This window comes from Nicotiana sylvestris, chromosome 1 (assembly GCF_000393655.2).
Source record: "Nicotiana sylvestris chromosome 1, ASM39365v2, whole genome shotgun sequence".
Lineage (NCBI taxonomy): Eukaryota > Viridiplantae > Streptophyta > Magnoliopsida > Solanales > Solanaceae > Nicotiana > Nicotiana sylvestris.
Genome location: NC_091057.1, coordinates 160,215,431 through 160,287,519, shown reverse-complemented (window position 1 = coordinate 160,287,519; position 72,089 = coordinate 160,215,431). Strand labels below are relative to the sequence as shown.

Below are 72,089 nucleotides of genomic sequence, written 5' to 3'. Positions count from 1 at the left end.
ACACTGGCCTTGGCGAAAGCAAATATTGCCCTCTTAACCTCTCATTCAATCCCGCATATCCGGCGACTTCCTCAAGTGTTGGTGAAAGTTCAAAGTCAACAAAACGGAATACATTGCGGGTTGGGTCCCAAAATGGTATTAGAGCTTCAAGAATATCTGTCCTTGGCCTAACGCCCAACAAATTTACAAAACCTCCCAATATTCTTCCTACTACCTCTTTGCTATTGGCTTCCAAATCATTCCACCACATGTGGAGTTGTAGGGGGACCTCGCTGAGGGCCGAGAATGGTTCATTTTGCTCTGTGCTCATCCTGCACATTTATTAAGGTGACCTTTTAGGCGAAAACAGAAACCTTTATTTTGACTCTAAACAAAAATCTTGGAAAACAAAACAAACAGTATATGTATTTATATACATGTGTGTACATATATGCTTTATGGTATATCATTATTGGTAAAATGAAAAGGGGAGTTGGACCCGATGAGGGTTGCCTACGTATCTCACATCCGGTGAGAATCAAACCGGCGTAGTTCGGGTTATAAACTAACTAGCTTATTATTTTATTTTATTTATTTTTTCTTTTTCTCTTTTTTTTAGAAAATAGAGTAAAATAAAATAAAAACTCATTCCTCATTCCTAGCTTGCCATTTGTTTTTCTCTTTTCCTTTTTTCCTTTCTTCTTTTTTTTTCTTTTTTTTTTCATTCTTTTTTTTTCATTCTCTTTTTCGTTTCTTTTTTTTCTCTTTGTTGTGGTCGAATCTTATGGAGATTGCCTACGTATCATGACTCCGCATGAATCAGACCTTGCGTAGTTCGGACCAATAAAAGATAAACAATACTAATCATTTTTTCAATTTATATATTAAAATAAACTGAAAAACAATCAAACAAACCACATATTCTAATTAAAGATTTATAAACTCAAAAACAAAAGGCTAGCTCCCTTTCTCTGTTCGACAAATGCAACCAAATGGTTATTTTTGCAAATGTGGCCCCTTCCAAATTTCACATGAATTTTGAGGCCGGGGAGGATTATTTATGACACTTTACAAACTTGTCCGTTCTCTTACGAAAATAGCCTTTCGACAACTGAAAGATACTCTAAGGCTATTCCGGCAAGAACGGTTTAAGACGCGGCCGAAGCTGGCTCGACTTATTTTATTCTTTCATTTTTTTTTACTAAACATCCAAATGGCATTCACCTGACCGTTTACTCTTTGTTTCTTTTTTCAAATTACGATAAAACCCTTGTGTTGCAAACACGACCTTTCGACGTCTCGGGGACGAAGCTTTTTAAGGCTGTGTGGGTCAACTGGACCAAACTCCTAGACATGACCCAAAAGGTGGCTGTTTACGCAAAGTCAGCCTTCCGGCGTCCCTTTCGGGAACATTCGGCTATTTATGACAAACAACATCTCCTGACTTAGTTATGACTCTTTTATCGTTTTTTTAAAAATAGGAAACTCAATATTGCAAACACGGCCTGTCAACGTCTCGGGGACGAAGATTTTTAAGGCTGTGTGGGTCAACTGGACCAAATCTTAAAATGACCCAAAGGTGGCTGTTTATGCAAAGTCAGCCTTCCGGCGTCCCTTTCGGGAACATTCGGCTATGTCTTGATAAAACAACGTCACCCGACTTCTTTATGACAAAAACTAAAATTTGACATATATATATATATTTTATTATTATTATTTGTTTTTTGGCTTTTTTAGCAAAAGGTGGGGTTGGACCCGATGAGGGTTGCCTACGTATTTCACATCCGGTGAGAATCAAACCCGCGTAGTTCGGTCAAAAGAACTACTTAAAAAGAAGAAATGAAGTATATTTTTTGGATTTTTGATTAATCTTTTTTTTGAAAGAAATACTTCTAAGATATATTTTTGAATTTCATTTGCTTTTTTCTTTTATTCTAAAGAAGAAAAATATATTTTTTGGAATTTTACCTTTAATAAAAGAAACGCTCTAAAATGTTTTTTTTTTGAATTTTGAATTCCCTTTCAATTTTGAAAGAAGAATCAAAATATTCTCGGATTTTTTATTTTATATTTTTTTTATTTTGTTTATTTAGTTTTTTTTTTTTTTTTAAAAAACAATTGAAAAGACTTTCTAAAGAAGTCAATAATGGAAAATATTTTTGGATTATTTGTTTTGAGAATTGGGATTCTAAAAACTTTTGGCAAGACAATTGTTCTTGCAACAGATAAAGATATATATAATTTTTGGAAAATAAGAAAAACCTTTTTTTTTGGATTTTTTATATATATATACTTGCGACAGATAATGAAAGACTCCTTTTATTTTTTTCTTTTATATATTTTTTTTTTGCATTTTCATAAGCAAATAAAAAAACTATTTTTTTATTTTTTTAAAATAAGACTCTTTTTTCATTTTCTTTTTAATGGCAAGACAAACTATATATCTTTTCTCCTTTTTTTTTAAAACAAAACAGAGCGACGACCTTTTTTTTTCCTTTGCTTTTAATAAAGCAAACTAACACATTTTTTTTTATTTTCTCAAAATTTCGGCAGAGTTTCGACACTACTTGGACATTTGTTTTTTTTTCTAACAATAAGTAGTTATATCTCTACACTGTTATTTTCTCCTCTTTTCCACTATTTTCTAATTTGTGGATAATGATGAAAACATACACAATCTTTTTTTTTCGAATTTTCAATGTTTTTTTTATTATATATATACATATATATTTTATTTTTTATATCTATTATATTTTCAAAAATGTGGCATGGGGGACATAGGGAATTTCAAGACTTCTTGGATTCCGCAAATGTTCCCCATGTGCTTTTCCCAAAAATGAAGCGTGGGGGACATAGAGAATTCCAAGACTTCTTGGATTCCACAAATGTTCCCCATGCTTTGATTAAAATAACAACATGCTGGTAATGACCAAATGACCCATTCGCCCTTGACTAAATACAACATGTAGCACATAGGATGCCAAAAGCTGGTCTATTATTTTCAGGTTGCTTGTCCTAGACGGACCCAACCCCTGTGTTGAGTCCCCTAAGTCAAATGCACATGATGCAAATAAACGTTCCTACTAGGGATCCGGCATGTGGCTTTGTTATACTAGGTTCAGAACCTGGGTGTTTGTTCTAGACCTGGCTTACCCGAGCGGACAGCTCGAGCCGAGGGGGGGCAGCGTACCGGGAATACAGAAGCTTCACCGGCTTAGCAACTTATCCGAACCTCGTTCTAAATTGGGATTTGACACTATACAGAAAAGAAGTCATACGAAGTACGCCCTTCTTCATGATTTAGAAGACTCAGAAAGTATAGGGGTTTCGGCACAGTTTATATACAGTTCACGTAATATCAAAGCAGTAAAAGCAGCATTTAGCACATTAGGCTCAAACATGTAAAAATCAGATGATAAATAAAGCCAAATAATAACAATTATTTTAAGCTCGAATTCTTAACCCTGAACCAGTGGTTCTGGTTTTAGCCAATCCCCAGCAGAGTCGCCAGAGCTGTCACACCTCCTTTTTTCGCGCCCAACGGGAGCAGGGGGAGTTTTTCCAATTAAAGGACAATTGAAATGGGATTTGCTTATTTATTTCAGAGTCGCCACTTGGGAGATTTAGGGTGTCCCAAGTCACCAATTTTAATCCCGAATCGAGGAAAAGAATGACTCTATATTACAGTCTGCGTACCAGAAATCCGGATAAGGAATTCTGTTAACCCGGGAGAAGGTGTTAGGCATTCCCGAGTTCCGTGGTTCTAGCACGGTCGCTCAATTGTTATATTCGGCTTGATTATCTGATTTTATACAAGTATGAACTTATGTGCAAATTTTAACTTTTAACCGCTTTATTATTATTGTTTTTACAAGAATGTGAACATCGCTTAAAACACGTCTTTGGACTGCGTCACATGAAATGCACCCACAATCCGGAACGCATTTTATTTGATGTTTTGAGATTTGGATTTGGGTCGCATGAAATGCACACCCGAGTTTAAGAAAGTAAATTATTAAACGCGCGCCTAAAGAGACTATCGCGTTATTATTTTGCGGAGGCCGTGAAATTCGCTAAACGACCCTCCCGAATTCTGAGTAATTTTAAACAAGTATTTACTGAGGGCCCCGCAATTTGTGTTTTTTTATTCGGCGAGGCTCATCTCATTCTTATTTTTTAAAAGGAATTTGCAACGTCATGGAAATGCATCTCATACCACGTCACAGTCAATGTACCCGTGATTAAAGACACATTTCGATTTCGTTGAGATTTGGATTTGGGTCACATAAATGTGCACCCGAGTTTAGGGAGTTAACATTATTAAAGGCGCGCCTAAAGCAACTAGCGCATTATTATTTTTTGGTAGGGCCGCGAAATTTGCTAAACGGCCCGTCCCAGAATCTAAGTATTTAATACACATATTTTGTGAAGGCTTCGCAAGGTGTACATTTTTATTTGGCGAAGCTAGTCTCGTTTTTATTTATTTATTTATTTATTATTATTTTTTATTTATTTTTTATTTTTTAAAAGGATGCCATTTTTACGCCTTTAACAATACTAAACCTTACGGCTTCTTTACAACTAAAATCTCATAACTTGTCAAAAAATTAATAAACTGAGTTTAGCGAATGAGTGCTTCGGGAGTAGTAACAACAAGTACTAATGTTAATTTTGTCCGAACGAACTAAGCAAAGGACCACGAACAAATTAACGTCAAACTCGTATCATAGAACAACTAGCCTAACTTAACTAAATGACATCAAATAAACAAGAATAACATAACATGAAAATGAACCAAAGTGCAGACAATGAAACATAGGCAGAAAATTTCCATACCAATTTTTATATTGCATCTCAAACATTCCACGTAAAGTTTATTTATCTAATACATCGAGGTTTACTGACCTTTGCACCTCGACAAACTCAGAACGACAAACACGATTCCGACGGAACTCAAGCCGGACCTCACTCGACGAGGAATAATGATGAAACCTCGGACAAACACTTCGACGAACCAAAGACGACCTCGACGGAGAGCTTGGACCCCACAACTATCGACGAGCAGGTGGGTTGGTTAAAGGTTTTGGACGTGAGGGGCCGGCGTTAATGGAGGTGGGCGTTTGCTGGTTGTTTGGTCGTCGGACAGTGGTCGACGGAGGGGAATGCGACGAAGCTGGTGGGTTGTTTGGGCTTAGGGAGTAGAAGCGGCATCAGTGGAGGAGTGGTCGTGGTCGACGGAACTGGGCAGCAAGTTATGGAGGTCGACGGACTGGAGGAGTGGTCGTTTGGATGGTGGTTATGGCGTTGTGGGTGGTGGTTTTTGGGCGACGGGGGTGTGGTGGCGCGACTGGTTCGGACGTGAGGAAAGCTGGGGGAAGGTGACGGGGGAAGTCGGGAATGGAGGGTTTTTACAGTATCGTTTGGGTGTGTTCGTTGGTGGTGTCGGACGGTGGTGATGGGGGAGTTGGTCGGGATGGAGTGGTCGTTTGGTGGTGGTGCTTGGTCGACGGAGGGAGCTCGCAACGGCAACAATGACGGATTCAAGGAGGAGAAAGGCGATGGTCGTCACTGTTGCGACTGGTTTTAGTTACGACGGGGTGAGGGCCGCTGACGGGTTGACGACGATGGTTATGGACTGGTTTGGGTAACCATGGTGGTTTGTCGACGGTGGGGGGTGCCGGTGTCGTTGGGTTTTTCTCTTTTTTCAGTAGGTTTCTTTCTTTCTTCTTCTGAAGAAGAAAGAGGAACAGTAGTTTTTCTTTTCAATTTTTTAAAAGTCCCCTCATGCTTTTGCCTTTGTCCGTGTTTTGTAGTGTTTTGCCCAGAAAAATGAGCCCCACACGTGGTGGGGTTCAAGGCATATGTCCCCCACGCGTGGTGGGGTTCCCCACGTGTCCTAGACACGGTTTATTATGGGCTAGGTCTGAAAATTAGGCCTAAAACCGGGTAGTTTGAACCCGAATATTATTCTTTTGCCCAGACCCGAGAAATAGGAAAACGTTGCTTAACTAGTCCTATGTAAGCAAAATAACTACTAAAAATAAGACTAGTATTCAAACAAAACTATATATTTTTTAAATATTTTTCAAGATTTAAAATAGCTACAAAATATTAATAAAACTTTTTTTGTAATTTTTGTTTTTTTTAAATATTAAGATAAAATATGAAGTAGTGTTTTTTTGTATTTTTCAAAGTTAAAATGACTATAGAATATTAATAAAACTATTTTTTTTGTGATTTTCGCTCTTTAATAAAGACAAAAATATGAAGTAATATTTTTGTATTTTTCAAAATTATAATGACTGCAAACATTAATAGAACTATATATTTTTTTTTGTAATTTTCGAATTTATATAAAGTACCAAAATAAAGTACCATTTTTGTATTTTTCAAAATTATAATGACTGCAAACATTAATAGAACTATATATTTTTTGTAATTTTCGAACTTATATAAAGTACCAAAATAAAGTACAATTTTTGTATTTTTTCAAAATTATAATGACTGCAAACATTAATAGAACTATATATTTTAGTAATTTTTGAATTTATATAAAGTACCAAAATAAAGTACAAAATTTTTTTTTGTATTTTTTCCACGTTTATGAGAAATGCATAAACTAAAATTTATATATGTATTTTTTGTGATTTTTTCTTTTTGCAACGAAATAAAGTAAAAATAGTTAAAATGGCTATATTAGACCCAATTTCACATATTCACGCTAAAAAATGTGAAAAATCTCAGGGATGGTCAAAAATCACGTGCTTACAAACACATCTTAACAAGTTGAGGTCCGGGGTTCTTTTATACAATACCTCGCCGCTCAAAAAGAAACCACCCGCATGCCACATAATAGTCCTCTTTTGATCTCCAGTAGCATGTTCGGGGTATTCTTGTGTCTTCAAGAACCTCTTGATATCATGGTACCACGGCTGGGTACATGATCCTGCCTCGATTACATTACAGTAACCGTGTCTTTCCCTGATTTGGATTTCCAAGGGATCGATGTGGGCGTTACTTGGGTAAGGTAACATTGAAGCTAAGGTGGCAAGTGCATACGCTAGTTCATTGTGACACCGCGGGATATACCTGAACTCTATCGATTTGAATCTCTTGCCGAGATACTCCACGTGCTGTCGGTAAGGAATAAGCTTGACATCCCGAGTTTCCCATTCACCTTGGGCTTGCCGGATAATCAGGTCAGAGTCCCCCATAATCAATAAATCTTCAACATCCTGATCGATCGCCATATGCATGCCCATGATGCAGGCTTCATATTCAGCTGTATTGTTCGTGCAAAAGAAGCGAAGCCTAGCTGTAGCAGGATAGTGCTGACCAGTGGGTGAGATCAAGATTGCCCCAATTCCTACACCTTTGGCATTTACGGCCCCGTCAAAGAACATCTTCCAAACATGAGCGTTTTCCGAGACTACTTCTATGGTGTTTATTTCTTCATCTGGAAAATAAGTACTCAATGGTTGGTATTCCTCATCAATCGGGTTCTCAGCCAAATGATCTGCTAACACCTGGGCTTTCATCGCCGTGTGAGTGACATAGATTATGTCAAATTCAGTAAGCAAGATTTGCCACTTGGCCAGTCTTCCAGTAGGCATCGGTTTCTGAAATATGTACTTCAAAGGATCCAGCCTGCTTATGAGGTAAGTAGTGTGAGCTTGGAGATAATGTCTCAATTTTTGAGCGACCCACGTCAAAGCACAACACGTTCTTTCCAACAAAGTGTACTTGGCCTCATAGCTGGTGAATTTCTTGCTCAAGTAATAGATCGCCTGCTCTTTCTTTCCGGTTATGTCGTGTTGCCCGAGGACACACCCGAAGGAATTTTCCAATACTATCAGATACAAGAACATGGGTCTCTCTGGATCTGGCGGGACCAAGACTGGAGGATTTGAAAGATATTCTTTGATCTTGTCAAAAGCTTCTTGACACTCAGCCGTCCATTTGATTGCTGCATCCTTCCTCAATAGCTTGAATATGGGCTCACACGTGCTAGTTAACTGGGCAATGAATCGACTGATATAGTTTAACCTGCCCAAAAGACTCATCACGTCTTTCTTCATTCTTGGAGGAGGTAGATCTCGGATAGATTTATCTTTGTTGGATCTAACTCGATACCTCTCCTGCTTACTATGAAACCCAAAAGCTTGCCCGATGGGACTTCGAAGGCGCATTTAGCCGAATTTAGCTTCAAGTCGTACTTTCTTAGTCTCTCGAAGAATTTCCTCAAGTGTTGGACATGATTGTCCTGAGTCCTGGACTTGATTATCACGTCGTCCACATACACCTCTATCTCTTGATGCATCATGTCATGAAAAATGACAGTCATGGCTCTCATGTAAGTTGCCCCAGCATTCTTCAGACCGAATGGCATAACCTGATAACAGTAAGTACCCCAAGGTGTAGTGAAGGCAGTTTTCTCGGCGTCTTCTTCATCCATCAACACCTGATGATATCCAGCGTAACAATCTACGAAGGACTGTATCTCATGTTTGGCATAATTATCAACAAGGATGTGGATGTTGGGCAATGGAAAATTGTCTTTGGGACTCGCCCTGTTCTAATCTTGATAATCCACACATACCCGAGTCTTCCCATCTTTTTTCGGCACTGGAACTACATTCGCTAACCATGTGGTGTACTGGACTACCCGAATTACTCCTGCTTTCAACTACTTGGTGATTTCTTCTTTAATCTTATCACTGACATCAGTTTTGAACTTTCTTTGCTTTTGTTGAACTGGAGGACAATCAGGGTGAATTGGCAATTTATGCACCACTAGATTAACACCTAATCTTGGCATGTCATCGTATGACCAAGAAAACACATCTTTAAATTCAAAAAGGAGTTGAATTATCGCGTCTCGCGTTTTCTCGTCCGTGTGAATGCTTATTTTGGTCTCTCGGATTTCTTCAGGAGTTTCCAAATTAACCGGTTCAGTGTCATTCAGATGCAGCTTAGGTTTATTCTCAAAGTGTTCCAATTCTCGATTTATTTCCCTAAAATCCTCTTCTTCGTCATATTCCGGTTCTTGGTTCATTATTTCGCAATTAAAGAGCTCGTTGGGATCTGGGCGCGAAGTCTGCAAGCATGTCATATTATTTAAAGTCGCATTATTATAACTGAAAAGATAAAGGAAAAATAGCAAAAATCAGAATAAAGGAAAAAATGAGGAAATACTGATTTTTATTCCTTGGAATTTGGAAGATAACAAGGTTTATAATTCAAGAATTTTAAAACAAGAAACTAAAGAAAAACATCCGAGTTACATCCTGGGGATAACTCGTGATGCAGGAAAGGTGGCAAGACAGGTCTACCCGGACTCCTTCCTAGCTGGGAACGGCGTGGCCTCCCAATTCTGAAGCTTGGCATTTGGCCCCACATATAGCATTTCAGCGGTGCTTGTGCCTTCTCCCGGTTGAACCATGTGAGTTTCATAGAGCATTCCTCTCATTACCCACATATCTCTTCGATCTCTTCGGCCGTAAAAGCCTCATCGTCTTCTTCTTCGATGTATTTCGGTCCGACGAAAGTCTCGTATAAATTTGGCAATGGTCGAGGCAGCTTCCAACCCTCATTTTTCCTCATCTTTGCCCACTCTTCATCTTTTGGAGTGGGTTGAAAACCTATCCCAAAAAGTTTCTTAGTGGAAGGCAAGGTGATGGGTTCCGTTATTCCTTGTAGCGTTCGTCCAAGCCCTTTCCCTGGTCTGAATCCATGTCGGATCATTTCTTTAGCCACCATGATTGAGGCGTTGGACAGGAAAGGTTGGGGGCAAGGTCTTCCTTCTTCATACTGCTCCGCTAGCACAACTTCGAAAGCCTGATAAACCGTGTGCTCACTCCCTTCCCCTGCTTCAAGATATGGGATGGATGTGTCCCGATAAATAGACTGTTCGTCTTCTCCGTGGACCACAATTTCCCGATCTTCATATTCAAACTTCACAATTTGGTGAAGAGTGGAAGGTACAACCCCTGCCGCATGAATCCAAGGTCTTCCGAGGAGAAAATTGTAAGACGTATCCATATCAAGCACCTGGAAAGTTATTTCGAACTCCACCGGTCCTATAGTCAATACCAAGTCTATTTCCCCGAGGGTGTCCCTCTTGACGCCATCAAAAGCCCTTACGCAGACATTATTGGGGCGGATTCTTCTGGTCCCAATTTCCATTCTCTGCAGCGTGGAGAGCGGACAAATGTCAACACCTGAACCTCCATCCAACATTACCCGCTTGACGTAGTAGTCTTCGCACTTAACTGTCAGATGTAAAGCTTTGTTGTGAGCCGCTCCCTCTGGAGGTAAGTCGTTCTTGCTGAAAGAAACCTGATTAACTGCGAAAAACCTTTCTGTCATTCGTTCCAGTTGTTCAACTGAAGTCTCAGCCGGTATGTATGCTTCGTTCAGGGTTTTGAGCAAGATCTTTTTGTGTTCGGCCGACCTCATCAGTAGAGATAGCATAGACACTTGCTCAGGGAACTTGCGTAACTGATCCACCACTTCGTAGTCGGGCATTTTCATCTTTTGGAAGAAAACTTCCGCTTCTTCAACGCTTACAGGCTTCTTGGGTGGGAAGCGTTTCCGTGTGACATTGTTTAACTCTTGAGTGTTTGAATATCTTCCAATGAAAGTATTCTCCGGAAGTTCCCCCGTGACTTCTCTGCCTTTGTACGTAACCAATGTTCTTTGATAGTTCCACGGTACTGTGGACGGGTCTGTCATTGGCTTCTGTGGTACGCGTCCGATAACCACTGGCTCATTCAACCGAGGTGGTTGAATCGTCCCCGGACCACATAGGACCCTTTCGGTACGTACATTGGTTTTGCTCTTTTGACTTCGAATCTCGGCGGCTTCTCTGTTCGACCTCGTGGAATGTAAAGAACTTCATTCCTCGCAGGCACCATCGTCACTGTCTTTGTCTCGACCTTCTCTTCGAGCTCAACCTTGACAGTACTAGTCTTCTTTTCCCCTTTCTCTAGCTTCGGGGAGGCTTTAGGATTTTTCCCTGCATCGACGATGGCGATTATAGCTTTTAGGGCAGGATCAAACTCTTTGTCCTCACAAATCATCCCAATCAACGGCCCGTTATTGTGAGCAGGCAACGGATTGTTGGTCACATTTGGGACCTCCTCGTCCCTCAGTACTATCTTTCCCTGCTCTATTAAGTTCTGAACCACCCTTTTCAAAGTCCAACAATCATTTGTGTCGTGACCTTCTGCTCCCGAATGATAAGCACACCTAACACCGGCTTTGTAAGTAGGTGATGCCGGATTGTGCCTTGTCTGAGGGACTGGTTGCAGGAAACCCATCTGGACTAGATTTGGGAACAAGGTAGAATATGGTTCACCAATGGGTGTGAAAGTCCGTCTTCTGGGTGGTTCTTGAGGGCGGAAGTTATTTTGAGGTGGTTGCGGATTATAGTGGTTTCGGTAGGGAAGCTGATTTTTGGGAGGTGGAGCTTGGCCTCGATTGGCTTGTTGCGGTGGCTGGACATAAGGCTGGGTATTCATGAACATGTAGGGTTGAGGAGCATATGTCACATTTTGGTGGGGGTAGTAATGTTGTGGGGTTCTTTCTGGAAAACGGGGCCTGGGATTACGATATTCCCTTGCTTCTGATGCTGCCATGGACGTTTCTTCCTTTTTATTCCCTCTTGCCATTCCTCCGGACCCGCTTTGGACGGCTTGGGAGGTTGCCCTTATGGCTGCCTGACTCAAAATTCTACCCGTTTTCAAACCATTCTCCACCATCTCCCCGATCTTGATCACTTCCGCGAAAGGCTTTCCCATGGCTGACATCATATTCTGGAAGTAGTCTAATTCTTGAGCCTGGAGGAAAGTAGTGACCATTTCTATCTCATCCATGTGAGGTTTTACCCTTGATGCTTGCTCGCGCCATTTAATAGCATATTCTCTGAAGCTTTCCGAGGGTTTCTTTTTCAAATTTGACAAAGAATTCCTGTCCGGTGCGATGTCAATATTATACTGAAATTGTCTTACAAAATCTCTGGCGAGATCATCCCATATATGCCATCGAGATATGTCTTGGTCCATATACCATTCCGAGGCTATTCCTACCAAGCTTTCTCCGAAGTATGCCATCAACAACTCTTCTTTGCCGCCGGCTCCACGTAATTGGTTGCAATACTTCTTGAGATGAGCGATGGGGTCGCCGTGCCCATCATACTTTTCAAACTTTGGTGTTTTGAACCCTAACGGCAAATGTACATGTGGAAACATACACAGATCAGTATAGGAAACACTCTTCTGCCCGCTTAAACCTTGCATGTTTTTCAAACTCTGCTTGAGGCTCCTCATTCTTTTTGCCATCTCATCTTGTTCAGAAGCTTTGGGGTTTTGATCTTGCCCAGGTGCAAACTCGTATTGAGGTTGTTGAGGATGAGTGCTGGTGGTGAACCGAGTTGGTTCCAGTGAGAAGGATGGTGCTTGAAATGTGAATGAGGATGAGTCAAAATTCGGCCTGTGTGTAACGGGTTGTTCCACGATTGGACAAGGCGGTGCAGTGAATATGTTCGTAGCTACATCTGTTGTTGACATCCGGGGATAAGAATCAGAGGGAGATCCAGCAGAGTGGGCTGAAATGGCCGGGTACCCGAATGGGGTAGTTGGATAGCTTATGGGGACGTTGGAAGTCCCACTTGTCCTGGAGAACAACTCGGGGAACCCAGGGATTACACTCGGTGGCTCTTTTCCGTTATTCCAGTCATCCAACATTTCCAACATGCGGAGCCGCAGGATTCTGTTTTCCTCAGCAGTTGCTGACTCGGGAGTTGGTACAACCAAGATTGAACTCTCCTCGGAGACAGGAATTGTCGGCAAAGGAATTTCTGAAGACATCTCTATACTTCCCTTTGATCTCGTGAAGTAAGTGTGAATACTCCCTCTCGACTTAGCGACGGGCAACTGAACACTTCCTTTCGACCTCGTGAAGTATGAATGTGAGGCCAGACCTCCACCAAACCAAACCACCTTTTCTAAAAACCTGGAACTTAGCAGCAAGCAAACGGTTAGTTTGAAACAAATAACAGATAGGTAATTTCACGTTGGGGCATGATGCACCTATACAGTTAAGTGAATTTCTACATGTTTGCAACGAAGACATGCGTCATTCCGGCTTCTCTTTAGGCTTCCCTTTATTTATCATATATTATTTTTTTATTTTTTTTATTTTTTGATTATTATTTTCATTATTTACAATTAAAATGTGACCAGATCCGATGAGGATTGCCTACGTATCACGATGTCGCGTGAATCAGATCATTACGTAGTTCAAAACAAACGAGTGTAAAAGAAGCACATATTTTTTATTACTGAAACAATCTATTACAAACTAACATTTTTTGAAAAGGGGAAAATAACAAAACTTGAAATAAGTACAGACTCAACAACTACTGATACATCCTGATGCGAAAAGACGGACAGAAGATGCTAAGATATAGACTCGACCTATAAATACATTAAGGTTTCAAGAATTGACGCTCGCGGGGCATCGTTCGGCCTCGCCGCGGTCTTAGGTGTGAGGTCCCTTTCAAATTGTTCTAGCTCATGCATGGTCTGCTTGACATAAATCATCACTGCCAAGAGAACGGTAATACTGGTCATGTTTTCACATCGTAGACACCTTCTGATGATGGCATGGGGAATGGTCTTAATCTTATCCCTGGTTTGCCTCTTTTCTTTGAGTAGGTGCTTTATTTGATCATTACAGGCTGTCATAATCCGAGAATCCTGGAGATATTGATTTCGCCACTGCTGAATTTCTACTTCCATTTGGGCTAGGAGCTTGTGGAAATGTGTATTTTCAGCTTCAAGGGTTCGGGTTTGCTCAACCGCTCTGTCCTCGAGAGTGACCACCTTTTCCTTCAGATTGGCAATGGTTTGCTCGTGATCCCTTTTCAACTGCTGCAGGTACCGGTTATGCTTTTCTGTCCTTCTTGCCCAGTGTGCTTCGAGTCCTGCTATGGTATTTTCAAGATTTTCTGACTCACTCCGGCACGCCCCAATTTCCATTCTTAGACCTTTTATCAATCGTTCATCCGACCGGCTCCTTTATTGGTTATCAGCGTCTATCCTCATTTGTTCGATCTGGGCCCTGAGCATCTTGTTTTCCTGGGTCAACCTGTTCTTTTCTCCCAGATCAGTAGCAACTTGCACGTTGTGCTCATATTTTAGACCTTTAACTTGTCGCTTCAATTTGCTAATTTTGGCACGATAGCCTATTTCTTTTGCTAACCAATCCAACTACTTTTGTGACGACTCAGTAAAATTCAGGATGTGGGGTCTATTAGCCGGCCTTTCGTGTTCGAGTTCTCTTCTATACCACGCAAGGTAACCTGGCGCCTTTGGCCCGATCCTGCACACAAGTATCCGCTTTCAAATATTGACATTCATTCCAGATCTGGCGGACTTTTGCTTCAGGAAATTGTCCGTTAGGGCTAATCTCAATTGTTTGAGCACTAAGATCTTCCTCGTGTGGCACTATCTGGAATCTCCCGAGTTGTCTCAAGACTCGGCAGGGCGCGTAAGGTTGAATGCTCTTAAGTCCCATCAGTAGAAAGTGAGTTCTAGCTGATGGCATATACATAACTTCATCAACAGGCAACTATCCCAGTGTCCACTGTATTTGGTTGGCAGTGAGAGTCTGAAAGAATGAAGTACATGCCATAACTCCTTTGGGCAGACTGACCTCTTTGGTTCTCGTGTAAAACTCTTCTATGCAAGTTTTCTTCGAGGAACCATGGCTCAAAAGCTCGGAACGATGGCAGAGATGTTCAGTCATCCATATTTGTAGCAGCAAGTTACACCCTTCGAAGAAATTCCCCTGGCTTTGCAGGCTGTGAGAGCTCGAAAGATATCAGATACCACCATAGGCGCGAGAGTACTTTCATTCTGAGTGAGCAAAGTACTGACGACCCCGGATATTTTCAGATCAATATTTCCGTCTTTCCTCGGAAATACCAGAAGGCCCAAAAATGTTATCATGAAAGCCACCCGTCTGTGCTCATCCCACTTTTGACGACTACCTTTGCTGCATAACTTGTTAACCGGATTATCGAATCCTCCAACATGACCATACATGTCGTATATGAAGCATGGATTACAAAAACCGGCGGCCAAATCTGGGTTATGGACCATCCTGGGTATCTTTAGTGAGTCTAGAAATCGATGCACCGTGACAGCTCTTGGGGCAATCAGGTATTTTTGCCTTAATGGAAGTTCAGCATTTCCGATGTACCCAGCTATTTCCTCCAGAGTCGGGGTGAGTTCAAAATCGGAGAAGTGGAAAACATTGTGCGCTGGGTCCTAGTAGGTGACCAAAGCTCTTATGATATCTCCCCGAGGCTGGATTTCCAATAAACCCGTGAGACCTTTCAAATATTTCTTGACCTCATCTTGCCCTTCAACACCTAGATCATTCCACCATAGCCGTAACTTGACAGGGATTTTAGTCATTATCGAAAAGCGTTCATTTTGCATTGTGCTCATCCTGCACATTTATTAAGGTGACTTAAGCAAAAACTGATTTGACTCAAAAATGTTTTGACTATATTTTAGAGAAAAAAAACCGATTTTCGACCACGGCCTTTCAGCACTTCGGGAATGAAGATTTTAAGGCTGTGAGGGTCAACCGATTAAAAACTCTAAAAGATGACCGAAAGTGGCCGTTTATGCAAAATCAGCTTTCCGCCGTCCCTTTCGGGAACATTTGGCTATTTTTGACAAAAACAATCACTTGATTTATTTATGACTCTTTTTTAGTAATGACCCGACATGGGGAACACGGCCTCACAGAGCCTCGGGGACGAGGATCCTAAGGTCGTTGGGCAATTTGACCAGAAAAAATAAAAAATGACCAACAATGGCCGTTTGTGCAAAGTCAGCCTTCCGGCGTCCCTTTCGGGAACATTCGGCTATCCTTGACAAAACGACATCACCTGACTCATTTATGACGAAATTAAAATTCTAACATTTTGGCTATTTTTGAAAAAGGGGCGGTTGGACCCCATGAGGGTTGCCTACGTATCTCGCACCATGTGAGAATCAAACCGGCGTAGTTCGGGCCGATAGGGAAATAAACTAAACCCATTCTGAATACAATCTTTTAAAGAAAAGGAGAAAATATTTTTTCTGGATTTTTATATTTCGTTTTGTTTTTTTTGAAAAGAGATGAAGACTAAAGAAATATATATATTTTTTTTACCTTTTTTTTAAATTTCGAAAAATCTTTTAAGGAAGTATTTGGACTATTAGTCTGAATTTATAAAAGAGATACTACAAAAGAAACAATATTTTTTTGAATTTTGAATTTTCCCTTTTTTTTACTTTTAAATAAATACTTTTTTTTTTGGATTTTGAAAGTGATTAAAAGAATTTTTTTTTAATAAATCAAACTAAAAGGCAAATTTGTTTTCATTTTTTTTAAGAAAATTCCGGCGAGGTTTTGACACTACTTGGACATTGGTTTTATTTTTCCAAAAATAAGTAATTATCTCCCTACGCTGCTATTTTTTTTTTAAAGTTTTTTTTAGAAACCAGTCAGCATGCAGAACTGAAGCAAATAAATGCGCAAAACAAACTGGATGCAGCAGGATGGTCTTGTCATTTCAGGTTGCCTGTCCTAGACGGAACCAACCCCTGTGTTGAGTCCCCTATGTCAAATGCAACATGATGCAAATAAGAGTTCCTACTAGGGATCCGGCATGAGGTTTTGTTATACTAGGTTTATAACCTGGGTATATGTTCTAGACTGTGTACCCGAGCGGACAACTCGAGTCGAGGAGGGGGCTACGTACCGGGGACCCGCGAGATCGTCCGGCTTTGTAACTTGTCCGGCCTCTTTCTTATTTCAGGTATTGACACTAACAGAATAGGGAGTCTCGACCAGCGAGCTTCTCCCCGGAGGTAAGAAGAGAAGGGTTTCGGCACAGTTTATATACAGTTCAGATAATATCAAAGCGGTAAAAGACAACATTTAGCACGTTATGCCAAAACATGTAATAAAGATCAGATAATAAAGCCAAATATAACAATTATTCTAAGCTCGAATTCTTGAACCCTGAACCAGAGGTTCTGGGTTGAGTTCCCCAGCAGAGTCGCCAGAGCTGTCACACCTCCTTTTTGCGCGCCTGCCCCGAAGGGTGAATGCGCGAGGGAGTTTTTCCATTTTAAGTGACAATATTCAAAATGGGATTATTTATTTAATTCAGAGTCGCCACTTGGGAAAGGTTTGGCTTTTGGTGTCCCAAGTCACCGGTTTATCTTGAATCCCAATTCGAGGAAAATATTCGACTTTCCAAATGAAGTCTGCGAACCAGAAATTCTAAGTAAGGAATTCTGTTGACCCGAGGGAAGGTGTTAGGCACCCCCGAATCCCGTGGTTCTAGCACGGTCGCTTAAATTGTTATAATGGCTAAATATCTGATTTTAATACATGTTATAACCCGTGCTTTTATCAACTTTAAACCACTTTTATTATTATTATTTTTAATAGAATTGCAACGTCGTGAAAATGCATCTCGAACCACGCCGCAATCAATGCACCCGTGGTTGTTAATACATTCCGACTTCATTGAGATTCGGATTTGGGTCACATAGATGCGCACCCGAATTTAAGAATGTAAATTAATTAAAATCGCGCCTAAGAGTCTAACGCGTTGTTATCCTCGAGGAAGGCAGTGAAATTCACTAAACGGCCCATCCCAAATTCTAAGTATTTATTATGACCAATTATTGAGGGCCCCGCAATTTGCATTTTTTATTTGGCGAGACTCGTCTCATTATCAAAAAGGATGACCTATAGTGGCTATGTTTTTCTATTTTTTTTCGTTCGTCTCTATAATGAAAGAAAAAGAGTTCTAACTTATTTACATGCTCACGAGTTATTATAGTTGAGTTTCGAAAGTGAGTCATTAAATCTGAAAACGATACAATAAGAGCAATTGGTTAACAATTATGGGCCCAAGTCCGATGTATAAGGGGTAAAACAGGACCTGTGCCATCCTCATTTAGATGTTGGGCTTAGCTAAATGACTCTACACATGTTCGAACTTTAATAATCCGAAACGAAAGTGATGCCTAATGAAACCCATTTTTACAAATTCAGATGAACAAGTTGTTAACATGAAATAGTTTGAACTATTGAGTAATCTCCTAAGGCCTGATACGTATTTGGAACATGTTGTTTAATTGACCAAATTGAACTAGCAGAATGTTACAACTACACTGTCAGTCCATTTAAACAAAAAGCCTACGGGGAAGTAGTTTACGTCTTAAACTGCTATAGGATAAAGCCCATGTTATACATAAACAACAACCAACTGATTCTAGTTCATGCAACTAGCTAACATATATACAAATGAGATTCAATATGTAAACAGAGTTTACATAGGCAATGCATAGAATGTTTTAAATACAGACAATAAAAAAGAAAGAAAAGACTACATTAAACTATAGCTTCAAATCTTTCCCATTTCTCGCATTTATGCTTCGAATAGCTTACAAGATGTACCAGTGTATTCAGTTTGTGTACCTGGTATTTGGAAGAGCAAAGAAAGGAGATGAAGATCAGTGGAAGCAGCAATAGATGTTCAGCAAATAACAATAGCCAACAACAGCAGTAACAACAAGGTAGAATAAACCCCAGTGAACAAACCAGATATAACTCATTGAAACAGTACCCAATATCCAAACAACAGACTCAGGAGGCTCAGTTGAGACCCGGAAATACCAATGTTAATCACAGGCAGAAATAGGTGAATCCGAAACAACAATGGAACAACAGTTTCTGATTTTCGGACACTCAAAGAAAGAAACCTAAGTTTCAATAGAACAATAGCAGGTTAATGCTGATTTCAAACAGTAAAAGTGAAGAAAAGCAGAATTTTCAGCTTCAATAGAGCAACAGAGATTTTCTTTTGTTTATTGTCTACCCAGGATTGAAGTCCAGAAATGAGCTCTCTTTTCTAGTTCCAAAAAAAATCCTCCTTTTGGTTCTAACTCCTTTTTGGTTCTCCCCTCTTGATCCCCAGGTCTGCCCCTTTTTCTATAGAAGGGAAGAAAATTGCCCTTAAAGACAGGTTGCCCAGGGCTTAAAATAAGCCTTAAAGGCTGTCATCTCCACTTTGGATTGTCTAGGCATGGGGTTTTCTTCTACTTTAAACTGCTGAAATTCAGAAAGGTAGTGGATACCCTGCTGTACAGCAGGTTCCACTACCATTCTCATGTGCATCTTCAGCCTTTTATTATTAAACTCAGTTTACACTTGACTTCTCATCTGTAAAGATGTCATCCAAGGTGTATTTGCACTATAGATTATTCTAATGGTTCAACCATACTCAAACGGGCAGTCCACTTAACTTAAGCTCTGAAATTTCCATTAAGATTGCAGCTATAACCAATCCTTAAGTGGTTTCTGACTTAACTTGACATACTATAAACAGCTATACTCAATTCGTAGTTGGATTCAAACAATGCCTTAGTGAGAACTAAATAACACGAGTCAAATTATTACCATTCAAAGCTGAAACTAATTGACGACATATATCGAATCGACTACGCGAATTACAACACATTCAATCAATACCCAATGAATCAGAATCGAACAGTATTAAACAAGGGGTTCAAATTGCACTGCCCAAAACAAGGGTTGCCTTGGAAACTAATTGATCGACCAAATTCATTTCAATCGGTTATGTAGTTTAATACACATACACTCAATCAGTGGAGAAAAACTTGACCAAATAAAAGGTCCGGGCAAGATGGTCAGAATAGTCGACACAAAAATAAAAACAAATCAACTAAATATTTGAACACATGAACAAACATTTAATCATAACAAGCAACATGAACTGGCCAGGAAAAGAAAAAGAAAATACCTTAAAGAAATGAAAATCAGACGACCATGTCTCGGATTTTGAATCGAACCTCTTTTGGGGTTGAACGGACTTTAATCGAAGTGTTCTCAACTGAGAACACTTCGATTAAGGTCTATTAGACCCCAACCTTCTCGTTTAATTAGACAAAACCTCAGATTCTGGATTTCTAGGGTTCTTAGGGCGGATTTGGGACTCGGGGTTTTCTGGTTAGATTTGGACCAAGCCAAGCTTGGTTTGGTCACGAGGGAGGTCAGGGGGGTACTGGTATGTATTTGGGGGGGTTTGGCATAGGTTGGGGTTTGGCTCGAATCTTCAAATGAAGATTCGAGACGATGGGGGAAGGTTCGAGACCAACGGTTTGTAGATCCGTGTCCAGGGGGTCAAGGTGTACAAGGGGTGTTAGTCTGGTGGTCACCGGCATCGTTGTCGCCGGGCTTATGGTGAGGGAAAGGAGGGGCGGTGCTAGGGTTCTAAGGGTGTTTGGGTTCAGTCTCTAAAAGAGACGAAGATGGGGGAGGGGGGTCTGGCTCGGGGGTGCGGGGTGAGAGATGAGGAATTATATACGGGGTGAGTTGTTTGATCCTGGCCGTTGGATCAAGTGAGATAAATGGCCAGGATCCTTTCGTCAATGGAAACGACGTCGTGTGGTTTAAATGTGAGACTGGGTCGGTCTCAAACGAGAATGGGTCGGGCTATGAGGCGTGTTTAAGACCGTGGGATCAAGGGAGATGAACGGCTCAGATCAAAGCTCCCGAAACGACGTCGTTTCTTTCGTCTGAGAGGCTGGGCCAAGGACTGGGTCAATGTATAGCTTTGGGCCTAATTTTCTTTGGTTTGACATGAGCCCAAATCCAGGTTTTCTTCAATTTAAACTCCTTTCTTTTCCTTCTTTTAATTTCTAATTTAAATAAAATTCCTAACTAAATTGTAAAATCAAAATAAAACTATATAAATATTAATTAATACTTAAACAACAATTATCACACACATTAAACATTTAATTAAAATAAAATCACTCAATGACAACAAATAGAATAAAAGATGCATATTTTTGTGATTTTTCCTTTTAAAAAACCAAATTATGGTTTGATTAATTCCTAATAGTAGAACGATATCTTAAACTCACACGCGACATATATTTTTTTATATTTTTATTTGACAAAACTAAACAATCACAGACAAAACTACAAATAACTGCCAAAAATGCCACGTAAACTCCAAAAAATTGTACAACAAAACCATTTGTTTTATTTTTCGATTTCTTTTGGAGTAATTGTCGTGTAAACAAAAATCACGTGCTCACACCTGCTTCCCCTTAGATAGAGAAAACAAATAATAAAAAACTTTAAAAATGAAGAAAAGAAAAATCAAACAAAAAAAAATGCAGAACAAATACCATGATCAACACCATCAGTAACTCCCTCGTCAGCTAGCACGTTATCTTTATTCACTTGATTGACAAAGTCAGGAACAACATCATATTGATAGCCATCAAATTCGCCGAGACCAGATGTATTGTCATCAGACACGCGCTGAGGAATCTAATAAAAAATAATAAAAAGAGAAGGCATGTTGAGTGATGATTCAGAGAAGGCATAACTGTTGAGTGATTTGGTTTTATCAGTAAACAATTACCTTAGAATCAGTAACATCCTCTATCGTTTCCTTGGTTTCCTTCATATTCAGAAAACTGAACACTTTTTCAAAGGAAGAAACTACATAATTGTTGAGTGTCGTCACTGTATCAGTCAACTACAACAAAAAAAACAACAAAAGCAAATCAACAACTATGTTTATAACCAAAAAAACATGTATATACAAAAAGTACTGATAAACTACAGAAAAGCTAAAGATCCAGTATCTTTCCAACAACACTCCTCAACTTCTCAACTTCAGCATTCAATAGATCAATGCACACCAAAGGATCATAACTCAGGTTAGGCTGTCGATCCATATTCTAAGGAAAAGGTCGTTTAGACTGTTGCTCCGTATTCTGAGGATAAGGTCGTTTAGACTGTTGCTCCATATTCTGAGGACAAGGTGGAGATGCAGCGACAAAATCATCAGTGTGAAAGGCAGGCACCACAGGCACCTCCCCTAATGCAACATCATCGGCATTAACTTCAAAAAGCGTGTCGATGTTCAGAGTTGACATCTCTTCACGAGTAGGGGAAATGTTCCTATAGTTCAACTACAAGAAGAAAAACTGGATTACAATAGTAGAAAAAGGAAATTGTGACATATTCATAAATATACATACAGAAAAACTGAAATCATATATGAAGAAGTATTATGGTACAAAATGTTTACCTTGTCGATACTACACATGATCACCCCGCCAGTCAAATCCGCATATGTTGGAGTTTTAGTCACTTTCCAATTAAGAATGCGTGGCACATTTGTGACAACGCGAACAGCTAGATGCTTGTCAGCCATAGAGCAACACTCAAAAAACCATATTTGTAATGCAAGTGGCAAACCTCCAAGCCTATACATTGTCAAATAGTCACACTGTCTGTCCCTCATTTCTTTAAAATATCTTCAAATGACTTTTTTCCCCAAGCATACGTCTGATATTGACCAGTTTTAATGATATCAAAATCATCTTTGTTGATACCATGATTATTGGCATCTGAGAATATGAAATGATGGACAAACACCATCAAGGCCATCTTGAACGCATCTTCGTCCGACTTCCAGTCCTTTTTCTTGAAGCGATCAAGAAGCTGCCCCCTCGTTATAGCTTTTTTTCCATCTCCTGGAAAGTACTCTTTTAGCAACCTATTAACATTTGGTTTGTCATAGAAAGTGGTGTCGTCTTCTACACACTTCAAACCAGTGATAACAACAAACTCTCCAATGCCAAAACGCAGCAAACAACCATTTATTTTCACCCACAACTCCCTTTCCCGTCCTGGGACGACTTCCCTCAATAATATACAACGAATAAGTTGATTTGAATTTTAAATTGAGGGATGTCCAAGAAGTACCCAAAACAACTAGCACGGAAAATTTGAAGCTGCGTGTTAGTCAAACATTGCTTCAAAATGCTCACAATATCAATTTCAGTATGGGAACTAATCCTGTTGTGGAAATGGTCAACTAGTTGTATATAGAAGTCCCCAACCTTGCATATGAAAAATAACAAGAAATAGATCAGGAACAAAAACTATACTAAAACATTTCATAAAAATGTATAAATCAGTGTAGCAGTACTTGTATAAAGATGTATAAACAGCTGTATAACTTTGTATAAAATTGTATAAGCATGTATAAATTAATAGCAACACAGGAAATACCTTCAACTTAGCTTTTCTCTCATTCAATTTGCAGCGAATAGAAAACCTTTGTTCTTTCGATATGCAATCAAGACCACTCTCACCATTGTCCTTGATCTTTCTCCTTTTCGGTTTAACATTGGGACCTACATCATCTTCATTAACCAAATTAACTTTCAGCTTTTCTTTTGATTTTTCAGGTCTCCCACATTTCTTACTCCTTATTCTAACGATGTTAACCAGAGTAGGAGTATTACTTATTTGCGAATGAGTCATTCGACTGCTCTCTTGTTGCAACTTTTTGGTAGGAGCAAGAGACTCAAAATCATCATCATCGGGAGCCTGGACATGCGTATTCGCTTCAGAAGCAGGGGTGAGGGCAAGTCCCTCGATGATTTAACTGGAGTGGTAGAATTCCTCGTTTGTGAACGAGTCATTCGACTGCTCTCTTGTTGCGAGTTATTAGGAGGAGCAGGAAACTCAAAATCATCATCATCTGGCGCCTAGACATTTATATTAGCTTCAGAATCAGGGCTTGAGGGCAAGTCCCTCAATCTTTTCGCCCAATCAAACTTAACGCCTTTTCCAGCAACCTTCATTTTGCTTTTAGAAGCAGGTATTTTTTTAACGCATTTTCTACAATAAACCAAACAAACAAAGCTTTAACAAAAGTGAAGACAACTGAAGGAAAACAAAAAAAATCAAACTGTAACAAAACTCAAAAGTGAACCAAAAATAATGGCCATGAACACAAAGCAGAGGCCAATTTTTTCAAATTGTAACAAAACTCAAGAAATAAAAAATTCTACCCTAAAAGTCGAAAGAGCAAAGCATGCAAACTGAAACATCAAGTTTAAGCCTAGAACGAAGATAGAAGGAACACAAAATCAAACAAAAAACACAACAACATTATAAGAAAATAGGCATAATCAGAAAAGCAAAAAAAAATAAAAACAAAAACAAAATTCAAAACAAAAATTGTGGTAAAAGCATAAAATGAAACGAAAATTACCTGAAAATAAGATTGAAAGCTCGAAAAAGTACTTGAACCCAACAATGGAGGGCGGTTATCGTCGTCTTTGAGAAAAGCGCGAGGAAGAGAGAGAAAGAGAAACAAAGAAATTGAAATTTAAAATATTAAAACCATTGTTTTAAGTGGTGGGCTACCGGGTGAAAAGTAAATTTCATAACATATACAACATGGGCTAAGCCAGGTAAAGACTTCAAATATGGCTATTTTTGAATGGGCTGTATGGCCCAAGTGATATATGATGTAATTTTGTCTTTCTAATATTTAGGAATTTGAAATTAGCTAAATTTTGGGTATTTATAAATTTTTCCTTATTTAAAAAAGTAACTAAGACTAAAAATGGAAAAACCAAAGTTGGAATATGCGCCTGCAGTTCTTTTAGGTTTAGAAATCTTTATTCTTTGACATAAAATTATATAATATTCAAAGAGTGACACAACAATTGGAAATCAAAATTTCATACAACAACAACATACATAGTAAAATCTCATTAGTGGGGTCTGGGGAGAGTAGAATGTACGCAGACTTTACCCCTACCCCAAAAATAGTAGAGAGGCTGTTTCCTAGAGATTCTCGGCTCAACAAGAGAGACAATAATATCAGAAAAGAAACAAAATAAAATGTATGCAACAACAAAAGATGCCAGAAAGAAAATAACAAAAACGAATAAGTGAAAGGACAATAACACAAAACTATGCAAAACAACAATGTGAACACAACATAGACCACTAACAAACCTAAACAAAACTCTATCAGACTACCTGTTACAAAGAGGGAGGATCTCTCGACTACCCCTAGCCTACCACCCTAATGCTCGACCTCCACATGTTCCTATCAAGAGCCATGTCCTCGAAAATCTGAAGCCGCGCCATGTCCTGCCTGATCACCTCGCCCCAATACTTCTTAGGCCGCCCTCTACCTCTTCTCATACCTACCAAAGTCAATCGCTCATACCTCCTAACCGGTGCATCTAGGCTTCTCCTCCGCACGTGTCCGAACCATCTAAGTTGCGCTTCCCGCATCTTGTCGTCTGCGGGAGCCACGCCCACCCTCTCTCGAATATCTTCATTCCTAATCTTATTCAGCCTTGTATGCCCACACATCCATCTCAACATCCTCATTTCTGCTACTTTTATCTTCTGGATATGTGAATTCTTGACTGGCCAACACTCGGCTCCATATAACATGGCCGGTCTAACCACCGCTCAATAGAATATACCTTTGAGTTTCGGTGGCACATTCTTGTCACACAGGACTCCAGACGCTAATCTCCATTTCATCCATCTCACCCCAATACGGTGCGTAACATCCCCGTCGATCTCCCAATCCCCCCCTGAATAATTGACCCTAAGTACTTAAAACTTTCTCTCTTGAGGATGACCTGTGAGTCAAGCCTGACTTCCACATCCGCTTCCCCCATCATGTCACTGAACTTACATTCCACATATTCCGTCTTAGTCCTACTCAACTCGAAACCTTTAGACTCCAAGGCCTACCTCCATACCTCCAGTACCATTCACGCCACCTCGCGTCTCATCACTCCGAACTATATCATCAGCGAACAACATATACCATGGAACCTCTCCTTGGATATGGTGTGTCAGTGCATCCATCATTAGACCAAATAAGAATGGGCTGAGCGCAGATCCTTGGTGTAACCCCATAACAACCGAAAAAGACTCTGAGTCACCTACCATAGTCCTAACCTGGGTCATAGCTCTATCATACATATTCTTTATCGCCCTAATGTAAGATACCGACACACCTTTCACCTCCAGAAACCTCCAAAGGACGTCCCTAGGAACCTTGTCATACGCCTTCTTTAGGTCAATAAATACCATATGCAAATCCCGCTTCCTATCCCTATATAGTTCCACCAACCTCCTGATAAGGTGGATAGCTTCCATAGTAGAACGACCCAGCATGAACCCGAACTGGTTTTCCGATATAGACACCGCCTTCCTTATCCTCCCTTGCACCACCTTCTCCCACAATTTCATGGTATGATTTACTAACTTGAAACCCCTATAGTTGTTACAATTCTGGATATCCCCTATGTTCTTGTACACTAGAACCATTGTACTCCACTGCCATTCATCAGGCATCCTCTTTGTCCTGAAGATAACATTAAACAACTCAGACAACTACTCCAAGCCCGCTCTACCTGCTTATCTCCAAAACTCTACCGGAATCTCGTCTGGCCCGGTCGCTTTGCCCCGACTCATCTTACCCATCGCACCCACGACCTTGTCAACCTTAATGCGCCTACAATACCTAAAGTCTCGGTGACTCTCGGAGTGCCCCAATTTCCCTAACATGATGTTTCCATCCCCCTCTTCATTTAGAAGTTTATGAAAGTACGATTGCCATCTTTGCCTAATCTGGGACTCTTCTATCAATACTCGACCGTCCTCATCTTTGATGCACCTCACTTGATCCAGGCCGCGAGCCTTTTTTTCTCTCGCTTTGGCCAACCGAAATAACTTATTGTCCCCACCTTTTCCCCCAAGTTCCTCATAAAGCCGACAAAAAGCAACAGTCTTAGCCTCTGTTACCGCTAATTTCGCCTCCTTCCTAGCCTCCTTATATCTGTTCGCTCTCCTGTGATCCTCGTTGGTGCTCTCTACTAACTTAATGTAAGCCGCTTTCTTGGCTTTCACTTTATCTTGGACCACTTCATTCCACCACCAATCGCTTAGATGCTTGCCAGAGTAACCTTTAAAAACTTCCAACACCTCTCTTGCTGCCTCCCTTATACAGTTCGCCGTCGACCTCCACATAGTGCTAGCGTCCCCACCACTCTTCCAAGCACCCATATTCGTCAGTCGCCCCTCCAACTCCTGTGCATTATCCTTAGACAAAGCTCCCCACCTAATCCTCGACTGACCCCGTACAAACCTCTTCTTCCTCTTCATCAAGATACCGACGTCCATCACTAGAAGCCTATATTGAGTTGCGAGGTTCTCACTCGGGATCACCTTGCAATCCTCGCACAACCCCCTATCATACATCCTGAGGAGGAGATAGTCAATTTGAGTCCTAGCCACCATACTCCGTAAAGTAACCAAATGTTCCTCCCTCTTCGGAAACATAGAGTTCACCATCACCAACTCAAAAGCTCTAGCGAAATTCAACAGTGAGGTACCACCCTCGTTCCTATCACCAAAGCCGAAGCCACCATATTCAAAAATTAGAACTCCGTGACGTTTAGAAGTTTTTGTCCAAATACAACCATTAATTTGTTATGTAAAAGAATTAATTGAAAGAGAATGAATACATAGAAAACTATAGAAATAAAGTCAGTAGTCTTTTTCTTTTTTATTTGAGCTATTCACATTTTCAGGAAAATAGCCTAAATTACAATTTTGTCAATGTGAAATTTATTTTTAAAGGGTATAAAAAACGAATACATTTCGCTAAGAGTTTTCGTACTTTTAATATATTCTATAACTCTATAGATTATATGTACATTGTTTGCAAATATGACTGTTACCATTGTCAATAGAACATCGAAGCCGATTAACTATTTTCTAGAGGTAATTCTTCTTTAATCTTTGAGTAATAATCAAGTAGATTGGAGCTTTGTATAGTCAATGAACATAATATTTCTAAATTATATTCAATTGAAAAAAAAGCTACTTTATAATTTATCGTGCCTTTCCATGCTATGATTTAATCCATATTAATTCTGATACAAAGGACAAATAACTATTTGTCGCATGAATAAGCCAATAGTATGCTATGTTCAGTTTCCCTTAAGGAATAATTATTTTTCTCTAAGTCTTTTTGTAGATTCAAGTGTGAGAATTTTTATAATTATCAATGCTTCAACTAATACTGTATCTTCAATATCTATTTACTCCTTCAACATATAATCTAAGTTTCTTCTTCTTTTCTGTAATGAACTTTTATCTAAATGAACAATATTAATGATATATTTTAGACACTATATTGTATTGGTAATATTTCCATTTATGGGGATTTTTTTGCTATATTTTCAAGTTAAATACCAATTTTTTATTGTTCCGTTTTTTTTATGTTAGAGGTTAAATAAAAAGATGAGTTCGAGTCGCTCTAATATAGTAATTATGATAATATTCTTGTTGTTCACTTTTATATTTAAGAAAGAATTCAGATTAATTTTAAATTTATGGTATCTAATCTTATTTTACTTTTATTAATTTTAAATATAAATTTTACGATAATCGCTAGGCCAACACATGCGAGGCCTATTGAAATTTCCTTTACTCGAGCCACAACTGATTTACAAATACGCTTCAAACTGGAACCATTAGAGCACATAACCGTGCAATCAACTATTCAATAGCGGACTCCCTCACTTGGCTCGAAGCCATAGATCAACACACGCTCAATAACTCATAACGATTATACTCTATTGATGCCATGATACCATAATGAGATTAAACTCAAATCATTTATAAGCTTGTGAAAACACAGATCATCTAGAATTTTAACTCTTCTACAAATCTCATAGTACTAACATACTCATCACATAGTTATCCAGGCATCACTCCCACTAATAGGGACACTACCGAACATATAAGTTCAAATATACTTGCTCACATAATCAGCACCTCGGTGCTCAAGCTATAGGCAAAAATCCGGCCTTAAGTCCTCCAGATTGGCCCAACATCAACACACAGAGATCGTATCTCGCCCCTCGATCAGGGAATCACAAGCCATCAAGGCATATCTGATACAGAGCGCTCATGCGCGCATACGAACGTGTGGAAGGAATTCAAAGAGTTACATTTCAAGCTAAATCAAAGGACGCACGATAATAATTCAAGAATGTGAAGTTTTCCTAAAGGTTCTGCAGCCTCTCGAGGATAAATACAGACATCTCTATACCGATCCGCGAGACTCTACTAAACCTGCTCATGACTCGTAAGACCTATGTAACCTAGGCTCTGATACTGTACACGGATACTGTTTATGTTACTGTACACGAATACTGTTCATGCAGGTGCGGTAACTGTTCACACGTGCGAAAAATGCAGACACTGCCCAGAAAATTGTAGCAGCTTTTTTTCCACTAAAAAGGCTCTAACTCCATCATACAAAGTCAGAATTCGATGATTCTTTTTCCTATGAGTCACAAATAATAATACAAACATAGCCCTTCAGTGGAAACTCAATTCAGAGCTCATTTGCTTAGTTCAATACCCATTTCGCTCATTAAACAATTAACTCATGTTTCATGTCAAAACCTCAATCGCGACTTGATGAAATTAGACCAAACTTTCCAAATCAGTCCTATAATTCATTATCAAAATTCCGGAAGTCTCAAAATCAAATTTCAATCTCTAGAACTAAAAATGGACCTTTGGATCATTACATGCTTATGCTCAAAATGGCAAAATCTTCCAAAAACTCTTCCAAAACATATCCGAGCCTCATGGGACCCCGATCAAACATGCCAACACACCCCATAACATAATTCACACTTGTTCCAACCTTCAGAATGCTCAAAACAACATGAAAACATCAAATCACAATCGGATTCAAGCCTAAGAATTCCAAAACTTCCGAAATCCGAATTCGATCAAAAAGTCGACCAAACGACGTCTAAATGACCTGGAATTTTGCACACACATCACAAATGACATAACGAATCTACATCAACTCTCGGAATTCCATTACGACGCTTGGATCAAAATCTCACCTATCAACCGGAATTCGCCAAAATATAAACTTTGCCAATCAAGCCAAATCTTTCTACGGACTTCCAAAATGCATTTCGATCGCGCTCCTAAGTCATAAATCACCCAACGAAGCTATCCAAATTATAAAATTTCTGATCCAGCTCATATACAAATAAGTCAACTCTTAGTCAAACCTTTCAAATTCAAAGCTTTCAACTGAGACTGTTCCTTCAAATTCATTCTGATTTTTCCTGAAAACTAAAACCAATGATCTACATCAGTCATAATACGTTACATGAGACAAGTTATGCCCGGGAACTGGCGATCAAAGTGTAAAAGTTCAAAATGACCAGTCGGGTCGTTACAAGTCTGTAGTTGGATATTGTGACTCAGATTTTGCGGGTGACCTGTGCAAACGATGATCGACTACTGGTTATGTGTTTACTTTTGCAAAGACACCAATTAGTTGGAAGTCAACTTTACAGTCAACAGTTGCTTTGTCTACAACATAGGCAGAGTACATGGCTATTACAGAGGCTGTGAAGGAGGCAATTTGGCTTTAGGGGTTGCTAAAGGAGCTTGGTATTGGACAAAAAAGTATCACAATTTTTTGTGATAGTCAAAGTGCTATTAAATTAGCAAAGAACCAAGTTTATCATGCAAGGACGAAGCACATTGATGTTCGGTATTATTTCGTATGAGAAACCATAGAAGAAGGTGGAGTCAAAGTGAAGAAAATTCATAATACGGAGAATCCTGCTGATATGCTGACAAAAGTGGTGACTGCAGTCAAGTTTCAACATTGTTAGAATTTGATCAACATTGTTGAACACAAAGATTGAGGATGAAGACACAATCAAAATTTATTATTGACAGAAAATTGAAGATGTGGAATTTTGCCAAGCTGGAGATTTGTTGAAATTGTCAAAAGTCCTACGTCGGTGGGTGACAATTTTGGATGAGAATTTTTCCCTATAAAAGGAGGCCTAATGTTTAGGATTAAGACACACCTCTAATTTGGTTTCTTATCTTATTAAGGCATTTGTATCTTCTCTCTTTAGTATTATTTCACTTGTATTTTTTGAGTGGAATAAAATATTGCTTGTGTCCGAGGAAGTAGGTAAAATTGGCCGAACCTCGTAAATTTTGGTGTTCCTTTTATTGTTGCTTTGTTGTCTTATTTATTATTTAGTGGCTGCCATAATTTTTGGTATAGTAGTTCTGACTCATTCACACTATATATATTTGACTTCCGCATATACATGTCTAAGCTCCACGCGATCCAGTTCCAGCATGAGTGACCTGTGAATCAGTTTCTATTTGAAACGGCCAGAGGCTAAAGTCTTTAGCTAACTGTAGGCCTAGCCGAAATGCTATTAATTCAGCTTCAATAGCAAAGAAACAAGTTAAATTGGTTGTGAATCCCCGGATCCATTGATTGGTCGAGTTACGACTGCAGCTTCCGCTCTGTCAGTTGCTTGATTGAAGGGGCCGTCAATGTTAAGCTTGACAAAGTTATTAGGCGGTGGATATCATTTAATGTAAAGAGTGCACGTATTGGCTTTAGGAGAACGATCCAGTGAAAGAAAGAAAAATTCTATAAGATGATACATGATATCAATTACAGACAACTCATTGTGGGGATAATGAAAAAGATTATGATTCCGTATAATCCAAATATGCCAAAGGATGAAAGGAACCATTAACATAGCAGGGACCTCAATTCCTTGGTAGAAAAAGGGCCCTTGATTACGCAGACAGTGCAAGCGAAGCCATTCATTAAAGTTAGGAACAATAGTGTTTATATGGAAGAAAGTTCATATTGGTCGGACAATATAACAGTCTAAAAATAAGTGGGTTATGGTTTCAGGGGTATGAGCACACGATTTGCAATTAGGATCATGGGGAACATAGCAAATTGTGAAGGTAGGCTGCTGTAGGAAGGCTTTGTGAATACCTTGTAACAACATTGCAGAAAATATTTTTATATTAACAAAAAGAATATTAAATCCAAACAATAAAATAAAATTACATATGAGGGTTGCCTTGGATATGTATAAACAAATGGAAAAACGTTTTTTAGGAGATGTTAGACTCGACGAAGTACTTTCTGGGAGTGTGATATAGTCAAAAGCTTTTTTTATATAAATTACAAGATTAGAGAGCTTCAGTCATCATAGATATAGCACAAAGAGAGGAAGGTGATCACCTTCCGAAGGTGAAAGCCGAAGAGAATTAGCATAGCCGAAAAATAGACAACGAAGAAAGAGTCAAATGTCAATGAGAAGGAAGAGGATGCAAAAAAATAGACATAAAGTTATAGTTATTATATTAAAATATTTTTAATTATTAAAATCAGAAATATTACCAATGGTGCGACTGACTAATCCAAATAACATATTAGAATTGTGCCAAAAAATTATATTTGAATGCTATATTAAATCTGTAATGGAAAAATAGCAATTTTCAAATGCAAATTCATTCCAAACAGATGCTGAACTTTTAAAGTTTGTTCCAAACAAACACCAATCTTACAAATAATGGTAAATATTTCACGTTTGACGGCATTCATATTTTTTTCCGTTTCAATATAAGTTTATAGAAACTTTGCAATAACAACAATAACAATTTTACCGGTGGGGTCGGGAAGGGTAATGTGTACACAGACCTTATCCCTACTTGGAGAGGTAAAAATGTTGTTTATGATAAACCCTCGGTTCAAGAAAAAATGGAAAGGAAGAAAAGGGTTATAGAAACGTTGCAATGATCGTTGAAAAACTGAAAACTTTGCAATGATCAAAGTAGACCAGCCTTTATACTTTGAGATAGAAAGTCATCTAAGCACGCAAATTGGTGAAGCCTTTTGGGTCAAATCTTATTGGTAGATGAAGGAAATCATTATTTTCCTATTGTAACTGATGCAGCAGCACAATTTGTTTACTTATACAGTTAAGTTCACCCGTAAATTCACTTATGAATTTTGATCACGTCTTGAAAATGCAATGTAGATCTAAACAAATGGGGTCCATATTATACTGATGCCTAGTTAAATGGCTAAATGTAACTAATATTAACCAAGAAACAAGATACCAGAAGTAATCGCCAATTAAAATTTGATTTTACCATTCGGTTAATTATGGTTGCACGATAGAAGATATACTGACAATCAAATATTACATTCAAATTAAATACCCAGTGAAGATTAATTTCTCATAAAAGTATATCAACCATCATATCTTTATTCGATGTATCTGCAGATTTAGCAACTAACAACTTTAAAGATCTTGTCTTTTTAAAATAACCATACAATTGAAGATCAAAGGAAAAACACATGACATGTCTTGGTTCTCATATACACACAAAAAAAAAAAAAAAGAATTTCACCAACAATGATACGTGATTTTCAAACTTGGGTTGTCACTATCATGGAACAGAATAGAGAATTGACTTAAACTTACTTCGGAACCAGGAGGCGAAAAAAAGCAAACAATAGAGCAAAAAAGATGAAGAATTTACTTGTTTTAAATGCCATAGAAACAACGATGTTGAGGCTGACCTTCACAAAGCAAGGCTTGTGTTATATGAAGAAAAAAAAAAGCGCAAAAGCAGGTCGCTTTAGAAGGAGCGACCTATGTGGAAATACTTTGCAAAACGTGAGGGGAGATTTGTGAAATTATCCCAAACTATTGAAAGGAAAAAGTTGAGTAATTTCTACTTCAAATTAATGCATTAAATGAAGCGGTAATAATAAGGTAAAATTTAAAGTAACGTTCTTCATTTGCATAGTTGGAAATTAGAGCTAATACATTAACAAAACCGAAATATATTGAAACCCAAGCAATTATACATTTAAAAGGTCTAAATCAAATTAGAAAACAGTAATGGAAGAATGCAAATGATAAGTGTGTTCAATTTCTAAGATTCTCAGCATTGAATTTATTATACTGTTGAAATTATGAGTTCAAATTTAATATTTATTAAGATTTAATAGATTTATATATATAAATTATATTTATGTATTCAGTTGAACCCGTAGTTTAAAGGCTATAACCGCCCAGATTGTGACACAACTTTTAACCACTAAACTGCTTCATGCTTATAAAAAAAAGTGAAAAAATAATAATAATTGCATATTTGTACTATATATATATATATATATATATATATATATATATATATATATATATATATATCCTTTGTTGGTTAACAAAATAATTCTAAGAAATTTTATGATCCAAGATTATAGGGTGAATGACGAACGAGATATATAACAAGCAACAAACACTTGTGTTTTTGTCCAAAAACAGCGCTACAAGAGCTCTCAGCCCTTTGAATATTTCTACAACAATACACACTTTTGCCCTCTTTTCTTCTCTTGCTTTTTCTAAGTTTGCTTCCTTTTCATTGTTTGCAGAAGCTAATTCCATTGTTCGCCACTTATCCAAATGGTATGTTGCATGCATTTAATTATTTCTTTATTGGCCTTTAGTCAAGAGTCTCGTTTTGAATGATATGAACTTATGCCTTCTAGCATTTTTTCGCACACCTGTTGGGGGAGTGTTATCGGATTTCATTCCCTGGCTGATTTCTAGCTAGTTTTCTTTTATTGCTTTGTTTCCCTTTTGATATAAACAAAAATTACTTCTCTATTATAAAGATATATCTTGTTTTTTCCCCCCAGTTACGTTATCTGTATTTTCTCGTCATGCACGGACATTTTGAACATACAAATAAAAGGCAAATGTCTTTGAAAACAAACATGAAAACAAAATATTCTCATTTTGATTTAGGGAGAAATCTATTCCTACGATCAAATATTGAAATTAAATGCGTGGTAATTTGCACTGTATCATGTTCCCAATATTAATATTCATCCGCTGAGACGAGACGTGAATCTTTCACCCAAAAACATAAAAATAAGAATAAAATAAAAGACGGATAAGACTGATTAGCATTAAAATTTCTTGAAAGGAGAATAGAAATTATTTGTTCATATTCCTCTTAATATAATTAAAGCTCATTCCCTCACATAATCACATTATTATCTATAAGGTACATATGGGTAACTATTTACCTGAAAATAGGTGGATAATCAGAAAAGTAGAGGAGGTTAGCTGTCCAGGTCCTGTTACATTTAGCGTGTAAAAATTCTTTGGAAGATATAACTAAAATCATTAAGAAAAAAGGTTATGCCTTGTATTTGTCTTAAAATTACGGGTTTTCTTATTTTTTTTTTTTTTTTTTTTGGATTTCCCACCGAATTTCCTGTAACGATTTAGGGCTTGACTAATTTTAATTTGGGTTTGTGCTGGGAAGTCCCAAACGCTAATGTGACTTCTATTCCAGACTCGAACTCGATACCTCTGGTTAAAGATAAAACAGTACTTACCAACTCGCAATGTAACTGTATGATCTATTTTTTTATTTGAAAATAGGCGAATTCGGCATCAGGGATAGCAGTGAGTGATGAGTGCAAGCTGAAATTCATGGAGTTGAAAGCAAAAAGGAACTACAGATACATAGTGTTCAAGATTGAGGGCCAGCAAGTTGTTGTTGAGAAGGTTGGGGAACAAGGAGAGACTCATGAAGATTTTGCCAACAGCTTGCCTTCCAATGAATGCCGCTATGCTGTTTTTGACTATGATTTCACTACTGATGAAAATGTCCAGAAAAGCAAGATCTTCTTTGTTGCTTGGTACGTACACTCGCAATATAAAGAATTTTTACACTATCAATGCGACTCAACATGTTATAGTAGGTTATATGAATATCTAGTTACTTGTTGTTGTAGGACAACTTAACCTGATAATGTAAAAATCCTTAATTTTCCTCGTTTTGTATGGAGAGTTCCTTGTTTTCCGGTCTTAGTAAGTTACAAATTGAGAAGTTCTTTCGTGGGATGATAACAAAATGGGCCTCAAGTTGGCCATCCTATATATCATGGAGATTTGCACAATTCGATTTCTAACAGCAGTTTTTTGAAGCTAAGTAGATGTGAACTATACCACTTTAGGCTTTAATGTTGTTTTAAGTTTGAATTTTTTAATCTTTCTTTCTTTTTCCGTATGATTTGCAAATTCGCTAACCAAATTTAAGTTTATGTTGAACTCTAATAACATTCACCAGCCAAAAAAGTAATACTTTGGACATTAATTGATGGCCTATTTTCAAGTTTGTGTGTATCATCCTTCAATGAATCTCTGATTTTCAATTTATCTTAGGAACAGTGTTCAACGCATGCATGTAATTTCACAAAGAGCGTTGCGTTATATGAATCTAACTTCTTCATGAGTATGCATACTACCAAGGAATGTTGCACTTCACGAATCTTTCTGCTGGCTGTGGTTTATGATTATGTTGCTCGGATCCTCCAAAAATTAGCCGCACCGGTGTCGGATTCTCTGATAATGGATAACTTTTGGAGGATCCGTCACACACCTGACGACATTTTTGGAGGAATCTGAGCAACATAGGTTAATGGTCATTGGCTACATTTTAGATGGGAGCATTGGAGCGATGGTAAAGTTGGTCTTCGTGTGACCTATAGGTCACGGGTTCGAGCCGTGAAAGCAGCCACTAATGCTTGCATTAGGGTAGATAGTCTGCTGTGGTCCTTTCCCAAATCCTATGTGAACGCAGGATGCCTTGTGCACGGGTCTGCCTTTTTGGTTACATTTTAGATGGGTCTAAAACCTTCTGTGATAAGAAGTTTATTTAATATTGAAAGATATACTTGAGCCATTATTCATGTGACTTGATAAACTGATGTGGGATGTAGGTCACCAGAAACAGCAAGAGTAAGAAGTAAGATGCTGTATGCAAGTTCCAAAGATAGATTCAGGAGAGAATTTGATGGTGTCCAGGTTGAGTTGCAAGCTACTGATCCAAGTGAAATGAGCTTGGATACCTTCATTGGCAGAGCTCGTTGATCGAAATGTATCTTTAATTTCCCCTCTACATATATTATCAGGCCTTTTTATTCAGTCACTAGTAAAGGCATATGTTATAGGCCTTTCCTAATGGAGTTTTGTGTTCATTTATACTTTCTTGTCTAAGACGTTCAGTATATTTTTCTTTGTGATTTTTGTCTGTAATATACTATAAACACGATCATGTGTGGCAATGTCATGGAATCTTAATTTCTAATTATTTCAGTTCAATCATTGTTCCTGTTGTTATTTTCGCTGTTACTGTCAAATACTATTTAAGTCTTGAAAATGAATCCAGAACAGGATTTTCCATTAGATTACTAAAGCTAATGACCCCCTTTTTCCACATTGATCCTGTTTTGGAAGGTAGCAGTATCCACGATTAGAAGATCAAAAGTCCTTTTATATTTTCAAGAAAATAGTGTCAAAATCCAGGATTTCACTTATCTAGATTCTTCTCACTAAACTATGTTCAGGTTATGTAGGTTTAGTCCTAATCATAAGAGGTTTCTTCTTTGATTATGTAAAGAATGTGATTAGTTTCTTCCATTTTGAAAATTCCACTCTGATACATTTTATCTGTTCTGTATTGCACAAGGAGATAGAGCATTTATAGACATATCGAGAAGCAAATCGATAATTGTTATATAGAAATGAAAGCTAGCTTGTTAGTTTAAGGAGATAACCAAAGGAATCTTGATTATTGAGTTCACTCGAACTTTTCTTCGCTCCACTTAATCTTTAAATCTCGAATTAGGAGGGCAAAATTCAGAAATTTATCAAGTGCACTAAGGGATGTTTTATTTCGAATGCTAGCATATCTGTTTCTTCAGAGTTTGCACTTTCCTATCGAACTAGGGGATACTTCATGTATAGTTTAAGAGATACTTCGTTATGGAAATGTAATCCAATTTTAAGCTTAATCCTTCGAGTCAATGAAAGTTGATTTCACAATATACATGGAGCAAATGAGCATTTTTCTACATAGATTGACATAATAAAGAACAATAATTTTCTGCCATATATATCTTGAGGAAAACTGATATACAGTGCTTCAAAAGTGACTTCTTTTCTTACTTCTGAATTTAGGCGAAATTGAAAGAATGATAGCTTAAGAAAATACAATATCCTTGATGTGGAAAGTTTCAAACACTTTGAGTTTCTTCCCACTGTTCAACTTGCTTTGTTAGATTCTCTTTTCTCTCGAGAAAATCTTGGAGATCTGCAGGGCTCCAGGGAGGGGGCATGGTACATGGTTTTGAAGATGAAGCATTATTAACCCTCGAATGTACCCTAAACTTCTTTCTTATTCCTTTCGTCGAGCAAATCAATGTATCAGAACATACTTCAACTGCTTCTCTAGGCACAGTGGGTCGATACTTCAAAAGCTTGGCATATTCGGACAAGAGATGAAACATGTAGTCGTAAATGTACTTCATTTGTAGCTCCTCATGTACAAATTTGCTCCCTGATTTTCCAATTTCTTGAGCCTGGTGAAAGTCATTGTGCTCGAACATTAAATTTATAAAACGATTAATGTGACAGAAGATTAATTAGCACTGTCATATACATAGAATGTGACCTTTTCTGCATTTTTATTGCCCCAGTCTACTGCAAACTTGATGGATTTGCATTTGTCATTCTCATTTATTGGCCAGTAATGGATTGTTGGCAGCAAACTCCTTGTGAAGAAATCATAGTAGTGGGGATTTATGAGAAGAGCCACAGAATCACAGGCTAGAATGTACTTTTGACTCACTGACCATGCAAGCCCTTCAACATAAATCTTGTATCTTTTCATGCCAATTCCAAGAAAAAATATGTTCAACATAAATGAGTTAGAACAATAAAGAGGCTAAGAAGATATGAAAGATTCAGAGAAAAAGGTCTAGTTTGAAGGTACTGCATTGATTGCTTACCTATGAGTGCACTGTGTAGCTAAATTTGAAGTTTTATAGCCTTGTCTTCGTTCACGAGCCCATTGCTGAAAAGGGCTAGTAACAGCATATCAAAAATTGCAAATTATGAAATGATGTTTAAAATTTTCAGCATTGTGAACCTAAAGTTTGCGAGGTAAGACTTGTCTCCATAGAAACAACTTCTTGCTGAAATGTAGGGTAAGACTGTGTACAGTAGACGCAATATAGTCTGGCCTTTCCCTGGACCCTGCACTTAGCGACAACTTTGTGCACGGGGAAACCCTTTTATTGTGAACCTAGTGCTTGCATCTATTAAGGGATTCCACAGCACCTAAGTGTGAAGAAACTGAAGGTTGAGACTTACCATGTCATAAATTCGCGCGTTCCAGTCCTGATTCATAGAGACATTGCACTTCAAAAGGTCGCGTCTTGATTGGCTTAATAATGCATTCCCTTTCCAATAAGCATAAGGCTCCCTTTCTGTCCACTTAATCATCTCATTGCTTTGCTGCAAATCTTTTTTCAAGATATCCCATGGCTTTATGTTTAGTTCTGGCCTGCAGTAATACCACAATAAACCATTTCTAACACAACCACATAAAAATGTTAAGTAGTACTTGTGATTCAGATCAACAGATATTAATTCAACTTAACATTGGCTTTGAACTTGAAAAGATAAGAATGTTTACCAACCCCAAAAGGACCAATCAGGAAAAACAATGTCAAAAGTCGAGTCATTTCCACAGTAATGAAACAGTGGTGGTGGAATTGAATCCTTTGATTTTCCATAATCACTTTTCTGTGTTACTGGTTGATCACCACACTCGAAAACAAAATCTAAATCCGGTAACATGCCAGGGTAAAAACTAAGAAGTTGCAATATCCCCCACAATGTGACCATGTCCCTTTTTTGGAAAGTTGGTTTATACTTCTCAAAATACACTCTTCCATTTACTATAACTATTCTAAAATGGGCTTCTTCTCGCGCTCTTTCTACCATTTTTCGCGTTATCCCTGTGTCCTTCCATGGCCTTAAATCTTCATGAATCCATCCAAAGTACTCGGGGCAGGACTCGAATTGTGAACTGAATATAGGCTTGTTTGGTGAAGTTCGCGGACACTTTATTGAGCAAGAAACTTCAGGGAAAAGATCAACTTTATTCTTCTGCAAAGAATCTGTATGGACAGACTAAAAAAAGAAAAATGTCGCTATACATGAGAAAAAGATTAATTTCGCATATCATCACTAAATTTTATCAACTACAACACTAAAGTCTAAAAACTATTTTTTGTCACGTTAAAGTAACTGAATCATGTGTAAATTGTTCAGAAAGTACAAATGACTGGGATGTCAAATTCCAACATCAGATTATGATAACAACAACAACTATTACTATTACGCCTTAGTTTCAAACAAAGTTGGGGTCGGTTTGTTAGAGTGACAGAGCAAGCAGTTACTTACAATATCGTTCCATTCAATTGTTAGTGCTACAATAGTAATAGATATAAGAATAAGGAAGAATCCAATAGTGCTTTTAATCCAAGAAGTCCTGCGCTGCCTTTCAATCATTCCCAAAGCTGAAATCCGCATGGAAATTTACAGCACTTAAGCTATGTTTCTTCAATTCCTTGCTAGAATACCAAACTATATTCAAGCCTTAATCTCATCTTTAATTATTAAAGAAAATAACAACTAAGTAGTGTTTTTCAGTAGTGAAAGAGATTGAAAGCTGAGATTTGTTGCTTTGGCTGATAAAATTGGATCAAGAAGAAACTAATGGTTGGTTGAAATTTGTTAAACTTGTAACCTCTAGCGTGCAAAACTTCATATATGGTTGCGAAGTTTTGGCATTTGAAGCCATGTGCTGAATCTTGATTTCTTTAAATTTGAGTGTATTGTTTGCTCCATAAGAAGAGCAACATTTGGTGGAAAATAAGTGGCTCCAGACGATTTATGATTAGGAAAAAGTAAGGATTCACTTAATTGTGGATGTTTCGAAATTCATAGAAATAGGGAATTTCTTTTGTAATGTCTTCTTTACCCCTTGATGTACTTGTTTTTTTTCCCTTCTGATATAAATGTCGTATTCCATAACTTTAGACCTATTTAATTATATTTGAAATAATATAATTAAGTACTCATTCACCCTTAACCAGAGACTCCGGGTTCGAGCCTTGGCTATGGAGTAGCCTTTGCTAGGAAACACTTAGTCAGACCCCAATACGGATACCGAATACTGAATGGGAAACCAAAAGAAATTATAGTATCTGAAATATATTTCCAAAAGTCTCCAATGAGTCTGTCGTAATATTCTGTAAACTTTGTATAAAATGTATTTTCAGCATTGTAAGATGATATCATGAGTTAAAGAAGCTGTGATGATAACAAGAATGGTATAATTATATGAATTAAAATCTAAATCGAATGACTATTTTTGAGTAGCCAAACTCTTTGGTAACTTTTTCAACACCTCCTAAAATTGAAAATAATAAGAAATCTCTTTGGTATCTCAATAATATTTGTTCTTAAATTAGTTCAGTAGTTTCCCATATTTCAAGATCCACGTTTTAACCAATAAAATGAAAAAGTTAGTAATAGCAAAAGATAATAAGAAAGAAAAGAGAGAATAATGTAAAGGCAGCCAAAGTAAACATCCTCATATAGAGCTTGTGTTTGAGTTTGTCTCAAAAGCTACTAACCTCTACTATAAAGTTCATATTGTATTATGATGGGAGGTTAAAGAAGGTCTACATAACAGTACATTGAGGTAATTTCTAATACAATTGCAATCAATATACATTAGAAAAAGGCAAGAAATTAAGTTACAAAAATTAAAAGGGTCCTATTGCTTCTTTTTTTTTTTTTCTTTTAAATTTTGTTTATTACACTAGGAGAGGTGCGAGGGCAAGGAGAAGGGGATGCTACGCCAATAACGGGATCTGAACCCTCTACCTCAACTGTGGGAGGCACGGAGTTCACCAAGTGAGCTAGCTCTCAACCCCGCGCTATTGCTTCTTGTTCCAGTATTCATCCTCCCAAGCCTCCACTTGTTGTGTGGCTTTTATCTTTTGTTCAATAAAAGAATTAATTTCTTGAGGTTCATAAGGTGGAGGAAGGGTGCATGGATCTGTATAACTAGGAGATTTCTCTAAGCCTTCTTCCATGAACTTTTTCCAAATACCTTCTGAAGTGCATGCCAATGATTCTGAACATATTTCAACTGCTTCTGCTGGAATTTCTGGTTCAAATTTGAGCAGCTTTGCATATTCATTCAGTAAATGGAACATGTAATCAAACACATATTCCATCTTCATATCTTCGTGAATAAAATTACTTCCTGCCTTCCCTATTGCCTCTGCCTGTCAAGATATTCAAAACAAAAAATTGTCGAAAGAATGAGTCATTAGTAAATGAGTTTAAGTTTTATCGATTGACAGTGTAAAAATAATACATACAAAAGTGACATTAAATTTTTCGCAGATTAAATCATATTTGTCAATGTATAGAAGTTAAATAAGCAAGTAATTGTACCTTGTCAGTGTTATTGTTACCCCATTGAACAGCAAACTTGAGGGACCTACATTTATCATTATCTCTAATAGGCCAATAATGTAGCTGAGGAATCATCCCTCTCATGAAAAAATCATGGTAACGAGGTTTTATGTACAATGTTGGAGAATCGCAAGCCAAAATGTATTTTTCACTCACTGACCATGCCCATCCTTCTACATATATTTTATATCTGCAGTCAACCCAAAAAAATTTCAACTTCCAATCTACACCAAAAGAAGAAAAATAAATAAACAAAGTTACTTTTTTTTGTTTTTTTTGGTGTGTGTGTGGGGGGGGAGGGGGGAGGGGGAGGAGCCTTTGGCTATACCTATGGGTGCACTGATTTCCAAGATTTGATTCCTTGAACCCCTTTTTGGATTGATCATTCCAGTCCTGAAGATTTGTAATTAAACAATAAAGTATGTTACTATGGTCTAGGTATCAGTATCCAACTAATGAAAATATAGTTTCTTGGGGGAAAAAAAGGAAAACAATGTTATAGATGGTAATCAATTGTAATTAAACTGATTTTAGATAATACCTTTTAATTTTCATTTAAAAACAAAAAGAAAGAGGGATAATAAAAGGTTATCATAATTTAAATATGAAGAAAATAATGGTAGTACAAACCTGAACGTACAAGAGAGTATTAAAATTCTGTTTGTCAGTAACATTACACTTCATTAGATCTTTTCTGATGGGAGAAACATGGGGATTTCCCTTCCAATAAGCAAAGGGTACTCTATCCTTCCATTTGGTTATTTCGTTACCTTGTTTTATGTCATTAATCACACTTCTCCATGGCTTTATATTTGTCTCCGCCCTACAAAATTTGCAAAAATAAAATAATCATGTTCAAAGTTTTGGTGTCCAATTTTCAGTTAGTAGCCTCAAAAGTGAATTTTCCTTGACAGGAATATACGCAACACATAAAAGTCAACATTTTCTTGTATGACTTTTTTACTCAAAATATCTTTGTGCAAACAATTAGGTAGCATTGCCTAGGTTAGACCAAAAAAGAAATATTAATGTCACATGCATGATTAAAGTCATATAAATAATTGGAAGAGTTCAACCAATAATTCAATCTTTACGTCAATGATGATACTATAATGTCTTGTTAATTTCTCTAATAAGAACATAATGATTTTATGAAATCGGGGTATTGAGTTATGTAGAATTGGCCTTCCCATAAGGTTCTGTATAATTGAGTTTCTTAAAAGAAGAAAGGAGGAATTCTGCGGCTATTTAACAAAAGGAAAAACATAATCATTTCCACAAAAACAAAATGACATTTTATACAATTTCAAGAGGTTACTGTGTAAAATCTTGAACAGCACATCCCATTCGAATATAAAAGAAAATTGAAGATCAAATCTTTAAGATGTGAAAATTATCATTTCGCAAAGGTTTATGAAATAATTGTATGTTGGTAACTAAAGTAGTTCTGAAAAAAAAAGTAGCGCAAAATACAAAATTAACAAGTAGGCCGAAACTAATTGTATTCGCTAGCCAAAAAGTATATAAAATATATATATTTTTGTATTATAAACACATATACAAAAAATATAACTATTATTTTTGGGAGCAACTAAAAGTATACGTTTTTTCATAAAAGTACTCTGTCACTTTAGCCAAAAAGAAAATTGTTATTTTAGAAAACAAAAAAAATGCATTAGTTGTTTTTCTATTTCCACCCTTACTACTCCAAGAAGGCAGTCAAGGCACCATATTCAGTAGTTACTCATTTAAGTAAGATGTAATGGTAATTTAGCCAAATAAAGCTTACAATTAGTGAGATATTAACTAATTCGCTTAATGAGTGTGTCAAAACTTTAAAGGACAGAAAATAAAAAGGATAAGTCGCAAGGTAATTACCAGCCCCAAAATGACCAATCTGGGAAGACAATATCCAAACTATGCCAATCTGAACAGTAGCGGAACAACGGCGGTGGACCGGAGTTAGGTTGCCGGTAGTCCTTTGATCGGATAACCGGCCGGTCATCGGTGTCAAACATGATCTCCAAATTAGGCAATTTTCCAGGATACCACCTAAGGAGTTGTATAATTCCATACATAGTGTACAAATGTCTAGTTTGAATAAATCTCTTTGTATTGTATTTCTCAACATAAATTTTGCCATCCAATATGATCAATCTGAAATGTGCATGCCTTTTGGCTTTCTCCACCATTTCTCTAGTGATTCCTGTCTCCTTCCATGGCTTTAAATCTTCATAAATCCATCTAAAATACTCAGGACATGTTGAATTATTAGGGTTTAAGGGTTTATAGAATTTAGGATAGTTTCTTGGACATGTATTGGACTGATTCCATGCACCACAATCCAAAGGAAATTCAAGAATTTGGGGCTCAATTGTTGGGCCTTCTACTCTTTGATAGGAATGACCAGTATATTTTGCCTGTATAAATTTAAAGAAATTATAATTAACCAAACTCAATGGAAATTTTTAATCAGTAGTAGTTGATTAAGAAGCATCAAAAGACAGAATTAAAAAGAACTGCCATGCATTTATTTCCATAAACAAATATCATATATGGATATAGCTTCAATATGTATAGAGTGGAAATCAAACAAAATAAAATATTGTTAGTGGTGGAATAAATTGAGCATGCATGAATGCAAAACAGATGTGGATGAAGTGGTCATAGATTTTTATAAATTCCTTCAGAAACACAAGGGAATAATTAAAAGGAACTAATATTTGATTTTTACTTTCTCTATAAATATTTGGTGCAAATAGATTTTACCAGTAATTACATTGGATTGAGCTGGAATGAGTTGGGAATAATAGGGAGGAATTTTCTTTTTAGAAAAGGATAATTATGGGGAGGACAGAAATGAAGAATAGTCTTTGTACATTTGAACCTATACAGAGTGGCAACCAGTTCTCTCTGATAAAGCTTAATTTAAAACTTCAAACGAGAAGGGAAAAAAAAGGTACTTATGACATTAATGAAATCATGGTTCATTCCTACAAAAGATAATGCACCTTATATCTACTTTTATATTTTCTAACTACGTATGAAATTCAACTTTTTTCTTTGATGGTAATTTTCTCAAATATATATTTTTCAAATATTGCATTACTAATTTCTAGATCCGATGATTTTATTTTTAACCATCATTTAAAAGAAATAAAATAAAGAAATATGAGTTGAGTGATAGTTCCTCTACATTTACGGGATAGGGGTAAGGTTTGCATACATAGTATCTTTCCCAGACCTCACTTGTGAAATTATACCAAATATGTTATTGTTGTTGTTGAGCTAAGTGATAGTTCACCGGATAGAATAATAAGGATGGACAAACCTAGCATATCTAACTTTAGTAGTATTTGATTTATTTGCAAGGATATTCCTTGCATATATATCACATCGACCAACTCAAGTAAAATTAACTTGTATAAATATGATCATACTTTGGATCAATAATAAACCAAATCTTTCAATATCAAATTCATCTACTATACAGAACTTTTTATTAAAAAAAATACTAGCATAGTTGACGGAGCTATTTGATTACATGTCTTTTAATGCCATTTACATATATGCATTAAAATCACATTAATAAGAGGTAAAGATACAAAGAAGAGTATATACACAGTGAAATAGTGGAGGTAAATATATATAAAGGAGAGTGGGCAATGTCATATGACTTACAAGATCAAACCATCCAGCCAAGGACGAGATAGAAACTGCAAGTAGAAAGAAGAAAAGCAGCAACGATGTCGTTAAGGTTGCTGTAGCTTTCTTTTTCAGATATTTCCATTTTGCTCCCAACACTGAATTCTTTTGGAAAGCTGGCCTTAGCCAGAAATCATTCATCAATTTCTCATTCCTCTCTTTCATGGTTTCGACTATATATATTGCTATAAACACCTACCTATAACTTATCAGAATAGACTTTAATTAAGAGACCTGAAGATTTTCTTCTGCTTCTTTTCCTCCAACAAGATTCAAGAAAACAACAATTTTCACAAACCATAGAAATTAGTTCTCTTTTTTATGTTTTTGGGTTAAGGATGGTGTTGTGGTTAGAGGGAAAGAGCTATTTTTGTCACAAGAACCAACTCTGTATTAATACAAGTAACTTACCAAATTGATGGCTTTAAGGAGGAAGTTGTGGAATCAAGAGAAATAATTAATTAATGAAAATAAAGTACTAAGTAATAGTCTTGGTTGTCACATGTGTTATGAGGTTTCTGAGTTGAAACTGATCATGGAGAAGTCTGGAACTAACTTCTTAATCAAGTGTTGAACAATACACTAAATAACACACATTTAATTAAGACCCGGAATTTTCTGATTTCTTTGGCCGTTTAATGTAAGTTAGTCTTCAATTTAAAAAGAAAATTCCCCGCCAAACTTGAGAGAAAATAAGTGTTAGCTAGCTAGAGGTGCTAATACGACAAATTTTGATTGAGAAGTATATGTCCAAGTCTGACTCAGTCCAAGTCTTGGCTATGCACCTTATTCTCAACGAAAAGTATGTAACTCTTGTGCAAATTTAATTTATAACAATGGTGCCAGATCCAGTTCGGGTGTACATTTAAATTATTTCTTCCAAATCCTTATTACCATTCAATACAAGTAGTGACGAAGTAGCCCATCGAGACTTAGGCAGATAAAAAAATATAATTAATCTACACTATTTTTTGTCGCGAACACTAACATCCCATAGTTTTTACCCGCTTCTCGTACTTATTAGGCCTTATCTTCCCTGATTATGGGCCTAAAGGACCGATAACAACAGCAATACTAATTAATGTTGACAAATTTGGATGTTCTAGTTCTCATATTAGAACCATTCATTTAGAAGTCCGAGAACCGTCAAACACGCACGTACGATAAGGTTATTAATTAAACAAGGTCCACCATACTGATTTTTTTTTTTTTTTTTTGGAAACTTACACAAATGTACCAAATAAGTCTTAACTTACCAACCTCTAGTCATTAGTCATAGACTTACCAAAACTAACTAAGTACATATAAAAATTGAAAAACCACATAAATAAGGTTCTTTCTCTCAAGAATCACATGCAAAAATCACATTTCATATTTTTAAGCGTGATTAACAATATTAGATGCAAAATGAAAAGAAAATTTCATGGATGAGGTAGCAAATAAGTTGATGAAATACAAAAAAATATACAATATTTCAAAAATCTAAGCAAAAAAGGAACTTTTTCAATGGGTATAGTAAAATTCATTGAAAACATATAGATAAGTCAATATACAAAATCTGAGGAAGATTGGAGGTGATTTGGATTGGTTTTGCATCAAAATTCTTAATTAAATTGAGTTCAAAATTTTTTCTGTGACACATGTATCACGCATGTATCTCATACACAAGTATACATGGATATTCATATGATACACAATTGATACATATGTGGTACACAAATGACACACAGTGTGATACACATCTTTTTTTTCATGTTCAGTTTTTACTTCGAATTTTAATTCAAACCACCTCAAAACTTCACCAAATATCCCAAAAACTGAGATTCAAGGTCCTTAAGATGTACCCAATCTATTCTAATAATATCCATTCAAAAGAAAACAAAATTTTGACATTTTTTCTACAAATAGCTAATTGGTTAATATTAGTAATATTTAGCTAATATTAGTAATATTTTAAGAATTGACCAATTTTTATAATAAACTACTTATAAATGGACACAGATGGTAGTTCCCCTTTTTTTTCCTTTTGTGGGATGGGATGGGGTCTGTACTCGGGGATCAATTTTCTAGCATTTTGTTAGAAAAACGGACCTTATTCTACTTACCTAGAAACAACATCTAACTAAGACAGAGTGATCAAAATTAGGTTGCAGCTTAGCCATGGCATTTATAAACAAGCTGCCACAAATAATTACTCATAGTAACAAATCTCAAGAACAGAGGCGGAGCTTGGATTTAAAATTTGTGGATTCAGAATTCTATTAATTTAATGATTTGTATATATTCAATAAAGGTCATTAAGACCAATACAAATTTTTGACTAATATTACTAGATTCGGCCGAACCCGTTAAATTAGCTCTAGCTAGGCACTTTGAAAAGTTCTGTAATTATTTGATGACCATGAATATCTTGTGGTATTAACTTTATGTATAACTCATGTTTGTAGTGAAGGTGAGTATAACATGACTTCGAACTATATATTTCTTTAAAATGCAGAATATACCCCCCCCCCCCAAAACCCCCCACCCCACCCTCTCCCTTTTTAGAACAAGTGAAATAATTGTGAACCAAAGGTAAGTTTCATGCGCAGTAGAATGTTGTGAACGCTATGTGGTAGTATCTTTTATTTTGCATATAGAGGAGGACTGTCAATGTACTGAGAAGTTTAGATTTAGGAGGATCTATCTGAATTAAGTATTTTGAAAGTAAGCTTGAGTAACTTTTAGTGAGAACTAAGTAATTCAATTAGCGTGGAACTGAACTATAAACATGTGATTGATTAAGCACCGAATTGAGATAAAGAATCTAAGTTTGACAAAGCACTGTGCAAAGTTTTAGTCATTAAGCAACATCACAAATCACAATAATGACATCCTTTCACATGTATAATTAATGCATTATGTATAAATTTTCATTGTCTGATTAGTCTTTCATAACAAAGCAAAAACATTGACAATAGAACCAAAAAGGTTATCCGATGATAACAAACCATACGATTTTAAACTACTTGGCTACTGTTTTAAGCTACATAAACAAACGCACATTACTTCGCTGCTTTTCCTGTCAACATAAATTGCTCTACTCCAAATTCGCCCCATTTCCGCACTTTAAAATTGCAAAAGTATTCATAGATCAACTTTTGTCCCAACAAGCCCAATGTGTTTTTGGAGAATTAATCCAAATAGTAGCCCACTTAATTTCTTAAACTAAAAAGGAAATTTTATCTCCTATAGCAAAGTTTTTGTAACGACCCGACTGGTCGTTATGAACATTTGCACTTCGCTCACTTGTTTGAGGGCATGAGTAGCTCCGTATGATGTATTATGACTTATGTGAATCGTCGGTTTTGATTTTTAGGTTATTTAGAATTGATTTGGAAGAGTGATTCTCAGCTACAAGCTTTAAATTTGAAAGGTTTGACCAACTTTTGACTTTTTAGTATTTGACCTCGGATTGGATTTCTGATGGTTCCGTTAGCTCTATTGGGTGATTTTGGACTTAGGAGCGCGTCCGGATGGTGATTTGAAGGTCTGTAGTAGAATTTGGCTTGAAATGGCGAAAGTTGGATCTTTGAAAAGTTTGACCGGGAGTGGACTTTTTGATATCAGGATCGGATTCCTATTCCGGAGGTTGGAAAAGGTCTGAAATGTCAAATATGACTTGTGTGCAAAATTTGAGGTCAATCAGACGAGATTTGATAGGTTTCAACATCGGTTGTGGAAGTTGAAGTTTCAAAATTCAATGAGTTTGAATTGAGGTGTGATTCGTCGTTTCGATGTGGTTATGTGTGTTTTGAGGCATCGAGTAGTGTCATGACCCTAACCGGACCTGTTCATGATGGCGCTTATCGTGAAACAAGGCCAGCCGACACAAACGCCCAAACCAACTAAACAGTTATAATAATTCATTTTAAGTCATTAATAAGCTATAAATCCCAAAATATAGAGTAGAATAAAACAATGCGAAAACAAACACAGCCCGACATCGGGGTGCCACCAATCATGGCCATCTAAAATTCGTCTAAAAGTATGAAAAGACAACATAGTCTAATACAAGGCTAGTACAAAGTGAAATAAAGATAGGAAAGAGAAGCACTGGGCTGCGAACGCCGAGCAGCTACCTAGTCAACTCCGAACAAGCCTGCTGGAAAGCAAAACAACACTCGCTAGTGTGACCCGAGACTCCTGGATCTACACATAGGGTATGCAGGGAGTAATGTGAGTACGCCACCTCAGTATGTAATAAAAGTAATGGTAGCTGAGCAATAAGAAAACACGTAAAATACAGCATAATGCTACAACAAAAATAGTAAAATATCCAAAACAATGCAGTAGTACAGTAAAAGCTCGTAAAAACACCTTAGTTCAGTAAAAACCTCTTTAAAACATCTTTTAGTAGTTCAAACGAGTGATGAAAACAGTGAGAAAAGGGATAGAAACTTCAATCAACCCCTCGGGCAAAATACCAAGAACCAGCTCCTCGGGCTACCTCACTATCACTTGTATCAACCCCTCGGGCAATAACATGAAACAACAACAGCCCTCGGGCAAAATCAAATGAAACAACAACAACCCCTCGGGCAAAATCACATCTCATACTGGGTATCCGCGCTCACTGGGGATGTGCAGACTCCGGAGGGGCTCCTACATTCCAAGCGCTATATCAAGCCATCTCGTGGCATAATCAAACTGGCCTTCGGCCTCATAACAAGCTACCTCGTGGCGTAATAAAACAGGCCATCGGCCTCATAATCATGAATCAGTACAATACCGCTGCGGCGCGCAACCCGATCCCATAATATCCTCACAACATAGGCTCTCGGCCTTACTCAGTCATAAACATCTCAAGCAACTCGGGCAACAGTAAAACATGATGTTCAGCCCAAAATATTATTTAAAATGTCAAAGCAGAGTAAATACGACCGAATTATGAAAACAGTAAAATACAGCATGACTGAGCACAAATATGAAGTCAAAACAGTGAATAATAGTAGTAAAAATTCCCTTAAGGGTCTAAAACAGTTGGCACGAGGCCCAAACATGGCATTCAACCCAAAACATGATAATACTTTCCTAATCACAATGATAGCAAACAATTTTCAATCAAATACGCGGTTTAACAGTCATACGGGATGGACTAATTCACAATCTCCAATGGTGCATGACCCCACGCTCGTCATCTAGCATGTGCGTCACCTCAATGTAGCATAACGATGTGAAATCCGGGGTTTCATACCCTCAGGACAGCATTTACAATCATTACTTACCTCTAACGGGTCCAAACTCTAGCCCGCGATGACTTTGCCCCTGAAATTGGCCTCCGGATTCTCCAAATATATCCAAAAACAGATTTATACCATCAAAATATGCTAAGGGAACAAAGCCCACTTAAAAATAATCAATTTACATCAAAAATCCCGAAATTGGTCAAACCCAACCCCTGGGCCCACATCTCGGATTCCGAAAAAATTACAAAACTAGAATTCTTACACTCTTACGAGTTCATACATGCCAAGAATACTAAAATCCGACCACAAATGACCCCTCAAATCCCTAGATTTAGGTCTCCAATTTTTAAGCCCTAACTTCCAATTCTAGACTTTAGATTCCACAAATTTCATGTTTAATTAGGTAGAAATCACAATAGGATCGAATATTAAGTCCATAAATCTTACCTCCTAGTGTTTTCCTTTGATTCCCTCTTCAATCTCCCTCAAAAAGCTCCAAAATCGCTCAACAACGGTGAAATTTAGACCCAAAATCGCGGAAGTGGTCTTTTAAACATTCTGCCCAACACTTAAAATCTCTTCTTCGCGAACGGGTCAATGCCTCGTGTTCGTGAAGCACAAACTTCCGTTGACCACTTATTTCTTCATCGTGCACGCGATACCTTGTATGCGAACGCGAAGCCTTAGCTCTTTAATGCATCGCGAACGCGACGACCCACTCGCGAATGCGAAGCACAATTCTCCAGGATCTCAGCTGCTCACCTTTACTCTACGCGAACGTGGCATAACCATCGCGAACGCGATGAATACTGGACCCAACTCTTCGCGAACGCGGGACATCCATCGTGAACCTGAATGCCAAACCTCCTGACTCACACCCTAACCCTTCGCGAACACGAGAGCCCACTCGCGAATGCAAAGGCCAAATGCCTGCAACACCAACAACAAATTTTTTCTACAACTTTTTCCAACATGAAATGATCCGTTCAACCACTCAAAACTCACCCGAGTCCCTCGAGATATAAAACAAACATGCCAACATATCCCACAACCTCATCCAAACTTGTTCCAACCCTCGGAACGCTCAAAACAACATCAAAACAACAAATCTGCATCAGATTCAAGCCTAAGAATTCCAAAAACTTTCAAATTCCGCTTTCGATCAAAAAGCCTATCAAATCTCGTCTAAATGACCTGAAATTTTGCACACACGTCACAAATGACACAACGGACCTACTCCAACTTCTAAAATTCCATTTTGACCCCTATATGAAAATCTCACCTATCAACCGGAAAACGCCAAAATTCCAATTTCGCCAATTCAAGCCTAAATCTACTCCGAACCTCCAAAACAAATTCCGATCACGCTCCTAAGTCCCAAATCACCTCCCGAAGCTATACGAACCATAAAAATTCACATCCAAACCCTTTTTCATATAAGTCAACATTCGGTTGACTTTTCCAACTTAAGCTTACTCAAAGAGACTAAGTGTCTCAAATCTTACCAAAATCTCTCCGAACCCGAACCAACCTACCCGATAACACATAATACATCTGATCAAGACAATAAGAAGCAAAAACAGGGGAAACAGAGTGGTAACTCATGAAACGACCGGCCAGGTCGTTACAAGTAGGTCCGTGTTATATTATGGGACTTGTTGGTATGTTTGGATGTGGTCCCGAAGGGCTTGGGACGTGTTTCGGATTGATTTCGGGCTATTTTTCCTTCATTTTGCATTGTTGTATTCTGATGGTATCTGGTGTCTCAATTCTTCATCGCGTTCATGAGGCAAGTGTCGCGAACGCGTAGTATATTTTGATAGCAGTGGCATTTCTTCATCGCATTCGCGAATATTGGTCCGTGCTCGCGAAGAGTTGGGACTAGTCCTCTTCGCATTTGTGTATGAAAGATCACGTTCACGTAGAGTGAGTTGGGGGATTGGAGCTGGAGAAGCTTTCTTCTTCGCGTTCGCGAGGCTCGTGCTGCGTTCGCATAGTTCTACCTCTAGTGTGTATTGCATACGCGAGGCTTGTGCCACTAACACATAGAGCATTTTGGTGGGTGATGTTTTTTTTTTCACCACGAACGCGATGGGTATCCTGCGTTCGTGAAAGAGGATGTCTGTACAGAAGTATAAAGTACTCTATTTCGAGGGTTTCAGCTATTTTTGCATTTTGGGAGCTATGGAGCTCGGATTGAGGCGATTCTTGAAGCAATTTTTACCATATGAATTGGGGTTAGTGTCTATACTCAGTTTCGATTATATTCCATGAATTTATCTTCATTTTTAGCAATTGGTTAATTAATTGGAAGAGAAAATTGGGGGTTTTGGCCTAAAGTTTCATTATATGAATTTTTGAGCTTTGAACATCTAATTGGAGTCGGAATTGAGTGAAACTAGTACGGTTGGACTCGTAATTGAATGGGTTGTCGGATTTTGTGAATTTTGTCGAGTTTTGAGGCATGGCCCCAGGTGTGATTTTTGGCCAGATTTGGGATTTGATGTAGAATTCGATCTTTATCATTTGTAATTGCTTCCTTAGGCTTTATCTAATGTATTTGAGTTGCTTTTGGCTAGTTTCGAGTCTTACGGAGGTTGCAATGCGTGTGATGACATTCTTGGAGTATCGCTTGGCTTGCTCGGTGTCGGAATTAGCTTGTTTAAGATAAGTAACTATTCTAAACTTAGTGCTGAGGTATAAAATCCCAGATTACGTGATGTATGACTGGTGTTGAGGTGGCACACATGCTAGATGACGGGCGTATAGGCATGCACCCTGTGAATTATGACTCTGTTGTCTTTCGGGCACTGTATAGTGGCCCTACTTTGTTGATATCTGTGTTTTCACCATGTGATAAAGTAATTGATCTGTACATTATGCTAGATATCCTGTTTAGGCTTTATGATGATATTGTTGGGGCCCATAGTGGTCGTTTCTTGCTGTCATCTCACCGATTTCATTGATATTTTGTACTCAGTCATATTCATGCATTCATAATATATCTCAGTCTCAGTTGTTATTTATTGATACATTATATTATTGTTGACGGGCTGGTTTTATGACATTGGGAGCCTGAGAGACTGGAGAGATTGATGACTGAGTGAGGCCGAGGGTCTAATGGTGAGGATGTTTATGGGATCGGGCTGCACGCCACATCATTGTTGATACCTAATTTTTCCTCATATAGTTTATATATATATATATATATATATACACACACACACACACTTTCAAAATAGCATATATGCAGTTATAAGCATGCATAAGCATTTTTATTATTTTTCTATAATTTTAAAAGCTCCAGATCAATTTATTTCTCCTCTTTTATTTTTAAAATAGCCAATAATTATCCTTCAAAGTATTTTGCATTGGTTTAGTCATTTAAATTCATTATTTATGCCATCATAATTATTTAAATATTTTTAGTGCATTTTTTATAATTGCATTTACATTTTTAGACTAAATTGGATATCTTTAAAATAATAGCACATGTTAACATATAATTACATTATTGATGCATAAAATGGTCTTTTAAATTTTTTAAAATGTTAAGCAACTATTTTAAATCGTTTTAGTACACGAAAGTATTTTTTAGAAATCATTTATTATTTTTTATAAATTATATAGTATTAAAAATGGCTATTTAAAATCTACAATATTTTTTATTTTCAATTTCAACCCTAATTCAATCCAATTACCAGCCCAATCCAAATAAAATTACCCAGCCCAAACCCAAATACCCGATCCGGCCCCTAAAACCCTTTAATCTCGGCCGTTGATCATAGAGATCAACGGCGACAAACGACCCTTCCTAAGATAAACTAAAAGACCCCCAAACCCTTTCATTCTACACTACCCGCCGCCCTGAAACCCTTCTCTGCTCTCAAACGCTCTTAAACTTAACCCTAATCAAACCTCACTGACTCCCACCTAAGGCTATCTACGGTTGTTTCTCACCATCTCTCATGCCTCCAAATGGACTCTCTCACGTTAGTCTTGCCATCTCCAGGGTCCTCAAGGGATTAGGGTTAGTTGGCTTGCATCTAGGGTCACTTTCTTGCCTGTTTCAGGCCATTCTAGTATGATTTCGAGTAAGGTCGTCCTATATTGACTACGATCTATGGGTTTCTAAGAATGTTTCTTCACCTCTGTGTTGTTCTCTTCAAAACCCTAATTTCTTTTTTTGGACCTCTTAGATCTGTACAGATCTGAGATGATTTGGATTTGTTTCATGTGAGTTTTACAACAACCTTGAGATTCTTTACAAGAATCATATGATTTTCAATTGATTTTCACCTTTTTCTAAACTAGGGTTTCCGGAATTTCTTTTTACAAAACGTCTTATGATTTTTTTAGTGTTTGATCTTCTTCTCCTCATATGTTTTGACTGATTTTGTAAGTTGGTTACAACCTTAACTCGCTTGTACTGAAAGCCTTAATTTTTGATGTTCTTCGTTTGGTTTCTGAGCACTGGTATATCGACTATGTTCTTGCTTTGGGTTCTTGAGATTTCTTGTGATTACCTTGTCCTAATATACTTCTACTGAACTTCTTAGTTCAACCTTTCACTGATTCTATATGCTTGTGTTCATCCTGACTATTCTTGTTAAGACCTGTATCTTTCTCCTTATATCAGTTTCGTTTTAACTATTTGTTTTGTTAAAGTTATGTGTCGAATCCTGACTATTCATATCTTGCCTTATTTTATATGCTAAACTTGCTGACTCTTTCATGACTTTCTCTTTGATTGAACCCTTGATTATTCTGAATTCCTTGTTTCCTGGTTTAATTTGAACACTTTCCCTTAAACTTTCAATTCTACGAGGTTTTATTGCCGAGTCGCATATGGTTTTATTGCTGAGTCGCATCGCATTTGACATGCACATGACATACATGCATAAAGATGTATTTTTCTCATATTGTACGGTATCACGTCATTCATGACTTTTTACACATATTAATATGTGGTTATAGAGAGGTATTTCACACTTGTTATTTGGAAAGAAAACGAAATATTTTTAATTTATTGTGGAAAGTATTTTTCAGTAAAATTACAGTTTTCAAACTATCTCGTAATTTTTCGATGATTTCGATAAAGGATTTGGGTTTTCATTGATATTCTTGAAAAGAGGAATTATTTTCGAAAAACTGTGAAAAGGCTGAGCACTTTATCTCTGAGCTATTTTTTTATTTATTTGCTTTGCACTGTTAAGAACTGCTATTGGTTATTAGAGTTGGACCCGACCTATGTTCCAGCTCATCACTGCTTTCAACTTGAGGTTAGGTTTGTTACTTTTTGAGTACATGGGGTCGATTGTGCTCATACTGCATTTCTTGTACATTGCGTGCATATCCTGGATGTCGATGTTGCTGCGTTTGATGGTTGTTGGATTTGAAGGCGTACTTGTGTTCCTGCTGTAGTTGCCTCTTGTTTACGGTAGCCTTAGATTATAAAATTTTGTTTATGTACTTTTCAAACATAAGATGTATTTTCATTATATCAGCTTTGTAAACTCTATTCTTAGAAGCTCATCATTTGTACTACCAGTCCTTGGGAAATGTAATAGATCCAGATAATTTATTTTGTTTAATTGACTTATTAGCATTATTGAAATTGGATTGTTATTAGTTGGCTTACCTAGCGGGTTAGGTTAGGTGCCATCATGACTAGTGAATTTTGGGTCGTGACAGTTTTACATCCTATTTATTATAAATAAAAACCCTTTTAATATACTATTTTCTATAGCTACCTTTTAGTTTTTATAGCAAAATATATATTTATGGTCACTTCCTACCATTAAGCCATTAAATACGCCGTGTAATATTTTTCTCTCTCATTCTTTATATAAAACTACCTCCTTATTAAACTCTAGCATATGTTCTTGTCAAACTGATCAAACTAATTTGCTTCATTCTCGGATGACAACTCTTGATGATAATGGCGTGATGATGATGCCAACATGATTATATATTATTGTAGTCTTCTTGATAGAGTAGCGTGATTGTTGTTATTAAAATCTCATATTAAAAGAATTTCTCTTTACTAATTTTTAAGAAATAATCACCATTGTTATGCTTTGACCAGAAAACTTAAAATTTCATCTCTAATGTCTGATTCAACAACTCACAAGAGGGTTAACCGACATCGAAACAAGCCCAATTTGAGAGATCCTTGGAAGAATCAACACTTCCTGATGCGGAAAAGAGAAAAAAACTTATGGATTATGATTCGGGGTTAAGGGAAAAGATACTTTATTTTCATCGTATTCAATGTATCTTGCTGTATTCCATGTATTTCATTTTATTCAATGTCTTTAGTTTTTTCTACTTTTTCAATATATTCAATGTATTTAACTATATTCAATGTAATTATATAATTTCAAAGCTTCACTTTGTTTCACTGTTTTGTCCAGCAGTATATATTCAGCAGTATGTATTCAATGTATTGTAGAATGTATTTATATGATTTTTAATTAATATAATTTATGTATCCAGATGTATATATATATATGTGTTCAAATGTATCTGCAACATGTATTAATATGTTTTTCACTATAGATGACCTGCTATACTTCATGTATTCAATATATTTGTATGTATTTAATTGTATTTAATGTAATTATATAATTTCAAAATATAAATCTATTTATAAAGATACCTCTAAAAAATATTTTAGTACAAATACCACCAAAAAAAGAAACGGTAGATTGAATCTCTGAAGATTGCTCTGTTTTTGGGGTGTTTTTCGGATGAGAATACCTTCTATAACTGGAAATACAAATTTTGCGTGTTATAATTAAGTTTGTTGAGTTATATTAGGAGTCTATCACATTAATTAATTCACTTATCGTTTTTAAACAGCTGAAGACCTTATTTTTCGCAGATTTCCGTTACTGTATTCACGAATAAAGCTCGCGAATACATATGAATACAGTCTATGTTTAGCTGGACTTCCTTGTTTTCCGCTGAATTTTGCTACTGTATTCATGAATACAATACCTTGAATATATCGAATACACTCTATAACAAGTAAAAACATAGTTATAGGAAGTAATTAAGTAATTGGTAGCTATAGCAAGTTAATAGCCACTAAACAATAGTCATTTCTGAAAATTCCTCAACTAAAAATAGCCGATAGATATTGTTGGAACAATCTTGGATTATGGAGAATAAGATTTAGCTGGAGGCGTGTCTAGGACATTGTCCTTAAGGATATTTGCCCACACAATAATGAATAAAATTAGGCGTATCCCCCGGGATTTAACAAGCTCTTCCAGTTATAAAACTGGGAACAGAACTAGCAGAAAATTCAAGAAAAAACCCATCATATAGAAGGAAGAATATGATTCAGAAAGTTATGTTAGAAAGTGTCTTTAGCTCTTCAAAAATCATGTTTATGTAGGTGTTGCTTCGACGGCTAGATAGCGGCTAGTTGATGGCTAGTTAACGGCTAGTAACGGCTAGTTTGACTCTATTAATTGTAAAATAACTCACTAAATAATAAGTAGATGTAAATAATATTTCAAAGAAAAAAGTTTTCCCAAACCAAGATGGACATTACCTTTTGCGATATCACTAATTTTCCAACAATCCCCCATATATCTCAAAAAGGATATAAAAAATAAATAGTAAATAAAGAAAGAAAGAGAGATAGTTTCCTGGGTTTCGGATATAATAAAATTCATCTGGTGTCTTATAGACTATGAACCAGATATAGATAAAATAAGATTTAACTTATAGAATAGTTGGTGACGTATACAACTTCTATGAACCAAAAAATTCTTGTTGTAATCTAGGGATCTTATTCATCATACCCCCAGAATTTCTGTTGTTATCGCGGTTTTGCGCTAATAGGCAATGCGCACGCCTGGTTTTCATGAGTGCTCTAGAAATTTTGCCACAAATTTTATAGGAATGACTTCACTCCACACCCATATAGGTCCATCCATCAAGTGTATTCTGCAGCGCAATACACCACCTACAAAAGGCTATGGATTATTGGTTTAAGAGTTTAATAACTTACCCTCACTTTTCTTGTAGTCTTGCACGATACACACACACCCCCATAGGAAGAGACATAATTTAATAGTGCGCATTTGATCAACTAATGACTTGTTATTACCCACATGAACCTACTTATGAGATCTCCAATCACATAGATTGGGTTACCATCATTGTTGATACATCCCAAATTGACAAAGGTCTCAACCCCTCGATGTTTCACTATAAGTTAAAGGATCAGCCAAATCATTTTTTTGACTACACTATATAAAAAATTCTCATCTCTAAGCAATTACTTTATGACATTATATCATAAGAAAATGTGTCTACTCTTCCCATTGAAAGATTTATTTTCTTACAATGGTTATTGCACCTCGGTGTGACAACTCGACCGGTCGTCTTAAGAATTAATGCCCGATATCTTATTAACTGCTTTTCCCAAGTTTATTTCTACTATTTTGATTTGTCGGGATGTTCGGTTTTGAGTTTCGGAGAGTTTTGGGACACTTAATCCCTAAATGAGAGCTTAAGTGTTGGAAAGTTGACCGTAGTCGGAATAGTGTGAAGATGGCCTCGGAATGGAAATTCGATAGTTCTGTTAGCTCTGTTAGGTGATTTTGGGCTTAGGGGTGTGTTCGGATCGTGTTTTGGAGGTCCGTAGCTAATTTAGGCTTGAAATGCCAAAAGTTGAATTTTTGAAGTTTCAGGTCCGATAGTGAGATTTTGATCCGAGGGCCAGAATGAAATTGTGGAAGTTGGAGTAGCTCCGTATTGTTTAATATGACGTGTGTGCAAAATTTCAGGTCATTCGGACGAGGTTTGTAGACTTTTTGATCGAAAGCGTATTTCAAGGAAATCTGGAGTTCTTAGACTTAAATCCTTGGTTAATTCGAGGTTTTGATGTTGTTTTAAGTGTTTTAAGGATTGGTACAAGTTTGAATAAGGTATTAGGTGATGTTTGTGCTTTTGGTTGAGGTCCCTGGGCCTAGGGGTGATTTCGGATAGTTAACGAGAAATTGAGGAACATGTTGCAGCTGTTGTATTTTTTGCTGCTTCTGGTATTTTCGCATCTCCGGTTTGGGGACCGTAGATGCGGAGCCGCAAAAGCGGCATAGAGACCGCAGAAGCGGAATTTGGGAATTCCTCAGGAACTACAGATGCAGTGAAATGTTCGCAGAAGTGCAACCGCTCTTGCGGTTAGAGTTCTGCAGATGCGGAAGCTGGCACTTAAATGAAAGTCGCGGATGCGATGTAGTTTCCGCAGATGCGGAAATCACTGGGCAGAACATATAAATAGTTGCCTTCGCGAATTTGAGCGATTCTTTCACCATTTTCATCCGGGTTTGAAGATTTTAAGAGAGATTTTTGAGGAAAACAAAGGGGAATCACTTGGATGTAACATCCTTGACTTCATAACTCGTTTTTATGTGATTAAAGACCTAATTAGTGGTGAAAAATTTGGGAAAATGGGTAATTAGGGCTTGAGTTTAAGAGACCTTTGAATAAGGATTTGAGGGGTCATTTGGACTCCGATTTCAGTATTCTTGTTATGTATAGACTCGTGAGAGTACGAGGTTTCTAAAATGTAAATTTCACCCGATTTTGAGACGTGGGGCCGAGTGGCATTTTGGTCATTTGACCTAATTTCGTGTATTAGCTTAGAATTTAATTGTAGAATCAGTTACTTGATGTGTTATTTATATTATGAAATTGAATTGAATAGATTTGGGTCATTTGGAGTCGAATACTCATGGCATGAGCGTGGTTTCAGATTGATTTTGAGCCGGTTCGAGGTTAGTGACTTGTCTAACCTTGTGGGTGGGACCTTCCCCTTAGAATTGGTATATTTGGTAATTGAAATGCCTTATACGTGAGGTGACGAGTGCGTACTTGTGCTAATTTTTGGAAATCCGATTTTCTTTAAGTAAATACTAGCATGTTTCCTTTCCTGTTTTTATTACTTGCACTATTAAGCCTCTTGTTAGCTTAGGAAAGCATGTCTAAGTGACTTAATTGCTTTATATGATTCAACCTGCTTTACTTGAATTTTGTGCAGCATGCTAGGCTAGAATCACTTATTGCCTTAATATGAAATTTTGCAATTTCTGTATATCTTCCTGCTGATGTTGTGTATTTATTTTGGGACTACGGATGTGGGATTCTGGTAGCTCCCCCTTGTCTGTTTACTTTGGGACTACGGGTTTGATTCCTGGTAGACCCCCCTGCATATTTACTTTGGGACTGCGGGTTAGATTCCAGGTAGATCCCCCTGCACAGTTATATAGAACTACGGGAATGCACCCGGTAGATTCCCCCAGTACTAGGTATTTACATTTAGGACTACGGAACGGGATTTCTATAGATCATCGCGCACTATGAGTTGGACTACAGGACGGGATCCCGGAAGATCCACTGGACATGTACAGATGGGACTACAGGACGTCATCCTGGGAGATCCTCGATTGTTATTATTGGTGTTGAGCTGTATTTCCTTTTCATGTTTACCTTGTTTCTGTGTAGTTGTTGTTGTCCTGTACATCCTGTGTTATTTTACTGCCGTACTTATGTATACTGTTGTGTTCTTTACTGCTGATCTTTATATTTTATTTAACCTCAGTAAGGCCCTGACCTTCCTCGTCACTATCCAACCGAGGTTAGGCTTGGCACTTACTGAGTACCGCTGTGGTGTACTCATGCCCCTTCTGCGCATGTTTTTCATGTGCAGATCTAGGTACCGTTACTCAAGCCTATCATCCTTGAGGAGGCGACTGCTCTAGAGACTTCGAGGTACATCTGCCGCGTCCGTAAACCGAGAAGTCCCTTTCTATTCCTGATTTTAGTATTTAGCCCTTCTGTACTTTCCTGTTCTTATTAGACATTCCGGAGTTAGAGCTTTGTAGTATTTTTCTCAGCTTGTGGATCCGTGAGTTTTCGAATTTTGGGATAGTGTATCAGATTTTGAAAAGTTATGTGTATATGCCGAGCGTCATTTAAATATTGTTTCCTTCAGTTGTTTTCAGCTTTTGATTGTTTATTCCGCAAGTTTAGTTTATTTTCCGCACTTGTTGCTTACCTAGTCGTAGAGACTAGGCGCCGTCACGACAATTCGTGGAGGGCGAACTGGGGTCGTGACAAGTTTTAGGCTTACCTAGTTGTAGAGACTAGGTGCCGTCACGACAGTTCACGGAGGGCGAACTGGGGTCGTGACATTCGGCAATCACAATTCATCGACAAAAATATTACCAGCTTAACACCTAGTAGAATATTTGCCAAGAGGTTCCGTAATCAACCTTATTACCACACAGTTTCAATATTATAACACCCCACTAGAAGGTGATCATACAATCACTAGCATTTGAATCAAAGATTCAATATCATCATTGCATCCTTCTAATACAATAAAAAATTCACATACAAAATACTGACTCATAGTATTTCTCAAGTAAGGCATAAAATCATCTCAAATGAAATAAAACATGACTTCTGTACAAGTGCCTTTTGAAACATCTTTCAACACATAAGAATTTATTTTCTTTATGTATCTTCCATAGTCTAGCACCAAAGTAAAATTTTCTAAATATAGAAGCAACTTTAACTTCTACAGAAATATCTCAAATCAATAGAAACGGATCATAATTCAAGGATTTCTTCATCACCCAAATGAATAAGAGATCCAAAGTAAAATAACTTTTCAGAGCAAAAAATACAATATATTTTTTTTATCTATTAATATAATTATTTTTTTGCCACAAAAATCTCAATTTTGTACAGCTTCATTACAATAAATTTAATAAATATTCCTCATTATTCCCCTTATGATCATGCTATATAACTTTGAACACCATGGTCCCCCCACATTTTCGAAAGTTTCAGGTTAATGGGATAATCTTTTCACAACTCATAAAGAGTTTACTTAATAAATAACAAGTTAATAATATAGATTCACCAAATAAGTCACAAGAACACGAAGGACTTATCTATTTATTATTTCTATCAAACTAATACAGAGGAGAGCCCCAATGATCTAGGAACACATATACTCAAGTTGAATTCCTAGAAATTATGGCTCACTAATTATGATAATTTGGTAGATACAAATTATTTGCAAAGATAAATGCTAATTCATCAAAATTCAAGATCTCAAAAAACTGTTAAATATATTGTGAAATGCTTTAGCAAATACATGTAAAATATTCAAATATGTTGAGAGGAGATTACAAAATCTAACACATTAATCATCATCTTCCCTTCCATCAAAAAGATCTGTCAAATTCTATTTGACATGAATGAGTATCATGAATAGTAAATTATTCACTCTTTCATTCTCATAGAATTAGCAAAGAACTTATACGAGTATTGAAATCAATCGTACTTTTATATATAGCACTCCAAATTCAAAAACTCAAATTCGTTGAAATATCAATTTAAACCCACTATCTTAGAGCTTTTAAGATTTTCAAAAATGGATTACAATAAAAGTCTACATTTATATAAGCTTAGGCGCACTCAAATACTAGAAAAAGGCTTACATTGATTTGTCGTGCATATTGATCTTCATAATGGGATAGTGTACGAAATTGAAATAACAACTTGCCAAGAGTGCATGCCAAAGTATACCCAGCAACAACGATATATAATACCAATACAATAATAATATTTTTTCATCTATCATCTATTACTCTTGAGATTCTAGAATTGATATTCTCCATAGGAACAGTATAGAAATATCCTTAAGACTGTTGGAACAATCCTAGATTATGGAGAGTAAGATTTAGTTGGAGGCGTGTCAAGGATACTGTCCTTAAGTATATTTCGCCCACACAATAATAAATAAAATTAGGTTTATACTCAGGATTCAACAAGCTCTTCCAGTTATAAAACTGGGAACAGAACTAGCAAAAAATTCAAGAAAGAAACCCAGCATATAGAAGGAAGAAGATGATTCAGAAAGTTATGTTAGAAAGTGTCTTTAGCTCCTCAAAGACCATGGTTATATAGGTGTTGCTCCAACGGCTAGATGACGGCTAATTAATGGCTAGTTTGACTCTATTAATTGTAAAATAACTTACTAAATAATTAGTAGATGTAAATAATATTTCAAAGAGAAAAGTTTTCCCAAACCAAGATGGACATTACTTTTTGAGATATCACTAATTTTTCAGCAGATATATATATATATATATATATATATATATATATATATTCACCGAAACCACTATGGGGTCTATGTTGGCTTAATACGATGAAGACAGACGGTTTACTATGTCCCCAACTTCTCTTTATTAAGAAAGTCGGTTGTCTAAGCGACCAGCTCGGTGAAAACGAACCCCGTATTCCATGTGAGTCAGTTGACTTCGATTAGATCAGACCGCCCCAGAGAGGAACGTGCCCACGAGTGGTCCTTCTGGCAAGAAGAATATGAATTGGATAGTCATAGACTGGGTTGACCAGAACGGACCACACAAATAACATCTTTCTAGCCGCCTAAAGGAAGTATTCAAAGATAAGATAACGCTATGCGCACACAAGCTCACTAATTTTTCAGCAGATATATATATATATATATATATATATATATATATATATATATATATATATATGTGTGTGTGTGTGTGTGTGTGTGTGTGTATAAATACGTATAATCAATGTATATTGGCTACACAAGTAATATTTAATCTGGCTGGCTATTTGTGTCGCGATATTTTTGGTCTTTTTAATTCTACTTTCAGCAAGAAGTTACAACAGAAGTTGGCTTAAGGAAAAATGGAGGAGAAGGAGAGTGATAGAGAGCTTAACAATTGGTGCCATTAGGGAAAAGATCTCTTAATTTTCAAAATTTTAAAAGAATAAACTTTCTTACAAGCCCAAATTGAGTTTTTATGTCAATTGAAAAAGGATGCGAAGCCCTAGAATGTATTAGATGGCAATTGCTAACATAGGATTTTAGGACGCCCAAATCGGCTCTATATTTAACAGGCTTGTTACTATGCTAAAACTATAGCAAATGCATCTATCATCATAAATAAATAAATAAATAAATAATACTAATTAGTAGTGACTGACTAGCTTCCTTCTATGAATCAACATGAGAAACGAGCACAAGTATAACATACATAGTTGTCTTAGTTTTCCATTCTTTCCTTTGCACTAGTACAATTGGTTAGTTGAGTCTAACTCCTATGTGAGTTCAGTCTCATGAGAGTATCATTTATCAAGTAGGCAGTTTTGGTAAAAATTGATATGTAGGATATTGAGTTTAAGTTACGGGTCGCCCATGTGGACTGACTCATCCCACTTATAAGAGATAAGGTTGATGGAAGTTAATATTTTCAGGCCGGAAGTTAATTAACTCCCATAAGGATAGGAGAAGTGCCACACGTTTAAAAAAAAAGTGGTAATGTGGAAATAGAAAAGTGATCGGCAGCTCTCTTCATCTTCTCTTCTATATATATTTCTCTTCAGTACAGAGATTCTTCCTGGCAAGAAAAAGAAATAACACAATAAACTTTAGGCATAAAATTCTGTTTTCTGGATATTCAGAATACGAGTTGCGTTGTTGACAGACACGCTAATGTTGTTCTCTCCCCGTGATAATTAAACTAACATGATATGATCACAAATTAAGTAATGGCACGTGTTCCATTCAAGTAAAAGTAGCAGGGTCCAACTTAAACATGTACTTTTCAAAACTTCTTGTTAAAATTAATTAAAAAAGGAATCGTATTTATTTCAAGAAATTTTTATTTTTATATGTAAGAAATTTAAAAATAAAACACGGGAAATTTTTATAACATCATTTTCGTCTATTTAATGGTAAACTATTATGTTCTTTTGGATAAATTGCCAGATTTGGTCCATCATATGAAAGAAGTGGTAGTTCAACTGTAGAGATGATGATATTTTGCATATAGTAGTCACACAAATAAACATTTCAACATTAAGCCCCACCAAGTAGTTTTTGTAGCATCTACTTTTGATTTTATTATCTCACTGTTTATCCATGTGGATATGGTAGGTAATGTTGGGTCCACTGGGTCCCTCCCCTCCCCCACCCCCCTCCCCCCACGCCCCACCCAAAAAAAAGCAAATGGATATGTACTAACCAAATTCTAGATATTATTAGGAAAATATTGTAGAAAAGAAAAACAGAGAATTTTTTTACTCCACAATAAACAAGGAGAAAAGGGATTTCTCTATCTCCTTCCTTTAATTACACAAAATTAAAGGGAAAAAGGCCAAAATTGTGTCTATACTATTAAAATTTGGTCATGTTAATATCCGTTTTTACTTTCCGTCCAAAATTATACCGATCGTTAGTAAAGTATATAAATTTATCCCTAACCCTAACAGATTTTCTGCGTGGCACCGGGACCCAAAAATAACGGTAGGTATGATTTTGAACAGAAAGTAGAAAGAGGCATTAACGTGACTAATTTTCAATAGTAGAGGTACAATTTTGGCCTTTTTTCCAAAATTAAATTGCTTTTGAATTATCATAAAAGTAATTTTTTTCCTTTTTCTTTAATTTTGTAATCACGAAATAAGATTTTTTTTAATCCAATTAAAATAATGGTGAAATTTCGTTAGAAAAATAAGCTACAAAAAACCAGAGTAATATTTTACGGACCACTCATTTAACAACTTTAGTGGATTAAAGAGTGTAAATAAGGGTGTGTTTGGTATGATTGAAGTAGACAGTCTCTTTTTAATCTTAATTACTATCAATATGAAAAGAAAGACAATTGGTTCCTCCGAGTTTTTCTTTAATCATTAAAATAACCTTTTGACCAAGGAAATAAAGATTTTCTGTCAGTGTTTTCGAGTAAATATAACAATAGATGATTGGAAAGAATAAAAAAGGGGCCTCTAAGTATCGACATAATGGAATTTTTGTACTACTTTTACACCGCATATAGCACATGAAATAGAATAATAAAAGAAGAGAATCTAAGGCACATATATAGAACCCATAAAATATTAAGCTAGTTGAAATGTTGAATACATAGTGCTTGATAAGATCGTTCTAACCCTTAATTAGAATTTTCGGATTTAAACAATAAAAATATAAAATCTCTGTGATAGAAAATGCTTAGTAAACTTGCAAGCGCAAATTTAAATTAGTGCTAATTCTGAATACCAAATGTCTAAACAAACAGGTGTAACAACGGATAAAACTCCTCTACATTTTCTATTATTTCAATTTCTCCAAGTTCCTGCTTAGATGAATGATACATGTCTCCTTTTAATATTAATGGTTTAGATTTAATTAACTAAAAATAGGTCTAACCACGGTTAGAATAATAGATATCAATTATATGATTTTCAGAATTCTTTTATATTTTCTCCTCCAAACTCCTTCAATTATCCAAAATTAACACCGAAAATCCTGCTACGCATTTAGTTTTTGTATTATAGATTCTTACAATGGATATTACGTTTTCTAGAGATCAATGACAGAACAAGTTCATCTAAAAAAGAACACCTTAAAATTTAACACAAGGAAAGAAAAAAAAGAGAACAAAAAATTAAGACAATAAAGTTTCAATTTTGCTGGAAATAATCTGACTGTTCACACCAGGTTCTTAAGACTTGGCATGTTCTATCACTTTTAAGGATGAGATAACAAAGAATTATTTAAGAATTACATCCCTTAGTAATTCAATAATTCTGAGGAATTGTATTATTGTATACTATAGCACTTCAATTTTGAATCATCCCACAAGAAGGCATACAATCAAGTTCCTAAGATATTTGATTGCTAGCTTCTTTCCTCTTTTCATTCCCAAAAACAAAGAGAAAAATTAAAAACAAAAAAGAAAATTACTCCCCGATGAAATAGAAAAGGTGTTTCCGATAGACCCTCGACTCAAGACAAAAAAGAAAATTACAAGTTGCATATTTATTTATGGCAGAATGGCCTAGTAGACTCCTATACTTGTTCAAGTTTGTCATCCCGATCCTTATATGTGACGATCCGGCTAGTCGTCTCATGAGTTGTCGCTCTGTTTCCCCCATTTCTGCTTCTTATTGCTTTGTCTATCAGTTCTATATATGATCGGGTTGGTCGGATCGGGTCCGAAAAGGATTTGGTAAGGTTTGAGACACTTAGTCTCTTTTGAGGAAGCTTAAGTTGGAAAAGTCAATCGGATGTTGACTTATGTGTTAGAGGGCTCGGATGTGAGTTCCGATGGTTTGGTTAGCTTCGAAAGGTGATTTGGGACTTAGGACCGTGATCGGAATGTGTTTTGGAGGTCTGGAGTAGATTTCGGCTTGAATTGGCGAAATTGAATTTTTGGCGTTTTCCGGTTGATAGGTGAGATTTTGATATAGGGGTTGGAATGGAATTCCGAGAGTTACAGTAGTTTTGTTGTGTTATTTGGGATGTGTGTGCAAAATTTCAGGTCATTCAAACGTGGTTTGTTTGGATTTTTGATCAAAAGCGTAATTTAGAAGATTTTGGAATTCTTAGACTTGAATCCGATGCGAATTTGGTGTTTTGATGTTGTTTTGAGCGTTCCGAAGGTTGGAACAAGTTTTAATGATGTTGTGGGATATGTTGACATGTTTGGTTGAGGTCCCGGAGGCCTCGGGTGAGTTTCGGGTGGTCAATCAGATCATTTCTTGATGTTGAGAGTTGTAGAAAATTGTTGTTCAGTGTTGCAGAGAAAAGGCCTTCGCGTTCGCGAGTAGGCCCTCGCGTTCGCGAAGGGTTAATTGAGGAGGCTGAGGATTTAGCCTTCGCATTCGCGAAGGGCTGGGAGATTATTCTTCGCGTTCGCGAGAAGGGGAATGCGTTCGCGTAGAGGAAGTTGGGCAGCTGGGTTTCAGGGTGTTGTTCATCGCATTCGCGAGAAAGGGAGCGCATTCGCGAAGGGTCAAGCTGAGGATCCATCCCATTCGCGAGTGGCTGGTCGCGTTCGCGTAGAGGATTTTTTTGGTCAAACTTAATTTGTGCTTCGCGAACGCGAGGCGTTGACCGCATTCGCAAAGACGGAATTGAGGCTTGGGCAGAATGTTTAAATAGTCATCTTGTCCGCGATTTTAGGGTTAACTTCCACCATTTTTGAGCGATTTTGGAGCTTTTTGAAGATGATTAAAGAGGGATTCAAGAGGAAACGCTTGGAGGTAAGATTCATGGACTTAATACTCGATTCCAATGTGAATTCTACCTAATTAATCATGAAAATTAAGCCTAAAATTGAAGAACTAGGGTTTGTAATTGGAGACCTAAAATTTGGGATTTGAGGGGTCGTTTGTGGTTGGATTTTAATGCTTTTTGTATGAATGAACTCGGGGAGTGATAAGGAGTCTATTGATGTAAATTTTATTGGAATCCGAGTCGTGGGCCCGGGGGCCGGGTTAGGCCAATTTCGAGATTTGTATTGTAATTTGATTTCTTTGGAGTGGGCTTTGTTCCCTTAGCATATTTTGATGGTTTTGCACTGATTTTGGTTAGATTTGGAGCATCCGGAGTCCGATTCGATGGGCAAAGGTATCGCGAGCTAGAAGTTTGGACCAGGTAGAGGTGAGTAATGATTGTAAATGTTGTCCTGAGGGTATGAAACCCCGAATTGCACATCGTTGTGCTATATTGAAGTGACGCACACGCTAGATGACGAGCGTGGGGTCGTGCACTATTGGGAATTGTGACTTAATCCGTCCCGAATGAATATTTTAACGCGTATTTGACTGAAAACTATTTGCTATCATCATGTTTTGGCCTGAATGTCATATTTGGGCCTCGTGCCAACTATTTGAACCCTTACGGGATTTTTACTGATATTTCCTCACTGTTTTGACTTTATACTTGTACTCAGTCATGTTATATTCTACTGTTTTCATAACTCAGCCATGTCTACTCTGCTTTAACACTTAAAATGATATTTTAAATGATATTTTGGGCTGGGCATCATGTTTTACTGTTGCCCGAGCAGCTTGTGAGAATTTTGACTGAGTAAGGCCGATGGCCTATGTTGTGAGGAAACACCTGATTAATGTTATGAGGCCGAGGGCCTGAGATTTGTACGCCACGAGGTGGCTTGTTGATATGAGGCCGAGAGCCTATGTGATTATGCCACGAGATGACTTGATATTGCGCTTGGGTCGTAAGAGGCCCCTCCAGGAGTCTGCATAACCCCAGTGAGCGCGGGTACCCATTGTGATGTGAGATATAGCCGAGGTGCTGGTATTGTTTCATGTGTTGCCCGAGGGGATGATTCTGTTGATATTGTGCCCGAGGGGCGGTTCCTTATGTGTTTACCTTTTCTAGTTGCCTGTCTTTTACTTGCTTAACTGTTTAGAAAGGGATTTTAAGAAGTTTAAATTGAACTAAAGTGACTCTGTATATTTTCACTGTTTTATTACTTTTACTAGCTGTTACTGCTTCCTTATAGCCTGTGATGTGCCTTACGTGGTTTCATATTTCTCAATCTTTATTTATGATTATTACTCACTGAGCTTGAGTACTCACTTTACTCCCTGCACCCCATATGCAGATTCAGGCGCTTCAGGTCCTGCTGGCGAGGGTTGAGAGCATTCAGCAGATTCCGTAGTTCACGAGGTAGCTGCTCGGCGTTCGCAGTCCTGTGCTTCTCCCCCTTACCTCATTTCTTTTATCTATTCAGTGTTTCTGTAATAGCCATGTAGACTCTTCAGACTTGTAGTAGATTGATAGATGATCATGACTAGTGACATCCCGATGTCAAGATTTGTTGGTTTTAAGTTCTGCAAATTGTACTGTCACTGCTTATTTTGGGATTATATCATATTTAAGACTTAATTGTATTATCTTAACTGCTTAAAAGAGAGTTAGGAATGTGTCGGCTAGCCTTGTCTTCATGAAAGATGCCATCACGATCGGGTCCGTGTTTAGGGTCGTGACAAGTTGGTATCAGAGCTTAGGTTACATAGGTCTCACAAGTCATGAGCAGGTTTAGTAGAGTCTCGCGGACTGGTACGGAGACGTCTGTATTTATCCTCGAGAGGCTGCAAAACCTTTAGGTAAAACTTCATATTCTTGAAATTCTGTCGTGCGAATTTGTTGATCCGAGTACTAAACTTCTGTTATTCTATTCTCTCACAGATGGTGAGGACACGCGCTACCGGTCAGGATGGACAACCACCAGTACCACCAGTTGTGCCCACTAGAGGCCGAGAACGCGGTCGTGATCGCGGTAGGGGCAGAGGTGTGACCTGCACAGTAGCTAGGGCAGCACCTGCAGATCCACCAGCCACTCCAGTTTAGGATCAGGTCCTAGTGGTGGATGCTCCAGCAGCACCAGTTGTGCCCATTGTGATTCCGGGTCTTCAGGAGGCCTTGGCTCAGATTCTATCAGTTTGCACTGGCCTAGCTCAGGCAATCTCAGTTATTACAGCCGCAGCTACTTCTCAGGCCGGGGGAGGCACTCAGACTCCCACCGTTCACACACCTGAGCAGGTCTTGCAGGGACTTCAGACACCGGGGGCTCATCCAGCCTAGCCGGTTGCAGCTGCTCAGGACTATGTAGTTCCTGCTATGTCAGAGGACGAGCAGCGTAGTTGGAGAGGTTTGGTAGACTTCAGCCTCCGACCTTCAGTGGTGCAGAGGGCGAGGATGCCTAGGGTTTCTTGGATAAGTATTAGAGGATTCTTCGTACAACGAGTATTCTGGAGACCAGCGGGGTCACTTTTACTACTTATCAGTTTTCTGGAGCTGCCTTCACTTGGTGGAAGGCTTTTGAGAGGCGTAGGCCTATTGGTGCAGCACCTCTTACCTGACAGCAGTTCTCCGTCCTCTTTTTAGATATGTGCCGCAGTCTCGCAGAGAGGAGCTGCGCAGGCAGTTTGAGTGGTTGCGTCAGGGAGAGATGACTGTGACGCAGTATGAGATGAGGTTCTCAAAGGTAGCTCGTCA

At 37.3% G+C, this 72,089-nt stretch overlaps 3 protein-coding genes across 4 annotated transcripts; 1 reads left to right on the top strand and 2 right to left on the bottom strand.

Annotated features, from left to right (window-relative positions):
* The first annotated feature begins 34,197 nt into the window (after window positions 1–34,197).
* Window positions 34,198–37,019, top strand: LOC104222157 (actin-depolymerizing factor 12-like). The gene is made up of 3 exons (XM_009773349.2): window positions 34,198–34,307; window positions 35,295–35,554; window positions 36,638–37,019. Exons 1-3 carry the CDS (start codon window positions 34,305–34,307, stop codon window positions 36,786–36,788), a joined length of 414 nt encoding a protein of 137 aa, XP_009771651.1. The 5' UTR covers window positions 34,198–34,304; the 3' UTR covers window positions 36,789–37,019.
* Window positions 37,020–37,786: 767 nt separating this feature from the next.
* LOC104222158 (uncharacterized) lies at window positions 37,787–40,673 on the bottom strand. Of its 2 annotated transcripts, none has more exons than XM_009773351.2 (6): window positions 40,516–40,673; window positions 39,397–39,896; window positions 39,072–39,264; window positions 38,708–38,772; window positions 38,371–38,581; window positions 37,787–38,278 (listed from the first exon to the last, which is right to left on the bottom strand). In XM_009773351.2, exons 1-6 carry the CDS (start codon window positions 40,567–40,569, stop codon window positions 37,934–37,936), a joined length of 1,368 nt encoding a protein of 455 aa, XP_009771653.1. In that variant the 5' UTR covers window positions 40,570–40,673; the 3' UTR covers window positions 37,787–37,933. The 2 variants fall into 2 exon arrangements, with proteins under 2 accessions (XP_009771653.1, XP_009771652.1); XM_009773350.2 differs by having other exon boundaries at window positions 40,170–40,624.
* A 716-nt stretch (window positions 40,674–41,389) lies between these two features.
* On the bottom strand, window positions 41,390–46,334 carry LOC104222159 (uncharacterized). The gene is made up of 6 exons (XM_009773352.2): window positions 45,942–46,334; window positions 44,139–44,680; window positions 42,891–43,083; window positions 42,589–42,653; window positions 42,240–42,450; window positions 41,390–42,067 (listed from the first exon to the last, which is right to left on the bottom strand). Exons 1-6 carry the CDS (start codon window positions 46,128–46,130, stop codon window positions 41,714–41,716), a joined length of 1,554 nt encoding a protein of 517 aa, XP_009771654.1. The 5' UTR covers window positions 46,131–46,334; the 3' UTR covers window positions 41,390–41,713.
* Window positions 46,335–72,089: the final 25,755 nt, after the last annotated feature.

What these genes read in the sequence shown, in the direction of transcription:
- LOC104222157 (XM_009773349.2), top strand. An exon ending in AAGATCTTCTTTGTTGCTTG is followed by an intron (nt 35,555 to 36,637) that starts GTACGTACACTC and finishes TGTGGGATGTAG; the next exon opens with GTCACCAGAAACAGCAAGAG.
- LOC104222158 (XM_009773350.2), bottom strand. Translation starts at nt 40,298, where the DNA reads ATGCGGATTTCAGCTTTGGGAATGATTGAAAGGCAGCGCAGGACTTCT. An exon ending in ACGCGCGAATTTATGACATG is followed by an intron (nt 38,773 to 39,071) that starts GTAAGTCTCAAC and finishes AGCCCTTTTCAG; the next exon opens with CAATGGGCTCGTGAACGAAG. An exon ending in GCTACACAGTGCACTCATAG is followed by an intron (nt 38,582 to 38,707) that starts GTAAGCAATCAA and finishes TGGCATGAAAAG; the next exon opens with ATACAAGATTTATGTTGAAG.
- LOC104222159 (XM_009773352.2), bottom strand. Translation starts at nt 46,130, where the DNA reads ATGAAAGAGAGGAATGAGAAATTGATGAATGATTTCTGGCTAAGGCCA. An exon ending in TGGCTGGATGGTTTGATCTT is followed by an intron (nt 44,681 to 45,941) that starts GTAAGTCATATG and finishes AAATTTATACAG; the next exon opens with GCAAAATATACTGGTCATTC. An exon ending in GGAAATCAGTGCACCCATAG is followed by an intron (nt 42,451 to 42,588) that starts GTATAGCCAAAG and finishes GGTTGACTGCAG; the next exon opens with ATATAAAATATATGTAGAAG.